We start from the raw sequence: 54,506 nt of genomic DNA, 5'->3' as shown, positions 1-54,506 counted from the left end.
GAGACAAACAAAAACAGAATAATGACAATTCCTTTGGGGAAGGCAGTGGAAAATGTATCCCTGATGTGTGAATAGTTGGATCCCATCAATGGGATATGTTGAGTATATTACACCCAAAAACCTGGTAAACTGTTCTTTCTTTGTGTTTCTGGGGAGTGTAGAACCTGAAGTTACTTGTAATATTACTAGAATCAAGTTGTACTTGACTGAGGAAAAACAAAAATCCAAGTCATACTTTTATTGGGAAAAAAATGAGACGACGCTTCCAATATTATGAGCGTGGGTTGGGAAAAATGTGAGTACCGGTAAAATATTTGGCATTCATTCATTCAAGTTAAGTGAACTACCTAAGTAAAGTCGTAATTTTGTTACATGACGAGAAAAAAGTGTTGCGTTATATAAACAGGCTCTCAGACTTGCCATGATAACATGGTGATGTTAAAATAAATATGAATAAATACACATATAAATGTATACATTTATATATATATATATATATATATATATATATACATTTATATATACAAAACTACCGTTCAAAAGTTTGGGGTCACATTGAAATTTCCTTATTTTTGAAGGAAAAGCACTGTACTTTTCAATGAAGATAATTTTAAACTAGTCTTAACTTTAAAGAAATACACTCTATACATTGCTAATGTGGTAAATGACTATTCTAGCTGCAAATGTCTGGTTTTTGGTGCAATATCTACATAGGTGTATAGAGGCCCATTTCCAGCAACTATCACTCCAGTGTTCTAATGGTACAATGTGTTTGCTCATTGGCTCAGAAGGCTAATTGATGATTAGAAAACCCTTGTGCAATCATGTTCACACATCTGAAAACAGTTTAGCTCGTTACAGAAGCTACAAAACTGACCTTCCTGTGAGCAGATTGAGTTTCTGGAGCAGCACATTTGTGGGGTCAATTAAACGCTCAAAATGGCCAGAAAAAGAGAACTTTCATCTGAAACTCGACAGTCTATTCTTGTTCTTAGAAATGAAGGCTATTCCATGCGAGAAATTGCTAAGAAATTGAAGATTTCCTACAACGGTGTGTACTACTCCCTTCAGAGGACAGCACAAGCAGGCTCTAACCAGAGTCGAAAAAGAAGTGGGAGGCCGCGTTGCACAACTGAGCAAGAAGATAAGTACATTAGAGTCTCTAGTTTGAGAAACAGACGCCTCACAGGTCCCCAACTGACATCTTCATTAAATAGTACCCGCAAAACACCAGTGTCAACATCTACAGTGAAGAGGCGGCTGCGGGATTCTGGGCTTCAGGGCGGAGTGGCAAAGAAAAAGCCATATCTGAGACTGGCCAACAAAAGAAAAAGATTAAGATGGGCAAAAGAACACAGACATTGGACAGAGGAAGACTGGAAAAAAGTGTTGTGGACGGATGAATCCAAGTTTGAGGTGTTTGGATCACAAAGAAGAACGTTTGTGAGATGCAGAACAAATGAAAAGATGCTGGAAGAATGCCTGACGCCATCTGTTAAGCATGGAGGAGGTAATGTGATGGTCTGGGGTTGCTTTGGTGCAAGGTGGGAGATTTGTACAGGGTAAAAGGGATTCTGAATAAGGAAGGCTATCACTCCATTTTGCAACGCCATGCCATACCCAGTGGACAGCGCTTGATTGGAGCCAATTTCATCCTACAACAGGACAATGACCCCAAACACACCTCCAAATTGTGCGAGAACTATTTACAGCCGAAGCAGGCAGCTGGTATTCTATCGGTAATGAAGTGGCCAGCGCAGTCACCAGATCTGAACCCCATTGAGCTGTTGTGGGAGCAGCTTGACCGTATGGTACGCAAGAAGTGCCCATCCAACCAATCCAACTTGTGGGAGCTGCTTCTGGAAGCGTGGGGTGCAATTTCTCCAGATTACCTCAACAAATTAACAGCTAGAATGCCAAAGGTCTGCAATGCCGTAATTGCTGCAAATGGAGGATTCTTTGACGAAAGCAAAGTTTGATGTAAAAAAAATCTTATTTCAAATACAAATCATTATTTCTAACCTTGTCAATGTCTTGACTCTATTTTCTATTCATTTCACAACGTTTGGTGGTGAATAAGTGTGACTTTTCATGGAAAACACAAAATTGTTTGGGTGACCCCAAACTTTTGAACGGTAGTATATATATATACAGTATATACAGGTATATATATATATCAAACAAATAAAATAAATATAAATAATAAAAATAAATACAATAAAAATAAAACAACATAAAAAAATTACATGTATAAATTACAAATTATTACTGAAATAATAATACTGTTTATTATGACAAGACAATATTTGTAATGTTACAATATTTTGAGGATAAAGTCAGACGAGTGGGAGTGATACAGGTGATGGTCTGTATGTAAGTACTGTAATAAGATTTTGCCGGACATAGTATATGTTGTCAGGACAATGGATTACTGTACTAATATTAACCCTTTCAGGGACAGCGGTTACGACAGTGGACAGTTTATCAAGTTATTAGGTTAGAGGGTGTATGAAAGGTTTAAAATAAATATGCGGGAGAAAAATAGCAATGTTAGCTTAAACCTGCACTTTGAAAGAATAGTTATATTTTTACATGTAGAAAACCTGACACGAAAAAATTTTGTCTTTTTGTGAGCGTAATCCAAAATCATTGATATTTTCTGAATGGGAGTTGGATCTTGTCGAAACTTAATTCCCTCCTTGCACTGTTTTTTTAAATTAAATTAAAAGAACATCTCAGGAAGTCCACTGGCAAATTCTGCGGTTGTCTCCAACCGTGCAGTTTTTGATTGACTCATTTTCGTAACAAGGGGTGAAGGGAGAAAGTCGAGTTGTGACTTGAGGTCCCCAGAGGCAAGCTGAGAGCAGCAGCTCTGGCCACTCGCCAGCACCGACTGTACTGTTGGTCCATTTCCCGCTGAGACAACATCCATCTCCCTCGTCAAGGCCGGCGCTCCGTTTATTCCCACATTCATTTGTCATGTCCCCAATCAGCCCGATGAGGGAAAATGCCACGGCCATGATGGATGATGGTTCTAATTAAGGTGCAAACAAAAGCTGCAGTTGTCTGTTTATCCAACATAAGAGGTGCCGCTACTGTCAGTCAGCTGCAGGTCATCTGACAGGAGACAGTAGGATGGGGAGGAGGGGTTTTTTTCCATATTTTTTGGGGTGGTGGTGATGATTTTGTTTGTTTAAAACAAAGAGTGCATGGCACTGAGAATTGTATCTGAAGGAAGTCCCCTTGGATTATTCAAAGGCATGCAAATGACACGGCCATGTGCTGCTTTACATGGGGGTTGTGTTCATTTTGGATCCACTTAATTGCTTCATTTCTAAAATAACTCGACGCTTGTTTACTGACGCGAGCGAACGGGAACACGGAAGCTGCATTGCATTTGATGCATCAATTTCTTTTTCTTTTTTTTTTTTAATTGTCTGTATTATTCTACTGGCTGCCACTCAAAAGACTGGGACCTATTTTGTGGGGACGTATTTGTTTTTTCAAGCATTCACAAATAACCAGGAGTATTTGGGCCATGGTGAAAAGAAGGAAAAGAATTATGGGAAAATAATGTGATGAGAATATTTTATTTGTCGCAAGTAATAGTACAAAATTACTTGGATGGACACAAAAAAGAAAAAGTGACAGAGGCAGGACAAATAAAACAAAATTTAAAAAAAACAGATCATGGCAGAATTTGTAATATTACAACAAGAAAAACAAGAATACATCACGTTGTCAGAAAAACACTCTCACATGACCAGAATAGTCATTTCTTAATGACAAATATCTGAGATGTAATGTAAATGAGAATAAACTTGTGAGTAAACTATCGGACAAAAGTCATGATATTAATCGAATCATGTTTTCGTTGCATTTTTTTCGATTCATATTGGAACTTTATTTTTGTAAAAATGACCCGATGAGACTTTTTTTTCCCAATCCAATTAAGACCTTTGTTCCCATAGAACTGCAAACATATGTAAATGTAAAATGGCTACTTTATTCTTCTAAATTGCCTTTTTTTCTCATAAATTAGAGCATATTTAATACACAACTCTCTTATTGTAACGTTCTGACAGTAATTTTAATCTGTGTTATCAGGATTTTATTGGCATTTTATTCTTCTATTAATATGACTTAGTCTTGTGTTTATTTTATAGTCCTTTGTGAACATTATACTGACTTTCCAATGCAAAACAAATAAATAAATACATACATATATATACATACTACATACACACATTTGCTGTTTTAGGTGAGCATTAAAACATATTCCCAAAGCTAAGTCGGGTGAGAAATGGGACGACATGTGACTGTGTGTGTGTGTGTGTGTGTGTGCGTGTGTGTGTGTGTGTGTGTGTATGTGTGTGTGTGCGTGTGTGTGTGTGTGTGTGTGTGCGTGTGTGTGTGTGTGTGTGTGAACAGAATATGAGATGCTGACAAGAATGTTGGAAAAATTAAACGCAGTGAGGGGAGGAGGCACTGGCGGAAGTTAATCAGTTTGGTCAGATGCAAAAGGCCATAAAAAAAAAAACATATCAATGGAGGTGAGCCATGCGTGACATGCCTGTAGTCCCTTTTAAACATGCAGCAATGCCAGCAAGACCTTCTCTGCTTTTTTTTTCTAAATCATTGAAAAGAATCAATTATTGTCGACGCAACAGAGGCAACCAAGCGTGTACCACACGACGTATCAGCGCGTTGCACTTTGCAGAGTCGAAAGCGCCCATTTGCACTATCTTTTGTCACACCGAATAGCTTGAGCGGACATTATTCAAAGTTAATACACGCTGCATACATCCCTTCATCCACGCCGGATATATTAGCAAAAGCCTCTTTGTTAAAGAAGTGTATCATATTTACTCGCATGAGGTTCAAAATGAGAAACGGTAGCGGCACTTCGAGCTTTTTCTTCAATCACAACCGGCTCAAAGGTTCAATTGAAAGTAATAAATTCCTGAATTTCAATATTTAAACAGACAAGTAACAGCAAGAAAAAGGAGCGCTGTAGGCAGATGGAAGCGACATGGTTTTGTCAGAATACCCCAGGATTAAGAATTATAGCACACTTCTAACTTGGCTGAAATGAGCCCATTTTGAGGGCGCGCTTTGAGCCACTGCCAAACTCCACCATGATGACTAGTCGTACAGATTCAAATCAAGAAGGGAGTACGAACTGCCAAGACGGTCAAAGCATGGGTTGTGTTTTTTTTACTTGTCGAGGCAGCATTTCATCACATTACATTGAGGTATTGTCAAATGGTTAGTTGACATTCAAATGAGTGGTAAACAGAACACAAGTTGTACAGACCTGTTGAATAGTTGAGAGCATCACGTGGACTCGTCGATCACTCGAAAAAGTGGCCTGAGGAGAGGCAAAGCCGTTTCAAGCAAACAGATGAGCTGAATGAAATAAGCCTGTAACCTGAACTGATTAAAACAGTTTTTATTTTCTGAATGTGCAGCACAATTTTCATAAATTTTTCGGCCTGCCTGGGGTTTTTTTTTTACAATAGTGTAAAGTGGCTAAACTTTTATCACATTAGCATTGACTTTCAAAAGATCTTTAAAAAGTCCCGCAACCCCGAGTTACCTCTGGCTCAGTCTATCAAAACAGTAAGCACACATTTGCCGATGTTAAATATCAGCATGAGCAGAATGTCAGTTTGATTGATCATACAAGATTGAACTAATTAAATGAGGGATTTTTTTAAAAAGTTTTAAAACATGGACTTAATCTTTAAAACTATTCTTTGGAGATGAAAGAATCCAACAGAAGCTCAGCAGTCCAGATGGGACTGTGTGACCATTTGTTCCCCCAGTTCCACTCCTAATCTAAGCCTTTCAAAATAACCCCAATATTGCCTAAATATTCTTATTATGTACATCGCATAACCTGCTCTGCTTCTAATCATCCCTGGAGCTGCGCTTGAGCTTCATATCAGTGGGGACACGCGTAATCTTGTGTTTGCCTGAATAACACATTACAAAAAAGAACACACACACAAAAAAAAAACATCATCCAAGTCCCTAGTGGCAAATCTCTTTTTTCATGTTCTTGCTGAGTGGACAAGCCGTGTTATTTATTTGGGAACAAGGCAGGGGACACGGATAAGAGATCCAGCTGAGGACTTCCTAAGGACAGAATCGCTGTTTTCACATCATATCCGGTGTATACAAGCTGTAAACCAACGTTGCTAGTGCCTGAGGCCTTTGTTAACACTTGTTTATTGGGCCTTTTCTTGACCAGACACACTTGCAAATATTGATAGCTACACGTTTTTCGACATTGTCTTTCTCGCCAAAACAACAACCTTGGAAAAATAAGCAGTATTCAAAGAGAAATATTGGCGGTTGGTTGACAGTGCTTATCCAGGAGAGCAACTCATGATACAGTCGCTTTTTTTTTATTTTTTTTAATGTCACTGATAGGAATGGCTAACAACAGAGCAGTTGCATGATAAGTGTTATACAGTATTACAAGATGAAATTGTACGTCACTTGAAAAATACAAATGAAAGATGGATCATGCTCATTAGATAATTGGAGACTAAAATACATTTTTTTATCATGTAAATAAAGTCTAACTAAAGCTGGCATTTCTGTTTATTTCTTTTTAAAGTAATAAAGGTAGATGGGAAGTAACCTGCTCACCTGAATACCAGGAAGCTAGTCTGCTTGCTGATAAACAAGAAGGCAATCTGCTGACTAACAAACCAGGAAGAAGCCGACTAGCTAAGTAACAAAACAGGAAGTAGCCGACTAGCTAAGTAACAAAACAGGAAGTAGCCTTGGAGACAAACTATCCATCCATCTTTCCATTTTCCGAGCCGCTTCATCCTCACAAGGGTCGCGGGGGGGCGGGGGGGGGGGAGGCTATCCCAACTGACTTCGGACAGGAGGCGGGGTACACCCTGAACTGGTTGCCAGCCATTCGCAGGGCACACGTAGACGAATTCTAGATAAAGTAATGAACAAGGAAATAGCCGTGAACAGCCTGCTCGCCAATCATTGTGGGGTTTTCCAGTGTTATTAGAGTATATAAAGATCCACAACATAAATTTAAAAATTGGGATGATGAACATCAACAGCTTGGATATTTAATCCAGTCACATGAATGTGCAGCATCACAATGTTGATACCCCAAATCTTATGAGAACTGGTTTTGTTTTAAGGGCTGCTGTTGTGCTTGGTCGTCCATTATTAAGCTCACATCATCTGTCAAAGCAAACAATGAACAGACTGGACAAAATGGATGACTATATAAAATGCGTCTGAGCAAAATGGTTTAGTCTCAATGTAGGGGGGTGGCACCCATGATGGATACGACACCGTATGCCAGATTTATCTTGGGAATGGAGTAATTAATGCCCAACTGGCGGTCTGCACTCATACTGATGGGAAAATTGGATCAGCAGACGGAAAATAGCCAGGCAAGGCGATAGGGAAGGTAGACCTGTGTTTTCTTTGGTCAAGGTTATGTTACAAAGCTAAGTATGCCAAGTGACGCGATGTGATGGCGTCCTCTACTGCAAGGTGACCCCAAGAACGGGTAATGGTGAGTAATACACCCTATGCGCAAAAATGTAACAACACTGGTGATCAATGCGCCGCATTACTTCCATCTTTATTTGTCCACCGACAGGTAATGTTGGAATAATGCCGATTTTAAATTCGACAAAGGGAAAGGACATAAAACTTGGTTTCAACAGAGTGAATTTCCATTACATGTTCAAACAGCTTTACACGCGGTGCCACCTTTATATTTGAAAGTGCATATGCACAACATCAAAACAAGATGTTCATATGTGTGTGGGTTTTTTTTATATTTATTTATTTATTTTACGCCTGACCTAACTTCATGCAGTGACAAACAACCCTCTCCTTTTGCAAAAGGCATGGGTATTATTTACAGGTACCATCATTTCGATTTAAATATTTCACATGCCACCACCCCTCAGCACACACAGTATACGGCCTCATTTCAGTGGCACACAACAGGCTGCATTCAATTCTGCACCCTCTCATGACATCTGCAGTGACATGCACGATCATGTTGGGGAAATATAATGTGCATATATACAGTATATCAATCCACAAACCAAAGAGTTACTAAAGGATCACTTCCATTTGAAAATTTGGCTCTCTGAATACATTAAGAACACATGGGGGGAGTTAAATTAATTGATTCTTGATTGTTCAAATGTGGGAGCCAGTGGAATGCGATCAAAATGAGGAACGGTAGACTCCAGTACTTGGGAGCGGGGCAACATTTAATTACACCCGCTTTTGTAAATTACCAAAAGAGGTTAACGTCCTCAACTTCTCCTCTCTGGCTAGAAACATTTATTATTTCTTGACATTGTTACAGTCCACTTGCATTGGGGCCAAATGGATGGCAGCCAGTGAAACAACCGGATCCAGCCTTTTTTTTTTTTTTTTAGCTAAACTTACCGTTTCTCTTTGGTGTAGAATTGTTAAAATAAAATTGTTCATTTGGCATTGTTCCTAATCCCGAACTGAAAAAACAATGATCACATTTCATGAATAATCACATTTCTTTGAACACCGTCCATGTATAACCAACATTAGAAAAAAAGTGAGATATTAATATGGCATGAGAAATCGTAATTGTACACATTAGCTGAATTCTGTCAGCACTCTGTTTTTTTTTTTAAATCATACATTCCCCAAGGTTTAGCATAATAATGTTGCTTTCCGGAGGCATTGCTGCACATACGCTTGAATAGGAAAAATCCAGATACCGGCGTGATGAATAGCAAAAAGATTCTATTCATTCATCTTCCTGTGGTTTCGTGTGGCGGTGGCACACCGTCAGTGCCTTTGATCAACCCGACGGAGACAATTCGACACCCCACTCCCAGTCCCTCAACGCTTCGCGGCACGCCGGCTTTACCTGCTGCTAAGTCAGGTATCACAGCCAGAGACCTTAAAGAGGCTTTAACCTTCCCGCCTCACCGGTCTGACATTGATTCACGCCGGAGCCCCGGTATGGATTTGAGTCCCTGACGCGGCACCCACCTTTCATGTCGTGCTGTTTATGAGAATATGGAGATGGCGTTCTCGACCTGGGGCTTCGGGCCTGATCTCCCCCTCCGCCCAACCGCCCCCAACACCAAGTCAGACCCGACCCCTCGACGAATCTCATGTAGCACACTTAATACCCATAAGAACATGGCGCACGACGCTCCTCATCTTTGGTAACATAAAGGAATTTGAGAGCAGATTAATATTATGAACAGTAATATTCCCCCCGTGGCATCTGCATGTGTGGCGGATTACAGGGCTCCAGCGTGATTACCGGCAGGGGGAAGAAGGGTTACAAGTCCAAAAAAACTTTTCATCTTCACCCTTGGCACAGGCGCGCATGCATGGAAAGACATATAACAGTATTAGAAATAGCATGAGCGCTTACTGGCTTTATTAATATGCTCCATATTTTTAGCTGGGTACAGCACTTTTCACATGTGCTTTATGCCACAGTGAAAGCCAATATCGAGCATTGCTAATAAGACTATTATATGAGTGCGCGTATAACTCAATACTTGAAAGATGCGGGAGTCACTTTGATGTCATTCACCTGCGAATATCAATCCAATATAGGTCAAGAGTCACAAATCAAAAGAAAAAAATCACGATTTAATATCGAGGATGGTTTTAAGGCCAGTGTTCATTTTACATTTGATACGTTCAAGCAGGATCCAGACAATCACGCCAAATCTGAGCATTTTGTCCTTTATTGACACGCTACCAAAAAAAAAAGTGCTAAATGTGATTCGTACCATAAAGACAATAAAATAATATTTTTGTTTTGATTGTTTTGTTAGTCATGAAGGCAGCACTTCCGCTGAAATGTGGGTTGATGTGTCCAAACAAACGACCAAAAAGATGCAATTTTTCAAAAACAACGTACAGCAGGACACTAAACTGGGATGCACACTTCATGACAAATCATCATCATCATGTGCTGTAAAACCCGTGTGCTTATCAACCAATGAAAAATGTTTTATCACAGAATTTGCGGTGTGTAGTTTCTGAAACAATACACTAAAACTGAAGTGAGCAGTGACAAAATACCTAAAATCTGCCATTGTGCTAGTATTTACCATTCAGGCAATAGCATGAAGGATTTTATTTTTGTTTTTCTCTGTGCACTCGTCGATAGAAGCCAGCAAAATAGTTCTTAAATGTCAAAGCAGACCAGTCTATGGACAAACTTTGAGTAAACCATTTCATGATCTTGGGTCTCCGTTTCTCTCTGATGTGTGCTTGTGATTATCCTAAAAAAAAGGAAACATACACTGGTAATCTCCCTTAGGACTGAATTAGGGATCCCTCAGGGCTGGGTGTCCGGCCCACTCTGGATATTAGTTTTCAGCGAGACGCAAGGAGGACCTGCCATGTTTTTTGTCGGTCGGCTCGCCTTAAGCCTCATTATAGCTCCTTGCCACCAGGCTGACGCCAAGCCACGCGTGCGAAGCAGGTCGAGGAAATCCCCCTCGGGAGTTGTCTTTTTGACACGAGACTCTGCAATTTCCTCAGCACCTTTCGTGTGAGGATAACACTCGGCCCACTGTGGGACATGTGCGAGCAATAAGTCAGGCCTAATAAATGCCAGGCGGCGAGGGCGAAAGAGGGCAAGAGGGGGCCTAAGAGCGGGGCCTCTCATGTCTGAAATTATCCGCAGGGAAACGCTCTGACACACTGTTCTGCTGCGTAAAAAGAAAAGAAACAACACTGTTTCCATTTAGAGTTAAGTCGGAATCACTGCGTGCCAGAGATCGCAAAGGTTTGTGACAGATAAGCGGCGGGGCATTTCCCGTCTTTAGCCAACCGTGTTGACTTTGTAGATTCCTGCTCAGTCTGCAGGATCGAGTGGAGGAAGGAAGGCAAAGAGTCAGTGCTGTGTGCCACCACGCGGAGTCTGAGCTCGTCAGAATCTCATAAGCCTCCGGTTCAAAGAGCAATCTGATAGGAAAGCTGCCTTGGCAGTGGTTTCCTCCCATGTGGCTGCCAGCAGACAGCTTCTGTCGGACTGCGTCAGTAGGCATCAATTAGAACGCGTAAGGGTGCCATCCACTCACTTGCAAACACATGCGGCATTTGGATGGGTGGAAAGTTGCTGAAAAACAATCATGCAGGGCTGAACAGTAATACTGAGGTCCACAGGCTTATATATATATATATATATATATATACATATTAATGTGTGTGTGTGTGTGTGTGTGTGTATTTATTTTTTCTCTCCTTTATTTACATTTTGTTCTGGGTGCGTTTCACTCCGCATATTGTGATATATTTTGAACATAATCTTGTATAACATTTAATATACATTGTATTAGATTTTGTCAACTCTATTTCATGTTTCATATATTTAGTATATTACACCAAAAATCTAATTGAATTATCACTATTCTATTCTATATATATATAATTTATTTATTTACTTATGAAAACAACAAAGTAAGTCTGCATCTTTTTCATTGGACAGCAATATTAATAGATTGCCTTGTGTTTGTAGGTTGTGTCCTCAAGTGGCCAGCAAAAAGTATTGCAAGGATATGAAGCTTCTAGATTTTAAATTTGAAGCCTTTGACATCAAAAATATAAATTAACCACAACCCAATAAAATGTGTTTATTAGTATTAGAATTATTTTTATTTTTATTTAGATTTTTTTATGAATTTGAGTCTGATCTAATATTTAAGATGTTTATTGTGCATCACATTTTAAGGTTGACTATTCACAAAAATTAAATCACCAAAGATTGAATTAATGGTTGTGCTGGTGTTTATGGTACAAGAATATAATGTGGAAGCAGATGATAAAAGAAATATTTTTCTTCAACACCGGCTCTTGCCAAATTAAGCACATTTGTGTTGAGCCACTGTTGAAGAAATGTTTTAGAGGACAGCCAATCACAATTCCAAAATGTGAGGGATACTTTCTCAGTCTGCCAACATCACCCCCCCCCCCCCCCCCGCCCCTCCTTTCCTCCCACCCCCCAATAGCCCGTGTTATAATGCATCAATCACAGCTGCTCTGGCATTGACAGGATTAGCATTTAGGACAAATGATAGAAAAACCATCTGTTACAGCTCTAAACCCTTTCAAATCCCTTGATCTGCCATTGACAAGTTTTAGATCTGCAATGAGATATACAGATTTGAAAAAAAGCAAGTGAATAAAAAAGAAAATTATCATGTTATTGTCTTGGGATTGGCAAGGAGAAAAGCATTGCTTGCCTTCATTAGGAGGACATAGAAATGACTAGACTATTAATATGCGTTCTGGGAATGGAGTCGAAGAATGTGGCAGAAATCAATACTTTCTACCATTTGCATGGCTTTGATGGCGCACGGAAAGAGCCACAGATCAAGATTACTACTGACGGGTTGATCATTAACACTCGTCCATGAGCCGCCAGCACTCCCACTCGTCTAACGCCTTAGGAAAGACAAGTGTTCTACATTGGCCTGTTTAGGAGGGCATGTTGTAAGAGCGTGTTAGCAGATGAACAGGATGAACACCATGCAAGGTGATGCAAAAAGTCCAAAAGTAGAAAGAAAGAACAAAAGAAACGTAGACGAACACAAAGCCAAAAAATTAAAACAAATAACATGGTCCTCTCTGGAAAGTAAAGAAGAAAAAAAAAGCCCTGACCACCATTTTAACATGTATCATCAAATTAGGTGGACAAGTCTATCATAATAGGACACATGAAAAAGTGTAAATGACCCAGAACAGGATTCATGGGTTAAGAATTTGCTCTGTTTATGTAATTGCATATTGTGTCCAGTGGGGGGCTTTCCAATTTGGTCACAATGAGAAAGAGGCTCAGTTCAGTTAGTGTAGAACTGTGGAGACACACAGTTAGTTTACCCTGTCTTTACATGTCTATCAGTTTGTTTGTTTTTTCTGTTACTGGTTGCAAAGGTGGTTTCAAAGCATGGACAGACTCAAGTGGATTACAGGACTAACAATCAGGAGAAATTAAAGGAGCTGCACATAAACCGTCACTTGCAGCAACTTGCACTCATGTAAATAAGAAAACCTTTCTCTTGACAGACACATTGGAATTGAAAATGTTTGTGAGCCCAGAATTTACGATTTGGATCATCATCACAATAGGCACTGTAAGTGTTTTGCTGTGGAGAGAATAATGGCAACTGGAAAGGCTTTCATCTTTCATCATAAAGACTGATAACAGTGGAACCTACAGAGGAAGGTATGGAAGCCATGTCGTATTCTAAGTCATTTGGCAAAAAAACAAAATACTTGATTTGATGGACACTGATTGCAAAGTGTAAGATGTCAAAGCTACATTGAGGAGCTCTGAGGAGAGTTTTATCATGGAACAGGAATCTAAGATTAAAACCGCAGCACTGGACCAGGAAGCTAAGATCGAAGCAGCTAAAGTAGCCGCAATGGAACAGGAAGCTAAGCTCAAAGCCGCCGCACTGGAATGGGAAGCTAAGATTGAAGCAGCTAAAGCAGCAGCAACGGAACAAGAAGCTAAGCTTGAAGCAGCAACACTGGAATGGGAGGCTACATTTAAAGCAGCAAAAGAAGCAGCACTGGAACAGGAAGCTAAGCTTAAAGCACTGTCACTGGAAGTGACAGCACTGGAACAGGAAGCTAAGATTAAAGCAGAGAAGGAAGAGATTGATATTCAGACTGTGTTAGCCGCTGCTGACACAAGGCTCAAAGTGTTGCATTTTCATGAGGAATCCGATGCGTCGCAAATTGATGACAAAGGTGTCGTATCACATGAGAGACAGCCAAATGTGGAGAACGAGCTCAACAACCCTGGAGGAGCGGTTCCATTAATTACAATTAAAAATAAGGACACTAAGACTCAGAACAATGCAAGTAATGAAGACCCAAACTGCTCAGCTACAGTTGAAGCAGGAAATCATGGTACATCACCGACTCGCAACATCGAAATGATATTATAGAGTTCTTGGTAAGACAACAAAGGCTTTCCACTTTGCCACCACGTAACATTCCTGTCTTCAAAGCATCCCTTGGAATATCCAAAGTGCAAGCTTTATATTGGCGTTTAGAGCATAGGTGTCAAACTCAGGTCCTGGAGGGCCGCTGTCCTGCATGTTTTCCAAGTCTCCCTGTTGCAACACACCTGATTCAAATTAACAGGTTCAATGTCAGGCTTGCGCAGAGCTTGCTGATGATCTGATCATTTGAATCAGGTGTGTTGCAACAGGGAGACTTGGAAAACATGCAGGACAGCGGCCCTCCAGGACCTGAGTTTGACACCTATGGTTTAGAGTATTGTGTGGAGAGAAAAACTGAGCGCTACGAGGACCGTCTGTACTCAATGATGCAACTCATCTTCGGACGGGATACGGTGAAAAAAGGCTCTTGGTGGAACATTTCGGAAATGCTTACGCTATCGCTGCAGCATACATCGATAAGGCTTTGAAGAGTTCTTCAATCAAGACAAAGGATGGCAAAGCTTTGTATTTACTTGCCCTGTTCCTCAGTCTGCGTGGCAGGAAAAGAGACCTTCTTCTCATAACTGCTGGAGAACAAAAAACAGTTCGCAAGACTTGTCATAACAGGCTTGGAAGTGAGCTTCCCGGAGAGCCGCAACATCAATAGAGCTGCATGAAGTGTTTTCACTATAGTTTGTCCTAGTAATAAGAGTATCATTACACATCAAAAGGACATGGACAGATGGGCTCATCTGGAGTGAGTGTGAATTCCTCACATCGGTGCGGAAATAGGTGTGTTGATTGGGACAAATGTGACCTGAAGCAGTGGAATCGGAAAGATTCATCAGGAGCGTGAATGATAAACCACATGCTATAGTTAAAAAAACTTTCCTTGGATGGACAGTGAATGGACCACTCAGGGAGGGGCAACCGTGAAATGTAAAGAGGTGGTCTAGAAAGTGTCTATCAAACGGTATCTGTGGACAGACTGGACGAACTCTGGAATCAACAGTTTGATTATGACATTCTTGAAGCCAGTCGGAAAGAACAGCAGTCAATGTGAAGAGAAAACGTTCAGTTCATGCAGTGTGTGTCGCAGTCCACCAGGTTAATAGAAAGACATTACGATATTGGTTGACTACTAATGCTATCGATCGCAGTTGCGGAGACACACGGTTCACTTATGATGTCTTTGTCTAAGTTTATTTATTTACTTGTTTTGCTTTGTTTTGCTGTTCATGATTAAAGTAGTTCTTTCAAAGCTCGGGCAGACTCAAGTGGTTTACTAACAACCAGGATAAATTACTGTACATGTGCGTAAGCGGAATTCCTCGATGATCTTCAGTCAAAAACCAGACAATGGTATTTGCGACTTGCTGAACTTTTTTTTGGCGATGCTATTCTAGTTGGCGGGACATGGCATCAAAATCGTGCTATTATTTTGGGTATTTGCGTTGAACAAGGGGGGTGTGAGTGCCCATTCATCGTCCCTCTCAAGGTTTACTACTGTGAATTTTTACTTGCATGTGGGGATACAGAGTTCAATTGGGACCTCACTTTGTTTAGCCAGAGAAATAATCATGGGCTTTGTGTAATGGCAGGATTGATGGAATTTGGGTCAGCAGTGAGCATGTCGGGGGGGGGGGGGGGGGCAACCTTTGCCCTTAATTTAATACATTGACCCCCTTGCATACACAAGGACACGTCGTACAATGTTGTTTGGCGTTTTCAACGTGACCTCACACACACACACACAAACACAAATGCGTTTGCACCTTACCCCACCCCTGACCCATTACATGAAGTTTTGTCTTATGTGGAAGAATTACTTTTAATCACAAATGGGTTAAATCCGACCATGACCCTAACAGTCGGCCTTTTTAGGGTGAGGAGCCACACACCTCACTATATGCAGCAGAACCGTGTGATTTCTCATCGACAGCAAAATAGGACATACCAAAAGCCTTACGTTTACTGTCATCTTTTTTTCATCATCAAACGTGAATCCTGAATGAGAATGACCACAACAAATTTTACATTTCAATTAATTCACTTGTTAGAATGAAAGAAAAATACAGTATATCATCTGGTTATGTCCTACATTATTTTTTATATCAATAGTTATTTTGAATGACATTTGGAAAAAGTAACACCCTGTATGAGGTTAGTTTTATTTTATTAGAGAGTGTTGTTATTATCCATCCACTGTCTGTACCTCATTATGGTTGTGGGTGAGCTATCTCCGTTGATATAGGATGAAAGACAGATTGCACACTGGACAATTTGCCATCAAATTGCAGGGCAAATAACAAATAGCATGCAATTACAGTATTATTATCCATCCATTCATTATATATGTATACCACTTCTCATCACCAGGGTCATGGGTATCGCAGATGAAGGGAAAATTAATTTGAAATTTGTTCATTTCCAGTCAGTATGTCAAATTGCACGCGCTTCATTTTATTTAATTTTTTTTTTAATTCATTAAGTGTCTCTCAGGGTTCGCATTGTCCACTGGATATTTTTTATTTTGTTGTTTCTCTGTGAGGTACATCAAACTGGTTTTGTTCTGTTACGTTTGATTTATGACTTGTATGATTGTCATACCCAGTTGATGTGAGCTTTTTACAATGACACTATTACCTCATGAGGTATTCATTGAAATTGTTGGAGTGGTTTTGAACCAATTCCAGATGAAAATTGCCTTGCGATAATATATGCTGTGATAAATAGAAATTGCCGGCCCCAGTTTTATTTATTTATTTTTAATGAACTGGAAGTAAAGGCGAGAACACACACTCACACACACATGCACACACACACATCCGTGTGCATGCACACAAGGAGATAATGAAATCAGGTCTCATTGTGCCCCAGATATTGAGGAATATCTCAGATATAATAATCATAATAATATGTTGGATTATGACTCCATATCAGCTCTTGTGTGTGTGTGTGTGTGTGTGTGTGTGTGTGTGTGTGTGTGTGTGTGTGTGTGTGTGTGTGTAAGGAAAGCACCCGCCCTTGATATCAACAGGATCACTGGATTAATCACAGTGAGACACACACAGATGGTCAGACAGGCAAAATTAGAAAAATATGCAATATGAATATATTTGTCCCGCGTAATATCGACCGTGATTCATCTATCCTGGGGATGTAATGGCTTGATGCATTGGTGTACTTAGCAATGAGACAAAGTTAATTTCTTTATAGGCCAAACATTCCCATTGATATTGCGTGCTGCAGCATAAACGATTCTTCTGGGAATATTACGTAAATTAAATGAAAGCCATCTATCTAGTGAGCAAAGCAGCCGCTGTGCATTAATTCATTTGTGTGCAGCACTCGGGGAGCACTTGACACATTATATATGGCTGCATACAGGAATACATACCGTACGTTTGCATTCATGCAAAGTCAAGAACGGGACCTTGCATCCGTTTGTTTCGTCTTCTATGAGGCAACTGCATTTTTGTGACGAATGACTTGAGCGGTAATAGGCTTAAATGGGACATAAGACATTTTTCAAACAATGTAAGAACAGTACCCATGTGGCCGTTTTAACTGCGTTGATTGTTCACAGCCCGAGCTGTCATACAAGTGGAAAAAATGAAAAGGTAACCAGAGGATAACCATCCATCCCGCCAGCCATTTTTTTATAAGGCTTATCCCAATGGTTCTAAAAATAGTTACCCCAAGTACCACCTCGAAAAATACTCTCCAAATACCACCGTAATGCCCAGCATTTATTTCGAATATATGAAGCGCAAACTGGCTTCCTTGCCCATTATGCACAATCAAATGAAAGAGTCCTTTGCATGCAGTATCATCGTCAGACTTTAGTAAGTGAGAAAGGTGAAATTCTAATCTAGGCCACAGGCATTCCCCAAAGGCCAGTGCCCCCCCCCCACCCCCATTTCCTGCGAGTGGCCTATGGGTACGTCGTCTGACACAGCAACGGGTGACAAGCACGAAGGCTTCGACAGTAACTCACAGCAGGGTTATTGACACGCAGTTCAACAAGAGACCACTATTAACATGAGCGGGTAAAGGAGGGAAGGAAATTGCATGTGCGCACCCATGCATGCGTACGTGTAAAGTTCTCTCGACACCAACGCTGTCCGGCAACTCTATCCGAGTCTACCCAACCCTTAAAGACGCAACTGTCTCTGGCTGGTTTGTGCCACTTCTGTTTTACCTTGAACCCTTTCAGGCACAGTGATTACGACAGTGGACAGCTTATCATGTTATCAGGTTACAGGTTATCATTATTGGTGCATGAAAGGGTTAATAGCTAAAATTGCTCGCACAAACGCATTGAGAACAACCGTAATGTCACACAGAAAGGTCCAAGACAGGATTTAAACACGGACCCTATAACTGTGAAGCAGCTGTGCTTAAACGATCCTCCTCTGTGCTGCCTCAAACAGACATTTTTTTTAAATTAATTTCATAAAGCATTTCATTCTGGACTGGGCGCCATGCAACCGCATGGTATTTTTTTTCATGAGCTTTGTTTTTATGAAGACTTTGTTTCGATTTTTGTTTTGTTTCATGTTATGGTATTTTCGTGTGTCCGTTAATCATGGCCTGTCCTGTTCTCATCAGCCAACTTAGTCGTGTCATCCAATCAAGCGACCCGTGTCTTGTCCAGGAGTGCCTCATTGTTTTGTCACTCTGTAGGTAGTTTGTCTCCACCTACAGTAGGGCTGAGGAAAATTGTGACCCCAGACATTGTCCCTCTAAAAAGTAATGATGCGATTCCAAGTCACCTTCGCACTAACCTTTATTCAATCCTGTCCTCTCATTTTCAGAGGTCACACAAAACTTGCAACAGAAAGCGAAATTCCCCTGATTGTTACGAACTGCACCGTTGACTCGCTCGGCACTCAAAGACATCACATTTGTCTTCCACAAATTTGCTTTTTGTTTGAGATGTTGTCAACAAAACCGGGAAGATGACAACAAAGTGAATCCAGCTGTTGTTGTTGTGTAGAGGAAATCGAAGACTCGTTCTCGAAAAGATTTTTAGAGCCCAGGGAGGCTCGGATAATAATCTCGAGGCCTGCTCATCATCTTTTATGAGTAACAGGAAAAAGATTTCCCCCGCGGATTCATGGTTATCATTTCGGAAATGTCTCATCCATCCATCTGTTTGTCAATGTATGGCCCCCAAATACATTTCCTCAATTAAGAATTAACAAGGCGTAACTATTAAAGCCTCACAACAAACAGGAGCTCCCCCACGAACAGGAGGCCGGCCCATTTTTCTTTTGGTTGTTTTTTTTTCTCAAGCTGCTGTCAGCGTCTTGCGTCACGGAGCGTTCCATTTCCATGCTCGTGGAAACCTTCCACGTAACGACCAAATTGAATTACTTAAAATGTATCCGAGGCATCGGGTGGAAATGATAGGCTGAAACATTTTGAATGTTTTACGATTACTAAAAGCAATCCCAGGTAGCAATTCATATTTCATGCAGGCGTCCTAACCATCTCAATGTTTCTCCGAGGCTAATTTGTGAGACATGAATATTTGAATTTCTTGAAAGATTGCACAAGCAAAGCCCATGATGTCTTCCCCAGGGAAACCACGTACAAACAGACCATTTGCTTGTCCTTGACAGGGACAATCCTCTTTTTACACTGCAAATAAATCTCGGAAGAAGTATAGGTGACAATGAAAGGGGAAGTGAAACAGGAAGCGCTTGAACAAAATCAAGCCAGATTTGAAACTGTAAAATACTTTTTCCTCCGAGCACAAGCGATGCCACCGTTGATATCACAAGATCTTTTTATGATCGTGGCTTTTGCGTTGGTCACATTTTGAATTATTTTCCCTTGTACCTCCAGAAGTATTGGTACAGCGAGGTCAATTCCTTTGTTTTTGTTGTATTTTGTCGACTGAAGACATTTGGATTTCAGATTAAAAGATGAATGTGAGACAAGTTCATAAACCCAGGTTTTATTTTTTGGTATTTACATCTCGATATGACAGAGCAACTTTTGTTTGAAGCCGCGCAGTTTTCAAGTGTGCAAAATTATATTCTATTCTTATTCTTATTTACCAAACTGCTTTTCCTCGGTAGGGTCCCGAGTGTGCCGGAGCTTCCAAATTCAAATTATCCATCGGTGTGAATGTGAGTGTGACTGGTTGTTTGTTTATATGGTACAGGAACTTGCCATTCACTGGTGAAAAGTCAGCCCAAATTCAACTCGGATAGTCCCCAGCTCACCTAAATGAGGACATGTACTCCAGAAAATGAATTCATAATTAATCTTTGACTTTTCTCAACAGTGAGGCATTACCGTTCTCGTGACGTTCTACAAACTAGATGTTCCGATAAAGTTGAGCAGCTTGAGTTCCTGGCAGTGAGCGCAGGCCAGCCTCTGTGTCCTACAAACACACACAAATCATTTACACGCTGTACTCATCAAAGGCAACTTTTCTCTCGTCCCCACTGAGGCCTGACGAAGAGCTTCCAAGTCGACGTCCCCCAGCGCTTTTCGATGAACTTCCACTGGTGTCAAAGATGCGAGGAGTTTTTTTTTTTTTTTAACAGCTGTTGACCTATTATCGCAGTACCACCAGAGACCCCCGGTGCTCCCTCATTTCTGTAGAATGTTGTGCGTTAGATGCATCAGTGTTTACAAGGCGCGCTTGAGGGGAAACAGAATGCTCCCGTTAAACGAGGCAATCGGGCTAATGCCGCTGCGGGCCTGGTGCGCCCAAAAATAAATAAATAAAGAAATTGTCAGTCAAATGGCGCCATTCTTTGATTTGGCGACACAACGCGAAACAATGATTACCCCGCAGTGTTAAACTCCTCCTGTGTCTCGCTGCCATCATAAATAAAATATGCCCGAGATAATGGACTTACACTCAATAATTCATCACTCAGTGATATAGTGTGTGTCGCCGGGTTCTGTAACACAGCGCTTAGCCAAATTAAGTTATCATGAAACAGATTTATTGACAGCTCGTTGCAGAGTTCATTTACTCAGCAGCCGTTGCTTAATTACTCCCACGAATGCAGAAACAAACAATGCCGACAGACGGATTTCTAAACTACTAAGTGTCAGGAGACCCTAGAAAGCATTGCATTTTTCTGCCTTTTTTTTCTCTACTTCTCCGTTTTGTATCATTGCCATCGACAAGGATTGAAGGATGAAGTTGACTTGGAATTTTTTGTATTTACATCTGACAGTTTGACACCAATTCTTCATCTTATTGTTCGAGTCAAACCGCACTGATACTAAAGCCAATGCCGAAGCAGCACGGCAGCCTCTGTTATATATAAACGACACCAACACTTAATTTGGGGACAAAGTCAACCAGGCAGGAAAATTGCACAAAATAAGTGGTACTGACATGGAAATGGGGCGAAGAAGTGAACCGAGTAGTGATCTTCCTTTTTTTTAATTTTTTTATTTTTTATTTTATTAACATCACTATTCTGTATAAACGGCACTGAAATTGAATGTGGGCATGAAGTTTGCCGAGCAATTTTATGCATTTGGAAAATGCAACAACAACAACAACAACAACAAAAAAACATGGAAGTTGATATTTCCTGTTCTGAATGATTTGTGCACTGCGGAAGAACAAAGTCAACCCCGAAATGTTCAAACATTTTTCAGTGTCAGTTAATGAGATTGATATAGAATGGGGAGGGGGGAGTCAACTTGCTAAATTTCTCCCTTTTTTCCACTGTTCTGCATAAAACAACAGTGACGTGGATCGAGGCAACGAACTGTACACCGCACGTTCTTTTTTCTTTCTGCATTGACTCGAGGAGACCCCAGACAGAGGCAACCTGAAATAAGAGTAAAAAGTTCACCGGACAATTTTCAGAAATTTTCCATGACACCGTTCTGTATTAACCGCAACAATTGAGTGACATATGATAGAGTGTCAAAGCAATTAGTTTTTTTGGTGGCCGTCCTGGTTCTTTTTAAACATGGACCAGGTCTGTTTTGAAACTGCAGAACGAGCGCCCCCGAAACTGAATGTGGATGATGACTCGTTCAGGGTCATCCGTCACATAAACAACTCAGGTCATTAATAAAAAGGAAGGGGTGGCTTCTTCCAGGAATACCAGCGGGGTGGCCACAAATGGGACATTCTGGAAGTAATGTCGGGTCAAGTCATTGGGCTCCAGCTGGCTCGGTATCTTCAGGGCCGCCTGTTTGACACCCGTCCAGCTGAACAGACCTCAGGCCTGCATGTCAGATCCCCACCCCGCTACCCTTGTCCCTGGCTCACTCCAGCCCTTTGGCTTCAGCGAAGACTGGGACGGATTCTGTGATGGGGCCATCAAACAAGTGCTGATCAGTCCATATGGCGGATTAACAAATATGGTGAAAATGCCCCCCAAAATATATGCACGTGGTTAAGAATTAACCAAGGGTGGGCAAACATTTGACTATGACTGTGAAATTTGTATATTTAAAATGTAAACAATAAAATAACTTCTAATGTTTTCATTGTATGATTTACACTATTTTTACTCAAAACATGATAGCACTATTTCACTTAGGTTTTATTTCTTTATAAATCAATTATTCATGTATTTACAGTAATCCACATCTTCTCAGATCCCAATACACGTACAGTATTTGCATTTTTTTTTACGCTGAATTTATCGCCAAATATTTGCTGAAAAATGTCCCTACTTACGTTGTTGTGCGCTTTCTAAAACAGCATAAGATGGTGTGAAAGCCATGTCACAATAGGTAGGTACAGCAGTTTTGAAGTGATGCATTTTAAATGAGTTGCAAGCTTAGAATCTTGGGAAGCAAAGTATTACCTCTGAAGGCAGAAAATTGACAGGTTGACCTCATTCAGTGTTGGTTCGTCGCAATTATACAGAACAGCGGCATGACATAATGACTACCTGGGACCGAATACTGAATTTAGTGTTCAGTACAGATCAGCTTCCACTTGAGTCTGCCATCTGAGCAGCAAAGACACAGAAATTCAATTCAATCTCAACACAAAAACAACAACAGTTAATCAAAGCACACAGATTGTGGGTTCCAACCTGAAGAAAACAATTTACATGTAAATCAAAACCGTACCATCTCCCTTTTGTCCGCGGAATTGCACTCGTGTGCACAGAGGCGTTCAGTTACAGTTAGGCCCAACTTCTCTCACAAATTTTTATTGGAAGAGGCGGGCGGAGCCATGTCCATCTAACAGATAGCCATTCTGACATTCCGGGCTCTGCTTGGTCTCACGTGTCACTTAAGAGAAGACGGCACACATGGACTAAGTGACAGTCTGGATGTTGTCCGTTAAACAAACTCACTCCAAATTCACTCCGCAAAATGACCTGCATGTAGCATGGCTAAAGGGTGAATTTATTTGTGTGACAGACCATCAAATCCTGTTTGAGAATGATCTGTCTGTCAAAAGTGCTTCGATCTGTGAGAGAATTCGAACGTGCTGTGGTGTGTTGGCAGTAATTTGCCAGAGCGGAAACAAAGGGATGTCAAATGAAGGTGGCCTTCATTAGAATCCTGTGCCAGGGATCACGACTTCAGTGGCAGAGACACACTCCAGGGGCCTGGATATGGAGGTGCAAGGTGGGTTTTGACCACCAGAGGCCAGTGAAGTCGCGTTTCAAATTGCTTCACAATAAATCTTGATCTGCTAAAAAATATTTCTGCATTTCTGCCATGACAAACACTGCCATTACTTTAATATGATAGGATTTAATTTTTCATTCATGGTGAATCTCATAACATTTGGCACTGATTCCAAATTGCGCTGGTAGATGGATTGCAGAATTGTCACCTAATTGTATTTGCTTAAGAAACATTAACATCAGTCAGTACACGACCAGTTAAAAATTGTCGGTACGCATTCTTCAGCCATTGAATGCGTAACGGTGTCCACACTTTTGACTTGAAGTATAGATACTACATAGATTTACTGTAATAGTTAAGAAATGCACGGATTGTTATTAAATGTCAAAAACAGAGATTGTACTATGAAATGATTATTTTTGAATAGGGAAAGTTAATTGTGTTGATGACCACAATGAGCTTAAAATAAAGTAGTGGGAAAATATACATTTTTGCACGATGGTACGGCAACAGTACATGACTACCTGTACTCCTACTACTACTAGAAGAAGAAGAAGAAGAAGAAAAAGAAATTACATTCATTAAATATCGATTTTATTACCGGTACTTTGCTTGTCATTTCACGGTTCGTTTTTAATTTCGCCGCCACCAGGTGTCCCTCTTTGAACACTTAAACGTAGTCACTCGTTTACGCCGTCAGGTGTCACTGTTGCTTAAAAAACTTCTGGCGCTGAACTGGGGTTCCTACGGAGCATCAACTCAACTTTTCATGCAATTGAATTACGTGACGTTAAAGGTGTATGTATATACAGTACATGATTCTAATAGATGGTTTGATAAAGTCAATATTATGACTTATGTCATTGTCAGGACTGTAACAAAATATTTACTTCTAAAAAGGGCATTAAATACACGTGTACAAAAGTACACATGAGATAGTCATAGTGACATATCTGTGTTGATGCTTTATGGCTATATTTTTTTCATAAATACTATTGTTGGCGTTATTTGCACTTTTCCTTTGAGAAGAGCTCAGATTCGTAATGGGAAAGAACAGCCGAATGTGCCTTGTTTTGCGACTACAAATTAGCAAAAACAATTTATGCAATACAATGTCACATGGTTCAATCATTGTAACAAGAGCCTAGTGTCACAACCAGTTTGTTACTTGTGTCAGAATAGTACAAAATCATATTGTAATTCATATATTATTATAATATATATATATATATATATATATATATATATATATATAATTATTATTATTGTCATTTTACCGTAATTACAATTACAATTATAATGAATTAACCACTTGTACAAACAGAACAAAAGCAATTCAACAATTTTAAATGAGACGTATTCAAAGACTGGATAAATGCTCCATGGGCAGGATTAAAGAATGCAAAGGGCCATATGTGGCCCTCGGGGCATACTTTGTCCACCCCTGCGATCATCATGACTCCCACTTTCAGCTCTGCTTTTTTCACGGCTCCAAGGCTGCGCACAAAGGAGGAAGAAAAAAAAGTGCCTGTGTAAGCAAAAAATGAGAAAGTTGTGAGAGCTTGGGTGAAAGGAAAAAGAAAGAAGGGGAAAAACTGCAGACGAGCAGAAGCAACACACACAGGAGGACCTTTGAGAAACTTTGAGCAAGTTTTGAAGACATCCGTGGGCTTTCAAAATGGGTTTAGTGTCCATTTTTGTAAGTGTGTTTTTGCTCCATTTCAGCCACTTTAAATCAACATCAGCTGCCCCTTCTCCTATCATCAAGTTTCCCGGCGATGACACTCCCAGGACAGACAAAGAAGTTGCACTGGTAAGCTTTCTTTTCAGTCTTTATTTTTGCACCACAAATCTCATTTTATTTTCACAAATTTCAATCCATTTTCCACCGATTTCCCCCACTTTTTGTAGCGTTACCTGAACACGTTCTATGGGTGCCCGCAAGACAGATGCAACCTGATGGTGCTCAAGGACACCTTGAAGAAAATGCAAAAGTTCTTCTCCCTGCAAGAGACGGGCGAGATTGATGCCAAGACTGTGGAGATCATGAAGAAGCCCCGCTGTGGTGTGCCAGATGTGGCCAACTACAACTTCTTCCATAGAAAACCTTTGTGGCAGAAAAAAGACATCACCTATAGGTAAGACCGTGGACTTTTTTTCATTTCATAACATCTTTAAATGTTGAAATGTAGAATGTAAAACGTTTCGAATGGATTCCTAACATAATCAAAATGGCTAAAATTGGGGTATGGCGTGGTGGGGGAATATGTGGTTTAGTTAATGGATGAATGGAAAAAAACGCTAACATGTTAACAGTTTGTATGCCAACATATCACAACAGTCGGGGCAAATGAAGTGACAAGACCGATTGATAAGTTCTCATCTTGTCCTATATTGAAGAACTATTTCAAAGGCGCCCACAAATAAAATGTATTTTTATTTTTATTTTTTATAAAGAGAATTGATGAAATGCTGACATGCTAAGAGTTTGTATGCTCAGATACAGAAATTGTAAAACACACGACAATAATGATGAAACTGTAGTCAAATATCATTTAAAAATGCAATTGATAAAATGTTAACAGTTGGTATGCTAACGTACTGTAAGGCAAAATGGCAACCTGAGTAACAAAAGTGCTTCTTCTATACTATTTATAATAATAAATGATGAAATGCGAACATACTAGCCGTTGATATGCAAACACATAGAAGGATGGTGAGTACAAACATCCAAAACCACGCTGGTATGTCAGCAGCCCCTGAAGAGGTCCTTTAACACAAAATTTGTCTGTTCTAGAATCTGTTCACATATTCAAGCAGACTTCAAGCTGGCCCTTTTTGAACCCCACCAAAACCCACACCTCCCAACTCCCACTTCAACAGCCCCTCCCTCAACATTCCCAACCAACACTCCCCCGCCCCCCACCACCATCACCCACTGGGCCATGACACTGTTTTTCTTCCTAAAAACAGCATTCTCATGCAGTGCTGTCAGATGTTGTGCTCAGAGGTTTACAAAAATGTTCAGTGGTCAGTTGTTTTATCCAGATGAGTGCCTCTATGTCCCAGATTATCTGCTGTCTGCTGCATTTTTCGCCACATGATTCAGAGCCATGTTGTTGGTCAGCACCGCACTTTTTTATTTTATTCTTATACAATCACTGTTGCTTTGAGGCCGTCGTTGCTTCTTCTTTGAAATGACTTCACACTCTCCCCACAGAATCCTTGGCTACTCTCCGGATCTGGATGAGGAAGTCATCAATGATGCTTTCTTCAGAGCCTTCAAAGTGTGGAGTGATGTCACGCCGCTCTCATTCAATCGCCTCATGGACGGCGAGGCTGACATTATGATCAATTTTGGCCGTAACGGTACGTCAATGATATACGCAGTCCAGTGTTTTCCTGGATCGCATCTCCTTCACAGATATGCTCTAATTGACGCCATCTCCTGAACTTACCAAAAAATAAATGCCTCCAGTCTTAATAAATGCAATACCCCCAATTAATCGAATGCCGCACCTTTAACTTATTTAAATCAGTGCCTCTGCTCCAGATCATAAATTGTTTGAGAAAATGTTTGGAAAAACAATAATCTCCAGCTCCGCTCTCTCTCTTGAAAAAAATTAATGCCTCCAGTCGTAGAGCCTTTGTCAGCTTCAGAGAAATAAATAATAGGGCGCCATAACCTCAGTTAGTTTTACCTTGACTGATAACAACCACGTTTGTAAAAAAATAAGCGCCTTACTTCAATAAATAAGTGGCCCTCGCTTTAATAGATATCGTGGCTCAATTAATTAATCATCCACTGAAATAAATGACGGCAACACCTCAAAAAGCTGCATGCAGTGTTGTTTTATGAACTGTGTCATCAACAGAGCACGGCGATGGTTACCCATTTGATGGCAAAGATGGCCTCTTGGCTCACGCCTTTGCCCCTGGTCCAGGAATAGGCGGCGACTCACACTTTGACGACGACGAGCAGTGGACACTGGGAGAGGGCCAAGGTAAAACCTCGCCAAAGTGCTGCATCTCATTTTCAGCAAAGTACCACTGATATCCACATAACCACAGCATCCATTCAACGTCAACAAATGTAATTTTTCAAAGTATGACCTTTCTGGCTCTGCTGCATGTATAAATCCTTCACCAATCTGGTAGGTGAAAAGACAAAAATCCGCTTTTTTGCAAGAGTTGACCCAAATGAGTTTCAGACGGTTGAAATCTATTGGTTCTCTTTTTCAACAGTGGTGAAGGTGAAATTCGGCAACGCGGATGGAGAGTTCTGCAGATTCCCCTTCCTGTTCCAGGGTACCGAGTACAACAGCTGCACATCCCAGGGCCGCGACGACGGCTTCTTGTGGTGCTCCACCAGTTACAACTTTGACGACGATGGCAAATATGGCTTCTGTCCTCATGAATGTAAGTCATAGCCTTGTTTGGTATGAGAGAACAAATCATATTGAATTAACTTTATTGCGTTGTACTGACAGAAAGTAGGCTGGGAGGCTTTGCCAGGAAAGCACATTTTTTCTCTTGGTTTTGTAGGGGGAAAATTGTGAATTTCTTTCCAAAGGTTTTGCCTTACTTTAGGAAATTGGTCTTTGTTAAACGTCTTGTTTATCTGCTTTGCTCGTTTGACTATGCCTGTCACAGCTTCAGTATGTGCCGAATTGGTTTGAAAGGATGTAAACTTGAGGGGTGCAATTGGTTCTGGAGCTTTCTGTTGACATTTTTTGGGCTTGGGCTCCCTTTGGACTTTTGCTTCTTCATCGAATAGAGGTACATACATCGTGAATTTGAATATTTTGATATGTCCGAAACATCAATCACATTCTTTTTCCCAGTGGAACCGAGACATTTTCAAGCAGATCGGACGATGAAATCGCTTTAAATACAACCACATCACAGAACAATCCTTCAGGATAATCTTTCAGAGATGTCTGAGAATTGGGCCATTGCTGATTTTGATCGCAAAGGGAGGAAAAATGCTCAAATTTGGGCCGATTGTCGGGTTGTTTGTGCCCTGCTTAATGCGTTGTTTCTCTCGACCTTTGCATTGCAGTGCTCTTCACACTGGGTGGAAACGGCGATGGCGCCCCATGTAAATTTCCCTTCACCTTCCAGGGTGAGAAGTATGATAGCTGCACCACCACGGGCAGAGATGACGGCTATCGCTGGTGTGCAACAACTGAGAATTATGACCAGGACAAAACCTACGGCTTCTGCCCTGAAACCGGTTGGTGGTGCCTTCTTCTTTTGGATTTTTTGTGGGAGGTTTTTTTTTTTATATTTTTTTTTACAGGACTGTGAAGCCTTGACCGCCCGGATGGGTGTTATCCTCTCCAGGGAAGTTTCATTTGGGTTTTTTCCGGTCTTGGTCATGGTCTGCCAAAGGCATGTGAAAGTATTTTAATGTGCATATTTTCCACTCGGACAAGTCGGCCTGGTTTTAAAGTTGTGGGAGAATCAAAGTAATTGACATTGAATGCTCACTGGGGTTTCCGTGTGGTTAGCGCTTTTGCTTCATAGCGAGAAGCTCCTAGGTTGCAAGCTTGTTTGGTCTATCTCAAAGTGCTCCACAAAATCATTTATAGTAGGTTCATTGAAGACTTTAAATTGTCAGTAGGTGAAGACGTGTATCTATATGTCAGCTTTGGTTAGTATGTCTGCCTCACAGTTCTATAGATCCCGGTTTGAATCCTGGCTCTGGACCCTTCTCTGTTTCTTTTGTGTGTTCTCCTGCTTGTGTGGGTCATCTGCATTGGTTCTTCTGGCTTCCTCTTACATTCTATAAACATGCATATTACGTCAACAAAGAAATATATATAGTCCATTGATGTGAATGTGAATGTTAATTGTTGTTTTTCTATATGCAGTTGATAAGAGACCAGTCCAGGGTGTACCCTGCCTCTCACCCTAAATCAGTTGTGATAGGCTCCAACTCACCCTCAATCCGAATGAGGACAAGTGGCATAAAAATGAAGGAGGCAAAAGTATCACCACACACTCGTTTAGGGTCTAACATCTAGGACGTATTCCTTTGCAGCTATGACAACCGTGGGAGGTAACAGTGAAGGCGGCCCCTGCGTCTTCCCCTTCACCTTCCTGGGAGACACTTACGACTCCTGCACCACGGCCGGACGCAGTGATGGCAAGAAGTGGTGCGGCACGACCAAAAGTTACGATGACGACCGCAAGTGGGGTTTCTGCCCAGACCAAGGTAGCGACCATGGAATGCATAACCTATCACTGCTAAGGAAATACCGCATGTTTCATCATGGATGGTTTTCAGGCTACAGTTTATTCCTGGTGGCTGCTCATGAGTTTGGCCATGCTCTTGGGTTGGAGCACTCCGATGACCCTGGCGCACTCATGGCCCCCATCTACACCTTCACCAAGGATTTCAGACTCTCTAGCGATGATATCAAGGGCATCCAGGAGCTCTACGGTAGGAAGGAATGATCGTACCATCACAGAATTGGTTCAATTACACCCCAGGGAATGACAATGTTCCCTCGTATTGACAGGCATTCCCACAGACAAGCCTCTTCCTCCAACCGAGGGACCCGTGACCCCCATGGACATCTGTACGGAGCCCATTACTTTTGATGCTGTTGCCCAAATTAGAGGAGAGACGTTCTTCTTCAAGGACAGGTAAATGAAATCAAAGCTGTAACGTTGGTTTGGATCTATGAGACCCCAATAACAATTTATATGCCAGAGGATTTCCTCCATTAAATGCTGCTGACGTTACAACGGATCTATTCATTCACGTAGAGTTGCCGCATACACTGCTCACCCTCATTCTGCTCCGTCTAATATCACCCCTGATATTGTGAATAGATACACAGTTATTTGGAGTATTTTAGATTGTTGTGTCTTGTGATTCTTTTGCTACTGTCCTCTTTGCTACTTTCACCCTTTCATGCACCTTGTAACCTGATAACATGATAAGCTGTCCACTGTAGTAAACACTGGCAGCTAAAGGGTTAAAACCTTGTGATGCCCTAACTTTGTTTGCTTCGGTTTCCTGTTTACCAGAAATTGAACCACTTTTTTTTTTTTTGACGAAAAACAGTCGACAATACAAATAGGTATTCGGGGGTGTACATTGCTTGACACGCACTGGTGTGTAAGCAATTACTCATGCGGCAGTGAAATGCTGCGTTTGTGCATCGGTCTTCTTGAAAATTGTGCAAGCGGTTGAGCATTTTGCTGACTACATTGTTTTTTTTAATAGAATGTAAAAGTAAATACAAGCTTTGATGCTTACTCTCTGGAGTGGTGTATCCAAAGGAAATAGGATAACCTGACCAAGAAATGAAGTGTTTCTCCTGGACAAGCTAGAGTTTGAATCAAACCAGAATCCAACTCGCTTTTATTTCACTACACTTGGAAGGATCAAATTCGTTGTCGGCCTCAAAAACTTTGGCTCGTTGTTTGGAAATCAAGCTGTGCTGCAACATGATTCCCTGTGACTCATCATGCTTGAGGAGTCCAAGTGGATACTTAAGGTTTAACAGTCTGATAGCCAAACCATATTTTTGGTCTCAAATCTACATAAGCCGTTTCTGCATTTATCTCTCATACCCAGTGACAATGGCAGCCATTATACATATAAAGAGCTGATCTATTGCAGTCCCAACATGTTTATTCTTCAAAGTGCATTGAAATGACTTTTAGCCGGCCACTCAACCCGTGTGTTTACACATTCTCTGGTGTAACTCCGCTACTCGTTTTATGGTCATTCCTTGCTGTTATGGGGTAATTTGTGCTTGTTTCGTGCACAGTTCCTAAGGGTATTTGAAGCAATTTCTGGGGTTTATATTTAGGTTTTAAAGGACTGGAAAGCACTGAGTCGTACCGCCATACTGAAAACAAAATAAAAATGATACTATTACGAAAAAATGAAAACAAGTACCGGATAAGAGTCAAGTTGAAATATTACGCAAGATAGCCACGACTACAGTACAACCATTTGAGGACATCACTTGAAATTCGATGCCCCGAAAATAATCTTGTGAGCAAAAACACTCGTGCCCAATGTCGAGTTACTACATTAGTTGCAGTTGCAACAATATCTCACCTTTGCTGGGTTATGTGTGAGTTATCTAATCAAATTACAATTTGCTATTATGTTGCCTTGGACCGAACTGGCAGATTGTGGCATGCCGGCTTGTGAGAGTTGTGTCCTACTTTTGCTGAGTACTGTGTAAATGGAAAAGGTGGCTATTTTGCGGGTAGTCAGCGTGAAAGAATCTGACATTTGGAAAAGGCTTCTCGCTGTAAATGCAAATGCAAATGAAGATCTTGCAGAAGGATACAAGAACAACAAAATGAAATTAGCGCTGACGGGTTGTATTTGTCGATTTGATTGGACTCCATTCTTGCTCTACTTTTAAACTTGCGTATCATCTGCCTTTTGAAAACTGGGTCAGTGGAAAAGAGTTTGGGAGGCAGCCTTCGTCGTCGTCGTTATTGCGTAGCTGGATTGCGAATACAGGCAAGAAAGGTCTTGTTCCACTGGCGCAGGCTCTGGTCTTAACGAGAACCAGATGCTCATGAATCACGCCTTTGTGAGCTGACTCGGCCAGCGGAGAAGTCGAACTGGCCACCCAGCCCCCTTCAAACGCCATCCTATTAGCCCACCCCCACCTCCATTTTTTTTTTTTTTTTTAACCTCTCCTCTATGTTTGTGCCAGGTTCCTGTTCAGGTCAGTAAACTTCAGAAGCAAGCCCAATGGACCAATGCTGGTGGCCACCTACTGGCCTGACCTGCCCAGCAAGATAGATGCCGTCTATGAAAACCCAGTGGAGGAGAAAACAGTCTTCTTCTCAGGTTGGATGAATAAAAGTGCTGATTGCTGTCATTTTATATATTTATGTATTTATTTTTGCATCCGAAACAAATAGTTGTCTATGCTCCTTAACCACTTGGATGACTTTGCTTTTAACGGTCAGCCATCTCCACCTCCTGGAACTGTCGATGGGGATGTCCCGTATTCCAAATTTGCACTTATTACTGGTTCTTCAAACATTCTTTGCTCTTGACTAAACTAAATGAAATAATGGTGTTCCTGGACTGGGATGAGCTTTACATAATACGTGCCAGTTGTAAAAACATGCCTAATTTCACTCGAATTTGCACTCAACTCATACCGAAATAAATAGTTTGTTTTGTGTTTATAGTGTGCATTAGAGCTCAACTAGGGATGGGTTTTTGTCTAAATGGTTATGGTCAACAATATTGTTATTTTTTTGGTGATTGAATATCCTCAGTGGGGCTCGACAATGGTATCGATTACATGATATTGAATCATCGTCTGTCAAGAATGATGGATGATGGGAACATTTGATTTATAGTTGTTCATCCAATGTGTTTTGAGAAGGTATTTTTATTCATTTGGACACAACGGGTTAGAATTCTTGTTCTAATGTTCTCATCATGCCACACATCATTGGAATTTGTCAGTATTGGAATTGATCAGTAACTGACATCACAACACACACTAGAAATGGCATCACTTCTTCACTTTGGAGAAATGTGTTTCCTTCCGTCATAGCGGTGGCACACCCCGTAATCCCACACAGTAGAGCAGCTCCACCCATGTTGTGTTTTCATCCACTTGGGAAGTTGAATGCGTGATGACCTTATGTCATACAGGCAACGAGATGTGGGTGTACAAGGCTGATGAATTGGAGAGGGGCTACCCCAAGAGCCTCGACAGCCTCGGCCTGCCAAGCGACCTGGAACAGCTTGACGCCGCTTTCAGCTTTAGGAAGAACAGGAAGACGTACCTCTTTGCAGGGGAGCAATTCTGGAGGTGAGAAAAAAAAACAACGTTTTTTTACCTGTCAAAGAACCTCGATTGTGTCAGAATCAGAATCAGAATCAGAATCATCTTTATTGGCCAAGTATGTAGAACACACAAGGAATTTGTCTCCGGTATAACACGCTGCATTAGTATCATCGTAAACAACAAATCATTGAACCATTTTAGAGTAACCAGTAGCAGTATTTGTAGTACAAGAAGAGTGACTACGTCAGTGTCATTAATTTGCTAAAGTAGCTTTGGTATGTGTGGCTTGCAGATACGATGAAAATACAAAGACAATGGACAGCGGTTTCCCCAAACTCATTGCTGAAGCTTGGAATGGCATCCCGGATGGTGTTGATGCTGCCTTCAGTCTCAGCGGAATTGGTAATTTCCTATTTTTGTTGAACATTAGGTACCTTTTTCCACTCTGATGAGATCCAGTACAATAAATTGCATCTAACCAGGGTGAAAGGCGCCTCTTGCCCAAAGTCAGCTGCGATAGGTTTAAGCCGAATGAGGATAAGTGCTATTGAAAATGTGTGGGAGGAGCTACATCAAGGATACTGCTTTCCAAAATTAATAATGTGCATTGCATTATATTGTGAGGTATTTCTTATCGTTAAGACCATGTATATGGAAAAAAAATGGCAATTAAGCATCGCACATTATTCCAGTGGACCATACCTGCGACGGATTGGGGCTTATTTGGCACACTCCAGGTCAAGTAGAAGTGACATGCACAAGTAGAGGTCCTGTAATTCAGCGGTTTCAAACAAAACAGGCAAATTTCTTTTCAGTTTGTTCCATGGGCCCTTGAGCCTATTTTGAGCAACCTATAAAATATGTTCACCGAATACTGAGTTGATGGGAGAATCTATAGTATTGTTGTGGGCTTTTTTTTTGTCTTTCTAACTTTCCGCACGGGCTCTACTGACTGAGTTTTGAGGGGTCTGTGTTTAAGAACGCTAAAATGCATATTGTCTGTTTTCAATACAATACAGGCACTTGCAAAAATATCCTCAAGTTTTAATTGGACCAAAAATCACGATTGGCTTATATTACTGCTATTGACAGATACTAGAGAATGTTTGGTGGCCTTAAGGTAACAAAAAGTCATGGCGTCTACGAAGCATTCAATTATACAAGCAGCGATGAATTCATGAATTGTCATGACTAAGCTAGCACATTAACCTATTGAGTCAAGTTATTTGTGAGTGAGTGTAATGTTGATTACTTAAAGCAGTCAACAACAAAGAAATCAGCTGGACATGTCATGCTAACTATGCTTCGGACAGCATTAAAAGAACCGTCCAGGCAGGACACATTTTCGGAATGCACGCACGTCGGTGAAAACCACTACAGGTCTCTTTCTGAATGGGAATATTTTGTAGTAGCATCGAAGCAAGGTTTTTCTCCGTTGCGGCTCTGCTAAGATGTGTGGCAGATTCAGCATTTCAGAGTGGGGGCGTCTTCATAATAAAGTGAGTCGGTGCCGCTTGACAGAGGAGCCTCTGTTTGCAATATTTGCAGAAACCTTAACTAGTGCATGAAGAGCCCACTACATGAAGGGGTAAAGTGGAGCAGTGTCATAACAGATCCATCAGAAGGCACTGTTGCCCTCAATTGTATTCTTTTGTCCAAGTATAATACTGAGCAGAATTTCAGAAAGAATGTGTGGAAACAAGCCAAGCTCACGTGTCTGACATATGACGTTTTATTACAGGTTATTAGCATATTCATTCACCCATTTGTTTATTTTTGTGCTCTTTCCAAAGCTCTGAAGAAAGTCTTACAGTAATTTGTTGAAGTAATACACCTCAACTGAGAAACAATGTATATGACAATTTAGAATTTTCAATTAAGATGTTAAGATTTTGTTGGGGAGGACAAAACTGGGGTAGGGGGAAGAAAACCCACAGTGATGATGATAACCTGCCAATTGTCCCAACTTGTTTGTCATCTTTGGTACTAAATCCTCATTTTGTGCTCTGTGCTCATCTTTACCAGATTACAGCTACTTCTTCAAAGGCAACCACTATTTCAAACTGGAGGACAGCAGCTTGAAGATCGTCAAGTTGGGCGAAATCACAAAGGACTGGCTCGGCTGTTGAGCACATCGGGCTAATTCCTGTGACAAGGACAATGTCGCACATGATCATATTCGACCCGAGGCCGCTGCGGTGCACGTTATGTTTTAATCCTGCATTGGAAGCCTCCATTGGACTTTCTACACAGCGAAACACAGCCTTTGTTTTTTTTTTTACATGTGACATTTCACGTGTCACGCCAATGCACATTTACTATATCATGTACTCTTTCTTTTGTATTGTTCTTTGTTTTTACTTTAGTTTTTAATAGAGACATCAGGTATGTCCACACTGCACTGAACGCAGTGCTTTTAGCGTGCTGTGAGATGAGCTTGTTGTGAACGGCATAAGGAGTCCACGTTTGGCTGAGATGAAGCCAATGTGCATCATGTGGTTTTATAAGAAATGTATCCGTTTTAACTGAAGTTGATGTGCTCTTGGTTGTGCAATACATAAATGACTTTTGCACGATCTCTGTGACCGAATATGGTGCTTTAGAAACTTTCTTAAGAAAATGTACACAATGGAGTGGCAAAACTAAAGCAAAGGCTTACACAAATGTAGGTGCGATCTTTTTTTTTGACACTCATTTGTATATACGTGCATTTTTATATTCTGTGTAATGTCTGATGTGGGGGAATTTCCAGGAGTAATATGTTTAGGCACACATTTTTTTCCCTCTTGGTTAGCACTTTGTAAGAGCTTTGTTGTTTTAGTTTGGTATGGAGGGATTGAAGGCACGGGTTGCCTCTTTAGGTCGTGTAGATTTGCTGCATGATGAAATCATGACAAGAGTACCCCAGTATTATTGCAAAAAAATAAAATTAAATCTTTTCGTTTGTTTTTCCCTCAACTTGTCGATACAGTTGTAGTTTTTTGTCTTGGTTGTCACGCTTGTGCACTTTGTTAATGACATCAATAAAATGGTATTATAAGGTAATAATGTGAGACGAGTGTGATTTACGCTTGAATTCAACCAAATAGTAAATAACAATGATATGACGTATAAGTTACTGTCCCAGCAAGGCTTTCCCCAAGTGCACAAAGCAAGGCTCAGAGTGAAAACCTGTCATACTTTTGACCAGACCATAATGTCCTGGACTTAATGCATATAAAACTGCGCCACCTTATGGAAATTCTAGTACAGTACAGTACTAGTACAGTAAAATCACCGCAATCGTGTCTTAGTTATTGCAGCGTATTATAGCAGTACTGTATTGTGTTTGGAATCTGATTGTGTGTGTGTGGGGGGGGGGGGGTTAAAATACTAAAATACTAAAAAACTGACCACAGTTCACTACAGAGAAAAGGCTGAATGTTCGTCCATAAAATCCAAATGTTGTATAGGGGTGCCCAATACCGCGGGACAGGGATGAAGTCCAACGTCCTTGTAGTGAGACGATGATGGAGGTGTCCAGTAGTCGAGTCGCGTGGAATTTAACGGCAGTACCAAGCCGGAAAGAAACCATTGCTCCAGAGTCTGTCCACGGTCCACGCGATGGATCCTTGTTAATGTAAACCACTTAATTCCAAAGTCCAACCAAAACCCATCATCTTCAAACTCTGAATCATTAAAATGATGGCTGGAAACTACACTTCGTTCACTTGGTCCATCCAATTATGTTTCGTTTTGCGTAATTGTTCAAACTATGCTGAGTAATTTAACACACACGCACACACAAGGTTTTACCTTAGCAAATTTACATTTGCGAACATGAACCTGCGCAAGAAATCTAATGAGTAATTAGATATTATATCGTATTGTTTTTCCAGTGACATGTCACACTTTTCTGCCCGTCCTGTTGTTTTTAATTCATTTCCTTCACTGTAGTTTTTTAAATTTTATGTAATGTATTGCACGCCATTCGATATATAGTTATTACAAGCAAAAAACAAAACAAAAACATTCTGCAAAGTCATTTTAATACATTATCCCCAAAAAAATCTACAGATGCACTGACACAGTTTACGGCTATGTGAACATTTCCAAAATAGATGATTAACAGTCTCAGAAGGGAAATCACAGAAGACAGAGCTCATATTAAGATCAAGTTTAATTGAACAAAGAAGGCTGTAAGAGGCTAACACTACGTCTATGACAATGTGGCACAACTCAAATTTCTATGAATGAAAGTACCTGTAAAGTCTTTCCAAAACACGCAAACGGTGAAGCAAGGGAGGCGGAGCTTCATATGGGTCACTTCCGGGATGGTTTCGGCTGACTGTTTTGCTAGCATGAACGCTGCGCCTTACCCCGTGAAGGAAGAAAAGAGAAAAGGGTAGAGGAAGTGAAATGATAACATGAAGCTGCTTCTGTAACTGCATCCTGCGTCGATTTCCTGCCTCGCGATGCCGTCTCAACGCGTCTTCGCCCTCCCAAGGCAGCAATCGCTGCTCCTGCCTGCCGTCATTAACCCATTTGTGCAGGACACCGAACTCTCCAAGATCACCATAATCAAAGTGAGTCACAATGGTGAATTAAAATCAATGCATAGAAGGGATAAATGCACGTCGACATGTGTGCGATTAGGCGCACGATCCCCCGGCCTCTGTACATGTAATCTGCTTTGCAATGGTGTGTGCTGCAAGAACAATAAGAGCCCTTGTGTGCGGCTACCTACCGATTTGGATTTGACGCACGGAAGGAATGTAAACATGGATTGTGTATTTTCCTAACATTACAATAACTATGCGTGTGTCCAGTGTATCCTCCAGGGAATTTTCCTGGTGCCTCTTCGAGCCATCCTTATCTCGTTGGTCCTCATGGTAACCTGGCCAGTGGCTGTCATCATCACCTTCAAACATCCTCTCAAAGGAGCCGTGGCACCAATGACAGGATGGAGAAGGTAACCTTTCTAATTGACGTTCCTCGAAGGGAGAAAAACACTACTTTCACTTACAAATGTAATTTGTTCACCAAACTTTTTACTCATTCAGCAAATCAATATTTCCCATTGAAATATATTAATCAACCCACAAAACTGACTTTTTTGTTAAAGAAAAAATAGCACTGTATTGTATAAGTACATAGTACTACATAATAAAAGTTAATGTAAATATAACGTTTTTATAAAGTGTCAATACTGTACTATGGAACAAGCCGAAAGTCAGAACAACCTTCCTGTAGCGCAACTGTGTACTTGCTGATTGGAATGTCCTTGCATGTGGAGAAAATTTGCCATAGTTGCCGATGCACTTTTCAGCCATTTAACAGTAAAACACGCAAGCTTACAGATGCACACACTGAAGTTGTACACCAACCCAACAAGGCACTACTTCACAAAGGTACACGCATGTCTCTCAAACAAAGGCACCACAATACTTAGTGTTTTTAAATATATATGCTGCTTACAAATCAAATATGTTTACATTGTACAAAACCCAGTTCAAATGAAGTTAAGGTGTTGCTGAATATAGAATATCCTTTTTTGTTTGTTTGTCTTGTTTTGTGTTGAGAGGGAAGAAATCTCATCTGTGCTGTCTGTTTCACATACAGTACATTTGACAATAAAGTTTATCCAATCCAATACGATTTGCAAATCATGTTTATCCTATATTTAGTTCAATACACTACTAGACAGCTATCATACACCCATCCATCCATTTCCAATACCGCCGATCTTGGCCAAGTTCTCGGGGCTGCTGGAGCCTATTCGGGTCCACCCTGAACTGGTCGCCAGTCAGTCGCAGGGCACATAAAAGAGACGAACAACCATTCACACACACATCCACACCGTTACTGAGTGGAACCGATCCCACGCTGCTCGCACACAAGTCAGGCAAGTGTACCACTATACCATCAGCGACTCACATAACGTCCAATAACCTTTAAACAGACACTACAGTACTGTGGAATAACAATACAAACAAATGCATTTTCTGTACCACACATCCTGTTCAGAATTGTGGGAAGCCGGAAGCTATCCCATTTAACTTTGAGAAAAGGCAGACTCTGGGAACCCCCTGGGCTGATCAGCAGTCACATATCCCGGCACTGTAGAGACAAACAACTTTCCGCCCTCACATTCACACCATCATTGAGTGGGAAGTGAACACCATCACGAACAGCACAAATGATGAGGAGATTGACATCCATCAAAATAAGTTCCGTCATTGGTTTGATTGTAATTGTCATGTTTTTCCTTGTAATGATTTTTTATTTTTATTTTTTTACACAAAAATACATGCAAAAGCGAAACACAGTTGTTGAGTTAGTCTTTGGAATATGTAAAAAGTCCTCATCGTATGGTCATATAAAATGCAAAAGTTTTACTGTGGGGGGGGGGGGGCGCAGGGCTGTAATCATATCATGGTGTACTCCATTGTCTGTCCTGTGAGCGTGGCTCTGCTGCAGCATGTTCTCGGATTTGCGTTCAAAAACAAAAATACCCGCCAGCCAAAGCAGCGTATTGTCAAAACAAATAGATATTGACATTGTTTGTTAAGTGCGTTTTTTTTTTTTAGATCATATCTCCAACAGCAGCGTCACTTCGGTTCGCTTCCCATAACACTTAGACAGTGATTACCATCAACTCTTTGGGTTCATCCACTGCTCTGCTTTAATTCCTCCATTGTCTGCCAATCTAATTGCTTAAATCAAAATGAGTGTCTGCTTTCGGAATAGTTGTGGAAAGGGACAACTTCAGCAATGAGGAAGTCAGTGGCGGAAGTCGATAATGGTTGCAGCCAAAGTTGTAAAATGTTTTGCAATCCTCACTGCAAAGACTGAAAGCCAACGAGTCTGAACAAGTGGCACGATACGGGTGTTTAAATAAATCTAAAATACAACACGACTTTTGCTAGACCCTTCACAATGTAGTGAAGAAATTAAAGTTAATTCCTTTTTTGTTTTGTTTTGTTTGTGACAGCAAGAAACTTATTATCATCACACTATAACAAAATAGAACAACTTACAAGTTGTTCAGTGATACTGGTTAGCTTTCAAGTTGTTCTAATTTTACTAACCCCCCCCCCCCCCCCCCCCCCACGACTCATTGGAAATTATAGGGAAAAAAATGCCCTTATGGGCTCAACCAATGCTGAGTACGTTGACATGTCTAACGAAAACTCGTGCCACCTGCAGGCTCATGTGTCAGAGTGTGATGGCTGCCCTGGGGAGAGCCTACTACTTCTGCATGGGCTTCCGGGTGGTGGTCAAGGGCAAACAGGTGGGCAGTGGCGAGGCCCCCATCCTGGCCGTGGCCCCCCACTCCACATTCTTTGACGGCATCGTGTGCATCGTGGCGGGCCTGCCCTCCACTGTGTCCCGTGTGGAGAACCTGGCCACGCCCATATTTGGCAGTGAGACACTTTTTTTTTTAATCTGTTCATTCATTCGAGCACTTTATGTGAAAAGGAAACATTTGTATTACCATATTTTCCGGAGTATAAGTCGCAGTTTTTTTCATAGTTTGGCCGGGGGTGCGACTTATACTCTGGAGCGACCTATGTGTGAAATGGTTAACACATTGTACACATCACATGTTATTTTTACATTAAACCGCAAGAGGGTGCTCTCGGCCTGTGTTGATACTTTTTTGGCGGTAACTGAGAAAAACAACTGACGATGACTCTGACGTAAGCAATGTAGAAGAGGAAGCGCTGCATCTTCTACCTCCGGAGTTGGCGGAGTTGTTTAAAAGTGACACCGAGCATGAAGATTTCATTGGATTTCGTGATTTGGAGTGACGCTGATGGTTTGGTAAATTTGTTAGCATGTTCTTTGTGCTATAGTTGTCTAAATAACTCTTAATATGTTACGTGAACATACCAAGCGCATTCACAGTTTGTTGTTTAAGTGTCATGTAACGTTAGCATATCGTACACTTATTCAGCCTGTTGTTCTCTAGTTTTATTTTTATTTTAAATTGCTTTTCAAGATGACATGTATGTTTTTGGTGTTGGATTTTATCTAATAAATTTCCCCCAAAAATGCGACTTATACTCCAGTGTGACTTATATATGTTTTTTCCTTCTTAATGATGCATTTTTTGGCTGGTGCGATTTATAATCCGGAGCGACGTATAATCCGAAAAATACGGTAGACATTTTTTTTGGAGCTGAAGGTGACTCAAGATAAAACATTTCTGTCTTTCTGCTCATATTTTTAAAAAGTTGGGGTGTGGGGGGGAAGACTCGGCATCGAATGCTAATCTCGATATTTAGATGTAATTCTACGCTGGTTAGTTTCAGTATATCATTTTGCCGATTTATGATGGTTATCTTATCCCATCTTTTAGATAATTCCTGTCATGTGCGTCACTGGACTCCATGTTTTGATGTATTTATGATTTTGTTTTTTTAATGTAATATTTTTCCTCACAGGGTTTGTTCGCTGCCTCCAGCCAGTACTGGTGTCCAGAAAAGACCCTGACTCAAGGAAGAACACTATCCAAGAGATTGTTGGCAGAGCCAAGTCAGGAGGCCGCTGGCCACAGGTATAAAAAAGGAAAATACACACATAAATATACAACCGCTTGTTACTAAAAAAAATAATTTCGGAGTTAATTTTCACGATAGTTGAGCATCACTTACTGTACCTTGAATGCAGTTCTCCTGCCTTGAAGCGGGTTTTTATATTATTTGTTTTTTTGGTTTTGTTTTTTGAAGCAGGTTTTTATATTGTTTTTTGTTGTTGTTGTTGTTGTTGTTTTTTACCGATTTATTCTTCAGGTTTTGATATTTCCTGAGGGGACGTGTACAAATCGCTCTTGTCTCATCACATTCAAGCAAGGTAAAGTACAAAAAGCCATCCATCCTTTTACTTGTCTTCGCTAGGTCACGAGTGACTCGGGTCACTTCAACATAGTTCCTTGGCACCAAGGTTCGTCAAGATAGTGAAGTCGTGAATTATGAATATGCAGGGAACACTGTTCTCCTTGTTCAAAGTAAAAGATGGAGCAGGGAAAATATCTCTAGGAATCAGGACTTTCTTTATTTGCTTACATTCTGTCCTATAGGTGCCTTTATTCCAGGCGTACCTGTGCAGCCTGTGATTCTGAGATATCCGAATAAAATAGTAAGTTTTTGTCTTCACAATAAATATACACAAAGACATCTTTCTTGAATGCAGCGCTTGAATTTGATTCCCTCGGATTCTGCATGTGTACCTAACGATGTGGCTCCGGAACAAACTGTATACGTCCTTTCCGTGTGCATCAGATTTGTATTTGTCCCATTTCCTTCTATCCAGGACACAGTAACATGGACTTGGCAAGGTTTTAGTTCGTAAGTGTCCTCATTCTAAGAATTGTTTTTTCCTTCACAGATTAACACAACCAAACACATAAATGGCTCCCTTGTTTTGCTGCCTTTCTGCTGTTTTAATACATTTATATGTCACCAACTGCCCTTAATGAAATTGTGTGTAGGAGGACCCTGCTACTGCTAACGCTGTGTCAGCTCTACACCACAGTGGAGATTGAGGTAACCTGCTAACCTGCTTGGCTTTACAATTTTTAATTTTTTTTTGGTCTCAATGTTGCCTTCTGAAGGTTTGTGAAATACCAGAATTGCTGTATTATGCTTAGAAGTCAATAAATCATGCATGGTTATGATAGACACTGCACGTTTCAGTTTCAACCTTAAAATCCCGCTCCCACACGCTGTAATCACATTGAAAAATATTTAAAAACAGTTTTCAAACACATCGTCGACATCTTTCGAGACAAGAAATATGTGCACCATCACGTTGAACAGGAAAATCTGCAAGATGGCGGCCTTTCGTGTCCAATATGTTGATATAAATACGCATTTGACCACTGTCAAAATGGCTGCTGAATGTCCCTGATGTGACCTTCCTCATATTGTTCTTCAGTTTCTGCCACCTCACATCCCCACAGAGGAGGAGAAGAAAAGTCCCGCTTTGCTTGCCAGCAAAGTGAGAGACATCATGGCCAAGTGAGTAAAGGAAACGCGTGTCAAGAGTCAAACCTGGCTTTTCTGTGTACGATGTGCTCAACGACGCCTGCAGGGCCTTGGGTGTTCCCGTGACGGACCACACGTACGAAGACTGCCGGCTGATGATCTCTGCCGGCGAGTTGACGCTGCCGATGGAGGCCGGCCTGGTTGAATTCACCAAAATCAGTCGCAAGCTCAAGTAGGACGAATAACAACTTGGCTTTAAGATGACATGATATGAACCCGCCGTCTCTTCTTTAGTATCAAATGGGACAATGTGAGGAAGGAGTTGGACGGTTTCGCGGCCATGGCCACTTCCTGTAAAGGCGGACGTATCAGCATCAAGGAGTTTGCCAGCTTCCTGAAGCTCCCCGTCAATCCTGCCCTGGAGGAACTCTTTGCGCTCTTTGACCGGGTACAACAATACACGTCTTTACTTATCTAAAAACACAGTTCGTTTCTCAGCCATTCCGATTTTTTAATTAATTAATTAATTTTTTTAATGTTGTTTACAAGATAATCAGGATTTTCAAGACTTGGTCAAAATAAGTCAAGGATCAAGAATTACAGAATGCTTCAGACTTGAACCGATTCTTTTAACCCCTTTTTGAGAGACTGCTCTTTCCCATGTCACAAAGTGAGCAACTGCTCTCCCTCGCCTCCAGAGGCAGTACTGAGTACAGTTTACAGTGGCGAGTGACAAGGCTAGTGGCGACTACTAATCCAGAGTGTTAAGACTGTAAGCGCATAAATTGTGAGCTCAGCTGCCTTACTACACTTACAAATTTCGATCGTGGATCTATGCAAGTGATGCGTGCGGCAGATCTTGCCAAACACGAATGTGCCTCACCCACGTTGGCGACTTGGCCAAACATTTGAGTATGGGACGCTTATTAGAAGCAAATATTGTTTAGCTAATACTAATCTTTGCTAAAACTGCAGTTCTGCTTACCTTTCAGTAACATTTTAGCAGTTGCAATAAGTTTAACTGCAAGATGGTAAAGGCATCGATGGTAATTTCATCCCTTGTGGCAGCACTTCATCATCAAGCTGCCAAATTACACTTGTAAATAAATTGGTGTGCGGATCCATACTTTTAGTTCATGGCAAAACAGAAATTATCCCCTTTCCTTGACATTGACAACTTAACCAAACACGAATATGTGCCGCTGATTAAAATGTAAGGCTGACATTGCAGCTCTGCTTACCCTTTTGTCTTTAGCATGACGATCATGCTTGAAAATGTCGGATTTTCACTCACCCTAGCCGTCATGGGGTGAGAAACACAGTGTGGGGTGGAATGTAAGTTTGCCAAATTGTGACCTAACAATGCATCAAAATTCGGAATGGCTCGCTCCCAGGAAATTGCCGGCTCAGATTTTCTTTGTTGTTCAATTATACAAGAGATAGGTAGACAGCCGCTTCTTTGCAACCAAGTAGATTCAAGTGTACATCGTATGTCCTCCTTTAAGTAACATTTCAGCTGTACTCATTGTTCAGGCAAGGGTTCAAATAAATTACTCTCTCGTCTCTATGTGCATGTTTAATGGTTCTTGCCCAGAATGGCGATGGCACCATAGATTTCAGAGAGTACGTCATCGGCGTGACCATCTTGTGTCGACCTGCTAACACAGAAGAAGTGCTGCGTCTGGCTTTCCGGGTATGTTCACTTTGCATTTTTGAAATGACTAATTAATGCCATTCGACGAATGTTACAGGCGCATGAGTAAAAGATTTGAATAGCATAGATTTAGCGTTACTTCGGACTTGGTTTTCTTTGGTTTGAGTAATACAGAACAAGGCTGAAAGCCGAGTGTGTGGCTCTGCTGTGAAATGGAAGCAGACAGCTGCATTCAGAGACATTTGGATCATGTCACGGTAATAATTTGTGTCTGTTGCCGAGCGCTGTGGGAGTCCTGGAGTCAGTCTCGGAGTCAATTTCCCCCGACCAGGACAACAAATGTGGTTTTGGACAAGGACTGGAAGAGAGAGGAAAAAAAAGAATCCTATTATAAAGTTTCACTTTCAGGGTGACCTCTCACCAGAGAAACTTTGTGGTCTGTTTATGTCCACCAATTACAGGCTTATCATCCAAATATTTCTTCTTGTTTTAGCTGTTTGACACCGACGAAGATGAGAAAATCACCCGTGAGGAGTTCACAGCACTGCTGCGCTCTGCTCTGGGAGTCTCCGATCTCAACATGGTCAAACTTTTCAAGGAAATTGACGCTGACGGCTCTGGTTTTATCAGCTTCAGTGAGTATAAAACTTGTATCCACCTTTTTATCCTTTTCTTGCCTTTCAAATGTACAGTGGCACATTGAGATACGAGGCGAATTCATTCCATGAACGTGCTTAACAAACACTCGTATCTCAAGCCATCATTCACCATTTTAGTCAATGGAAATGACATTAAGACGTTCAACAATTCTTGTAATAAGTAAAATAGCACTGTAGAAAACGTTAGTTTTTAAAAACATATTCTAATTAAATGGCTAGATGGGAATGGAAAAAAAAATAAGTTAATGCATCATGATTGAGCCTTTGCTGCACTTTCTGGTGTCTGGGAATTGACCACCGGGGGCAGTGTAATGCCGTCATGCAGACACAACCGAACAAGAGTCTCACAACTACTGCAAGTGACTCGGCAAACTGCAGTAATATTAGTTGTGTTTTGCTTTGTTGTTATATTGTCTGTCTACTTGTGTTACTGCACCATTCCTGTGCAAATATCCGTCTGTGAAAGCGTTAGAACATCGCGACACTTGTACTGTTTTTTTGTTGCATGTATAATTTTATGTTTTAGGAAAAAATGTAATTGTCCTGAGGTGGGAATGTGAGGGTGAATGATTGTTTGTCTGGTATTGACTCCAGCTGACCTGCGGCCAAAGTAAGGTTAAGTAGGATAGAAAATGGATGAATGGCAATTTCTCTGGGTGAATAGCCACCCTGAAAACACATTTGCTGCAGCCTGGAAAGCCAAAGCAGCAGGTTGTGCTATCATCCCCAACTGCAACTGACTCTAAGGCAATTTTAGCCAAGAAGCCAGCTGAAAGGAATTTCCCGGAAAAAGTGCAATAAAAGAAGGCAACGAATTGTTGTTAGTTGAATGCAAAAAAAAAAAAAAAAAACTTTCATCTGCTCATATTTTGTAAAACAAAACAAATCATTTATTGTGTTGGACCACTTGAATATGAAGTTCATAAAACAAAAAGGAAAACGCAATCCTCTGTCAATACCACCTGTGTCCTGCGGGTAGCAGCAATGTCCACCAAAAGCAAATTTTCCAGTCTACGCAAACTTTTTTTTATTTTTTTTTTATAAACCTTCCTGACAAGTCCACGTTTGAAAATATTCCGTGTGTTGGGGATCCCTCAGGTGAGTTTCAAGCCTTTGCCACAACACACCCGGAGTACGCCAAGCTCTTCACCACCTATCTGGAGCTGCAGAGGTATCAGGCCATCCAGGAAGCAACGCCGGGGGATCTGGAGCTCAGTGGTTCTGGGGAGAATCAGGAAGACAGCACCTCAGACAAAAAGGATGACTAACCCCATACGCGGTCCTCTCACTCCCGTTTAGCCATCACAACCATGTTGTAGGACAGGTCATGTTACTTGCCTTTTTTATGGACATTTTAAAAATGTTTTTCTTTTGAGGCTTAGTCGTGCCTTATGGGGCAGGCACTAATTCTGTGGATTTTGGTCCACCTGTCATAGTTGCGGTTTGGTCACACAACACTTTTTTTTGTACTTCTTTTGTGTGTTCCTTGTTGAATTTCTTCAGGCACATAAATGACGGATATTATGTTACGGTACTTTACTTTCAGAAATGACGCCTGGCAATGGCCACTTGGCAACATGAAAGTTGCCGTAGTAGAGATCTGTTTCTATTGTGACAGACAAAAAAAAGTCAAGAACTTCTGCCCGGAAAGACATAGGAAGTCAACCCATTCTGGTTTGAAGTGGTCATTTTGGTGTCATGGTGGCCATTTTTGATCGACGATCTCTTCCCACCAATTTGATTATCGGATTGCTGCCAAAATTGAGCTTTTTTTTTTTTAATTCAGCCTCTAAGACAGCTTTACTTATCCACAGGAAATTTGACACATAACTCACTTGATAATGGAGTTTTTGTACGGCTTCATCATTTTCCCCAAAATTGGTTTAATGCAACTAGAATCTTTGAGGAAGCGGTGTAAATATAGATGCAAATTTGATTTTAATTTCGCAAAACATTGCACTGAAAGGGGTGGGGGTCTTTTTGCAAACAATTGCATAGCTTGTATCACAAGAAATAAATAGAAAATAATTACATATATAAAATAAAAAGTCAAATGATTTCATATGTGCGGTAGCCGTGTTCATCCCCAAAAGACAAATAAACATTCCGTTTTCTGTGTTTTTAAACTACTAATTCATGTGCTTGGACTTGCTGTGTGCATTATATCTTGTGTGCTTTCCACCTCATGTGACTTTCTTTGAGTTTACCACGCTAACACCTTCATTTGTTCCACATAGAGGCAAAGGGTTTCAGTGTGCCAGTGTAATTAGTGTACAGTCCGCTTTATTAGGATTCCAAGCAAGCAGATGTTGTCGGCATTATGTGTGTACTCAGGGACATGGACCTTTGTCAGACAGCTGTATAATTAGCCAAAACTTTTGCTTTGCATGTTCTATCTATTTGCATCCCAACTCGACATGCTGAGACAGCACGAAAGTCAACTCCAGCGCAAATAAAATAGGGCAATTTGTGAGCAAAAAGCCAAACAGTGTATTCCAGAGGGCGTTCACACAAACAAGCAGTTTTGTTTGTTGTTTTGTCGACTCGGCAAAATTTGAAAGTAAAACAAGAAGACAAACAGTATGTTTAATTAATATTGTTTTGCACTGAAACAAAAACGTGTTTATTTTATGATGAGGCACCTCCGACTGAATGGGCCACCGCTGTGTCATTCACTGAGCCACCACATGGGGGCAGCAATCTTATGGAAATGTTTTTACAGTACAGTACCTTCAAAAGTGGTAACACCCCCCCCCCCCACCCCTGCGGCATGTTCGTACTGTACTCTGAACGACAACATTTCAATGAACTTTATTCCATAAACGTTACTACAAATGTTTATATAGTGAACACAAGAAAATGGGCAATTGTGACGTGTCGTTGTGATTGAACTAAAAATAAAAACGCCAACCATGTGTCACAAGTGGGTTTTTTTTTTAAACACTTCTAAAGACATGGATGAAATGTAATCAGGTTGTAGTGCGTTATGGTCATCGCCCGTCACCATTATTTTTTTTCGTACCTTTAGCATCAAGCTGTCCACTCAGCTCTTTTATCTTTTACACACGTTTATGCACTGCAAAGTTATTTCATCCTGTGTACAGTTTAAATCTATTGATCCTAAGGAGGATGTTGGACTTATGCATGAATCGGGCCATGCTCGCTTTTAACTCATTCACTCCCAAAGACGTTTTTAAACGTCTTTTCAGACTTGGTCCAGAATTGGCTGGTACTGAATGAGTTAACTGTGCCCTCTTGCCCTTTGCACGTGCGATGTTGAGATAAATGATTCTCGGGCTGGCGGCTTTATTAAAAGCCCCACCGTGAAAACAAACTTGTGAATTCCACCTTTCAATCGGGTTTAACCTTTTCAAAATGTCTCATTTCATTTGGATCCAAGCTGATGGGATCAATGGAGGCACGTGCCCCTCGTCCCTTTTTAAGATGCTGGGACTTCTTCCCGTGCACTCCCCACCCACCAACCTCACTAACACACATGCACACACACTTTCGCACACCCTCAGCCATCCTTGCTCTTACATTGTATATATTGCTGTATCCATTTCAGCAGCGCCTGGGGGCTGATCTTGTCGCAGCAGATTGTGGGAGATACACACCCCCTAATGTGATTTGGTGGCAGGACCTGGCTGAGCCAGCACACAGCCTCAGTTAGGAGCGTGCGCCGCGCACGGGCACCGAACGCACGGTGAGGACAACGGGCCTGGCTCAGGGAGGTCAAAAGGGATGGGGCTTGCTATTAAGTGGATGTGAGGTCGACATGCTAACCACTAGTCCACCGTACTGCCTCAGGTAGTATTCATTGGTGTTGAATACCTAGCGGAATCTTAAAAGTGGTACAATTTGGAATGCAACCAAAATGCTCTGGAAAAAATAGGGCTCAAGAGTTGCATAAACTCACATCGGAAGACTTCAGATCAGTGAGCCGTCTCAAGTTAGTGTGCCAGGTCTCTGCCGGGTTGTCACAGGGGAGGGAAAGGCTGATTTTCAGGATTTATGCAGTGAATTTCTTTTTACGTAGTTATGATGCACTTTTTGTGATGTCACCCCAGAAGGATGGAAGCGATGTTGCAGTTTGACTCTCCATGAGTCTCTTTCACATGCCTGACTTCATCCAGTGAATCCTTTTTCTCCATTGTAGTTTTATTATATGGTGGTTAGCTTCTGTTTATTCTTGTGCCACAGTGTTCCGCTTCGAATTTAAGCAGGGGTGATTCTCGGATCCGAGGTTTGTAGGTGCTGAGCGAGCACCCACCCAGAGAAGATACGTTTAAACGTTCTGCCCATTTTAATTCAATTTCATTCCCTTGTTTATGAAAGAGAAGCAAAACGCTTTTTGGTCGCGTCTGTGACCAAGGCGCTTAGTCTGATGAAGGTCAAGTCATGGTAATGGATGATGAATGTTGATCCACAGCAAATAGGAATTAATTGGACTTATGAAACAAACATTTTGTAACCCTACTCATTTCTGGGGAATGACAACTCATTCAGATAGAGCGGCAACTACTTACTCAATTACAGTATGCATTTTCTCGAGAGTCAACGAAGTCCTTTTCGTGAGAACAAAAAAAAAAAACTAAAATTGTACTTTGAAAATTAATACCTGTGTATAGTATTTTTAAAAAACTCTTTTCTCCTCACTCTCTCTGCCTCCTTTGTAATGATGATTAGCATCCAGTCGGTTAGCTTGTCAGTAGCGCCTTAAGTTTAATCATTACACCTGCGGATGACACAACGGCTAACTTTGCTCATTGCTATTCAGAGGACAGTGGCGCTCGCTCCCTCTGACATATTCCTGTCTTTAATGAGTTTTCAAGCATGAAGTAGTTTTCCTGTACGTTCGCTGTATATTGCAATGGATGACTTATTTGTGTTTTTGAACAACTGTGTAACTTTTTTCACGTATCATCGTGACAGAAGGAATTCATTTCCTTTACGTGATTTTCAGTTGGAATTCAACCAACTTTGAAGTGTTCTTTTTGGGACCATTAACTGTATTATGATTCAAAATCAGGATATCATGCTGAAAACATTGCATTCCACCAGGGTGGGTATTTTCTTGGAATGTTGCGTAAGAGGAACAAATTGTTATTATTTGTGCTTTATGATCCTGGGTTGGATCGTTCCTGTTTATGACAACGGGATGGAGATTCAAACATCCACACACACACACACACACACACACACACACACACACACAGTTGTGTATCCAAAACATTCCGAGGAAATCCATCCAAAAGATGTGCATTAACTGAGCATATTTTGTCATTGTCGTGGAGCTCAAGGTCTTACAATGTGATGTACTGTAGTGTATACAGTATCGGAACATACTGATTATTGCAAGCCATCTGGGGCTCGACATTAAGTCAGGGGCGGGGAAGCTTTTTCCCCCGAGCATTTCAGTTTTTCTAAAGTCCTCCAAGGGCCATACAAAAGTTGTGAAAAAATACGATGTAACGATTGGCCAGATGTTAATGAAATGGTTTGAGGCAGTTGGTCCTTGTAGCTTTTCTGATTTGAATTGACATTCTAGTTGTGTTTCATGGGTCTTTAAGTCAACTTTTTCCTTGATTTGAAAATCTGATGCACATTCAAACCTGTACAGTCAATTTCCCCTGATGTCATACAATTTGTGTTTTGACCAAGAATTAGGGCAAAAATTGCCCTCCATGGTTGTACCAGTGTACCTCCTTAGGCGTCATTTTGCTTTTTTTTTTTTTTTTTTTTTTTGATTGAAACAGTCAAACCCACTTTTCAAAATCGGTTGCAGTATGTACCGAGGCTGCTTTGCTACTGCTGCTTTGCTACTGGTGCAGGGTACACAGCAACATTGACTATCGGGCATTCTGGAAAGAAATGTGCTGCCAGAAAGCGAACAAATCAGGGATTGACCAGCATCCTAGTGTATCGTGTGGGACTACAGCACATAGAGAGTTTTTAATTTCGTCCGTTTATTTTTTTTTTTCAGGATAATTTGTAAATAGCATTGAAAAGCGGTAGCAACTTGTTAGCATGGTAGATTGGCTTAACTTTTCTGTTCGTAGCCTGTAAATGGCAAGCAAATATCGACTTTTTTTTTAAGGTAAGTCGTACACACCGTAGTGCTCTGTTAGCAGGTTATGATAAGTACTAGCAAATTAGCATACCTCATTAGCTTACTTTGTTGTACATATACAGTAGCTGACGCACAAATAAAGTGTTTTCTGGTTCCACACCACCTATAAAAGTACAATAGGCCATACTGTATATCTGAATTTCAGCATTGTGTCAACTCAAGCGACATGTCCCCTTTGTCAATAAATGTCCAGGGATCTTCTCAACCTGGAATTAAGGCCAGTTTATTAAAAAAAAGAAATGTGTCCCCAAAGACAAATGCCAGGTGTTTGTGCGCCGTGTTTTATTATTCTTTCAATTTTTTTGCGGCGGCTTTAGAATGAGAGTCTTCATGAAAATCCCCCTGAATCCTGAGGGCTTGCTTTCTGGAAAACTGTCTGGTTGGGCTCATCGGGGAGTTCCTCCAGACCTCATTGTTACATTTCCTTATCGCGCCAGATGACTGACACCTTGTTGATTCTCTCCCGACATTATTCTCTCAGCGAAGTGATTGTTCCCCATTTCCTGCATGATAGCTTGTCCAAACAGTGAAGTCCGGGTTTGGGCAGGTCCGCATGAAACGTCAGTGGTGTGATGGTGGCTATCTGCACAACAGGTTTATTTTCTTGTCCCTGTGTTTTGGGTGGTTCACAATTGTGTGCTTGCAGATGGTGTTCTTTGGACGAAGGGTGGCAAGTGGCAAGCGTTGTAAAAATATATACAGTACTTTAATACTGCATATTGTAAAAATCCTCATCTCGATTTGTCTTAATTTTGTTTACTATCATTTTAAGAGGAATTCATTCACAGATTAGGTTAGCTCATAGCATTGCATTATTTGTTTTTGATTCATTGGCAACTTGCAGTTTGTTTGCTGCGAATGCAGCTGTTTCTGCAAATTTGATCTGGATTTAGTGAATCATCCGAATTGCATGGTGTCAAGTTCATGATGACATCGGGCACCGTCAAACTTATTGTTGCCCTCAGAGGGATGATATATTATTATTATTTTTTCTTTCATGATTTTCTTTTACAAGCTATTTGGTTGCGTAGTTTTGACATCAGAGCCCAAATAAAACTAGTGGAAGATATTTGCGGCATTATTTCCAGGCCACATCAAGCAACAACTTTGAAAACTGATATCTCACAATTTCTTTCAAATAAAAACATTATTTCCATGCAGGAATAACTTAAAATGATGGTCCAACCTTCCTTGATCTTCCCTCTCTCCTGCTACACAAATATGCCAGTCCTCCTGCTGTTAAACCACACTTTTTTTTTGTACCTCCCTCTAATTGCAACCTACCATTCATACGAACCAGTTTGGGTTCACCCCGCCATTGTGCTCTTCAGCTAAGCGTCTGAGAACCTGTAGATAAAGGACGTGTCATTAATTTGAACAGCATTTTTGCACACCCGAACGAAATAACTTACACATTTGCAGATACTATAGTGGAATATCTTATCTTAAATGGAATTGAAAGTTTTCAACACACTGGTGTTTTTTGAAACATTTTTTAAAGTAAACAATACATCTACTTTAAAAAAATGTCTTAATCCAGATTACTCGGTTGTGTGCAGCCACCTGACAAAATAAAATAGAGTCATTTGAACACACCATTTTTTTTTTCATGTGGTTAGTTATCAGGCTCATGGAACGCGATACCATGATGATTTTCGGCGGTTGGACCCTTTCACTGACGTCAAAGTGATGCACAAAGTGAAATTAAATTCCATCTTTATCTTAATGCTCATCTTCATTGACCAAGGAAAATTTTAGTGAACTTTGGTGGATTACCATGACTGAAATCTGGACCTGATCAGCACAGACATCCAAAAAAGCCTAAAATTGGCTCGGCGGAAAATTTGGATCTCGCGTTCAAAGCATGCAGCTCATCATTCAAAGCAAACAAGGATTGGAAAAGACCCCTTCATGCCCTCTCAATCTTCATTTAATAAAGGAATTTTCCGCCAATTATCCAACTTGTTGAGAACAGTCTGGGGAAGGACCTCAGAAGATGAGAGGAAATGCATATATGGACTATAAAATCCCACTGAGAGTTCAAAATCTTCTGCGTGCAAGTAAGGATAATACTCATGCATGTGGGTCAACAAAGGTAAAAGGCAGAAGGTTGTGACTTCAGCTGGATGCTCCAGAGGTTCATGGTGTGACTGCTGAGAGGCTACGTCTTGTTTCATTACCTTCTTGTCTTGAAGGTCAACAACCGGAGCGACTAAACATTCAGAACGGGACGGCGAGGGCAAGTGCGATCGAGGTAAAGCAGGACTGAAATCAACATGACTTTTAAAGCGGTAATGTTACAACTGCAAATGTTACCGGTTCAGTCAGCCGCTGTGTGCGCCTGTCGTCCTCCGAGTTGCACCTGGTTCCTGGTGCCTGATAGGGCAGATGCACAACAGACCAAACAAACAGAAGTCACTCAGGGAAAAAAAACAAAAATAACATCATGAATATACCGTAATCTTTTCTTGTTACCTGCTCCCTTCACTGCAGTTAATCAATCTCCACACAACACAACAACCGAGCCTATTCGGCTTTTATAAAACAAACCCCCGAAGAGCAAAGAGGACAGTCATTGACTTTAATGGGATGAACTGATCAACCATATCTAATAGAAATCATTCCCCCTGGCAAAAGCTGATGTGCAATTGAATTACGTGTGGAACACAATGCTTTTACTGCTTCTTCGAAAAACCCTAATTTGATCACTTTA

The 54,506-nt window shown here is 41.0% G+C and overlaps 2 protein-coding genes across 2 annotated transcripts; both read left to right on the top strand.

Annotated features, from left to right (window-relative positions):
* The first annotated feature begins 25,113 nt into the window (after window positions 1–25,113).
* On the top strand, window positions 25,114–36,424 carry mmp2 (matrix metallopeptidase 2). The gene is made up of 13 exons (XM_086107430.1): window positions 25,114–25,389; window positions 25,488–25,714; window positions 26,797–26,945; window positions 27,452–27,580; window positions 27,822–27,995; window positions 28,639–28,812; window positions 29,623–29,796; window positions 29,869–30,024; window positions 30,104–30,230; window positions 32,279–32,415; window positions 33,241–33,400; window positions 33,669–33,778; window positions 35,402–36,424. The coding sequence occupies exons 1-13, from the start codon at window positions 25,255–25,257 to the stop codon at window positions 35,503–35,505; spliced, it is 1,956 nt and encodes a 651-aa protein (XP_085963556.1). The 5' UTR covers window positions 25,114–25,254; the 3' UTR covers window positions 35,506–36,424.
* Window positions 36,425–37,674: 1,250 nt separating this feature from the next.
* Window positions 37,675–48,583, top strand: lpcat2 (lysophosphatidylcholine acyltransferase 2). Its single transcript, XM_086107429.1, has 14 exons — window positions 37,675–37,941; window positions 38,185–38,327; window positions 40,565–40,782; window positions 41,806–41,918; window positions 42,154–42,214; window positions 42,441–42,499; window positions 42,674–42,708; window positions 42,852–42,906; window positions 43,298–43,380; window positions 43,454–43,579; window positions 43,642–43,795; window positions 44,942–45,040; window positions 45,495–45,636; window positions 46,759–48,583. Exons 1-14 carry the CDS (start codon window positions 37,831–37,833, stop codon window positions 46,926–46,928), a joined length of 1,569 nt encoding a protein of 522 aa, XP_085963555.1. The 5' UTR covers window positions 37,675–37,830; the 3' UTR covers window positions 46,929–48,583.
* Window positions 48,584–54,506: the final 5,923 nt, after the last annotated feature.

This window comes from Hippocampus guttulatus, chromosome 3 (assembly GCF_054856545.1).
Source record: "Hippocampus guttulatus isolate MCC_2025c chromosome 3, RoL_Hgut_1.0, whole genome shotgun sequence".
Lineage (NCBI taxonomy): Eukaryota > Metazoa > Chordata > Actinopteri > Syngnathiformes > Syngnathidae > Hippocampus > Hippocampus guttulatus.
This window is presented reverse-complemented; position numbering and strand designations above follow the sequence as displayed.

Bases quoted from the DNA above. Each gene is read 5' to 3' on its own strand.
- mmp2 (XM_086107430.1), top strand. From the start codon at position 25,255: ATGGGTTTAGTGTCCATTTTTGTAAGTGTGTTTTTGCTCCATTTCAGC. The intron at 26,946-27,451 runs GTACGTCAATGA...TGTCATCAACAG, and splicing joins GATCAATTTTGGCCGTAACG to AGCACGGCGATGGTTACCCA. The intron at 28,813-29,622 runs GTTGGTGGTGCC...ATTCCTTTGCAG, and splicing joins CGGCTTCTGCCCTGAAACCG to CTATGACAACCGTGGGAGGT.
- lpcat2 (XM_086107429.1), top strand. From the start codon at position 37,831: ATGCCGTCTCAACGCGTCTTCGCCCTCCCAAGGCAGCAATCGCTGCTC. The intron at 38,328-40,564 runs GTAACCTTTCTA...TGCCACCTGCAG, and splicing joins CCAATGACAGGATGGAGAAG to GCTCATGTGTCAGAGTGTGA. The intron at 43,381-43,453 runs GTGAGTAAAGGA...CGACGCCTGCAG, and splicing joins GTGAGAGACATCATGGCCAA to GGCCTTGGGTGTTCCCGTGA.